Genomic DNA, 70,831 nt, shown 5'->3' with positions numbered 1-70,831 from the left:
AGATTTCCAGATAGGCTACATGGAGAAAGTTGAGTAAATGCTGTTATTAAAATTGTCTGCTACCCCACCCCCTTCCATGGCTCTCTCCCTGCAAACTCAGTGGCACTCTTTTCAGCCCATAGTAGTGAACCACCGAAAGCTTCCCAAGCACCTCATCTAACTAAAGGAGGGCCTGCTTCTTCACAAATGTCTAGGAAAGGCAGCCAGGGGCGGTGGCTCAGTCTGTAATCCTAGCCCTCTGGGAGGCCAAGTTGTGTGGATCACTTGAGGTCAGGAGTTCGAGACCACCCTGGCCAACATGGTGAAACCCTGCCTCTACTAAAAGTACAAAAATTAGGTGGGCGTGGTGGCGGGTGCCTGTAATCCCAGCTATTCAGGAAGCTGAGGCACGAGAATCCCTTGAACCCGGGAGGCAGAGGTTGCAGTGAGCCAAGATCACACCACTGCACTCCAGCCTGAGCGACAAAGCAAGACTCTGTCAAAAAAAAAAAAGGCTAGGAAAGGAGAGTCATCCTTGATGTCTTCCAGTCACCCCAGGTGAAGGAGCGCCTTACACCCAAGAATTGAGGGATGGGGCAGGGGGCACCAAGAAAAAGGTGACCCAGAAAAAGGTGAGCCGGTGGGAAGAGGGAGGAAAAGTATAAATGTGCAAGAAGGAAAGGAAAGGGGATGGGAATTGAGAGAAAGATGTATTGGAAGTACAGAGAAAGAAAGCCACCTGGGAGTGAACTCTAACACGAAGAACCGGTTGTGTCCGGCCGGTGACCGAGCTTGGCGTTTGCCATTTGCGCAATGTTGCTCGAGGACACTGGGTGGCGCTCGTGGTAAAGACTTGCACTTACCTTAGGGTTCCCCCCGCTACTTCCCCTTCCCTCCTTTTGCAGATTTCGGCTACTAAAAGATAAAATTACTTACATTCTTCCTGCGTGTCTCAGCGGGAAGCGCACCGCTGTAAGAGTTTGATGCCGTGGGGCTGTTTCACCACGGCTGGATTTGTCGGTGGGTTTTGAGAGGCAATAGCGTCCAGCCCGCTGGCCTTAGGACAAAGCTGGAGGCCCTAGTGTGAGAACTACCTCACACCACCAGCAAAAGTTTGCTACTCCGAGAGCCGGGATACCGGCCGGTGTTTGTCCTGAGCGTGGGTCCGAAGCCGCAGACAGGCCCGCAGAGGAGCCGGTAGTGCACAGAGCTACAATGTGTATATTGTGAAATTAAATAAAACTGTATTTGAACAGACCCTCCGCTGCTTTTAACTTAGTGCTTCCTCTCCCTCCAGGCTGCCTTTAAGGAAGGGGTGGAGTGGGGAGTGGGGTCAACCTAGAAAAGAGGAACAAAATCAAGAAAGTTGAGGCTCTGGACCTGTAGAGACACATCCAGATTTGGTCTCACCCAGAAGCAGAATGGCTCAAGTCTGCGTGAGAGCCAACGTTCTAACGCTTTAGGAACCGAAACAAAGAAGTTAAATTCTTCCCTCCCGCCCCACTCCTTTTTGTCTTTTATGAAATATGGGAAAGAATGTCCATTTTGACCGCGGAGTTTTGCGGGGGGGGAAATACAGCAAGGTCTAGAACTCATTTGATATTGTAATATTATTTTCAATCGGATCCCGAACTTCTACATTTTGCCCCAATTCTGCAGCTTCCAATCCCATCCTGGTTGGAACCTGCCATCTCAGCAAGGTTTAAGGGCATTGCTAGGAATACCCTGTTCAGTATAACCATGTGGTAACTCAAATCTCTATTTAACCAAAAGTGTCGAAAGATAGGGGACCAGAGGAAGGGAGGCCTGGCTCCCTGCCCACTTGTCTTTGCTGGGAGATGCTTTGAAGTGTCCTTGGCATTGATCTGGGGAAGCGATTCCTGTAATTAAATGACAGGGTGTGTGTCAGATGACTCGATGGGCACCGATAACTTCTGCAGAGCAGAGCCTAGGACCGCAGCCCCATGTTTCTCTACTGTTCTTTAGCTCCTCACAGCCTACATCCAGACGGTTAACAGCCTGTCGGTAATCGACAGCGCCGAGTCACGGCTGACTGGCAGTTGTGGTTCTGTGTACTCTAAAGTCCATCTCAGAGAAGCCCAGGGCAGCCCAGGCCCAAAGCTCGTGACTTGGGCCAGGGGGAGAAAGAGAATGCTGCTGGGCGCCAGTCTCCTGGCACTGAAGTTTCCCCCAAAAGAAACTGCGACAATAGCTGCGTTTTGTGTGTGTGTGCAGTTCAGACCGCAAAGGCAGGGAGCTGGTGCACGCGCGGCAGCTCTGCTTTGGAGTTCCTGAGCGGAGCTGTATCTTGCTCTGAGTTCCAGACACACTACCTCTACCTGTCGGCCTGTTTTGGGCCGAGTGGCTCCACACCCCAAGTAAGGCTAAACTAATACTAGACACAACTAACACAGACGCTTTCTTCTTCGGTAGGAGGGAAAACAGAGGGGAGGCCAGATAACCCTAGATATCCAGTGGAACTCCCAGGTTGCCGGTCTTGGACCCCCTAAAGGAAGATACAGGAAGGCCCCAAATCAGGATCCACTCCCCGGAGTTGCCTATTTGAGGGGAGTAACAACAGGGATTGGGAGAGACTTTTATGCTGAATTTCTAAACTCTCAGCTGGATCACGACTAGAACAAGGATAGCACCTTCCTGAAGAGCAAAGTTTAGACATCGTGTACCAACTGAATGATTCTTGAATCCTTTCCTCCCTTGCATAGGAGCTAAGTAGGATGTCTTTGCAGCAGGAAATAAAGGGGAGGAAATCCGGGTCTGGGGAATGGAGAGACTGGACCTCGAGTGCCACATCCATGGAGCCAGGAGGGGGAAATCAATGAGCATCATCTGACTTTGCAAAGGCTTTGATCCTTGTCTCCTTCCCCACTTCTGAGACTTTCCCATTCTTTCCTGGAGGCATGGCAGGTTATACATGGATCCGTTCACCTTTGCAGGAGTCTTTGGCCACTAAACATAGTTAAAGACTCTTTATTCCAATGGCTTGAAAATAGATGAAAATATTAAACAGAAGTGGAGCTGTTTGGCTCTTCTTGCAAACCAGCAACGAGGATTTGGGCTTCCTTAAGCTATATTTCTTTAAGACAGTAATTTTTAAAAATCATGTTATGGACTTTGGGCTGCAGGAACTCTCTCTGCCATTCACCGACTTAATGGACATTGTGCATTCTTGGGCATTCCTATCCAGCCCGCGTCCGGGATACACTCATCTCCTGCAAAGGAAGTTGCCTCTTTCCCCAAAGAGTAAATTTTCAAAACATGTAAGTTACAACTTGCTTGCGAACACTCCTCTAAAAAAAAAAAAAAAAAAAAAAAATGCTGTGTCCCTTCCTTCTTGCCTCCATTCTACATTCCCCCCCACCCCACACTCCCTGCACCTTGACTCCCTAATTCAGTATCAGTATTTTCTACACTCGCCTTTGGTGCAGCCCATGGGGGCGGGGTAGTGGGGAGCAAGGAAAGATGGTCGCCCACCTCATTCCCAAAACATGTGCACTTTTGAGGCTTCTGATTGGAACACATTGTCCCCAGACATCACAGAGCCTTGTGTTGAGCCTTCTGCGATGTCTTCGGAATTTACTAAAAACAGATTGACTGAGACCCCTCCACTTCACAACAAGCAAAAACACAAGGGCGCGGGCGCACACACACACAAACACACACACCCCCTCCGTACCCCCCACTCCCTTTTTAAGCAATGCTTTGTTGTGCTAAAACTAGTTGGACGAGTTAGGGTGTTACTGCTGCTCCCGAGGCCCTGGCCAATAGAACCAGATCCACCCCGCTGTGCGTAAGCGCGCAATTAAGGATTTAACCAAGGCAGTGCTGCGCCTCAGCCAGCAGTCAGCCGGCCGGAGACAGAGACTCCAAGACTCCCAGCCTCCTCCTCGCCGCGGCCGCCGCCTCCTCCTTCTCTCCTCCTCCTCTTCCTCCTCCTCCCTCGCTCCCACAGCCATGTCTGCTTAGACCAGAGCAACCCCACAGCCAACTCGGGCAGCCGCCGCCGCCACAACAGCAAAGACAGCCGCTGCCGCCGCCCGTGAGCGATGACAGGAGTGTTTGACAGAAGGGTCCCCAGCATCCGATCCGGCGACTTCCAAGCTCCGTTCCAGACGTCCGCAGCTATGCACCATCCTTCTCAGGAATCGCCAACTTTGCCCGAGTCGTCAGCTACCGATTCTGACTACTACAGTCCTACGGGGGGAGCCCCGCACGGCTACTGCTCTCCTACCTCGGCTTCCTATGGCAAAGCGCTCAACCCCTACCAGTATCAGTATCACGGCGTGAACGGCTCCGCCGGGAGCTACCCAGCCAAAGCTTATGCCGACTATAGCTACGCCAGCTCCTACCACCAGTACGGCGGCGCCTACAACCGCGTCCCAAGCGCCACCAACCAGCCAGGTACATGGACCGGGGGCAGGCTGGGCAGATACAGGGGGACTAGGACGCTGGGGCGCGAGATGGGGTGGTAGATTGGGGATCACAGAGGTTCACTGCAGTGGGGGCGCACCCGGCAGAAGGGAGTAGGACTCAGACCCTCCGACAAAGAGAGTTTCTCCGGCCAGCATTTGAGGGATTCTTAGCAGGAGAGCCCTGCGGAGGTTCGAACTAGCGTCTCTCCCCTGCGGCACCTTCCAAGACCCTTCAGTCGCTGAATTCCCAGCTTGCCCGGCCAGGAAGCTGGCTAGGCTGGAAAGGGGATAGGGGTGGAGAGAAGAAAGAATCAAGCAGCCCCTGGCGTTTGCGTAATAAAGAGGAGGTTAGTTGTTGGGAATTTTGGTAAGCGTGCTGGGTTGGTGCGAGTGGGAGTAGAAGGCTGCCTCAAAGACTCAGTCAGGATTAGTTTGAGAGCCGCCACAAGCTAGCACGGTGCGGGTGCCCTGAGCACGCTGGGTGGGGGTGGGGGGTTAAGGAGTTGTAGCCAGCCAGAGAAGAGCGCGCCGAGAGCTTTGCGGTTTATCCAGGCATTTCCAAAAACAAAAAGCCATTTAAAGGTGGAGGAGGGTTGCTGAGGGGTCACGTTGTAGGGCAGTTTTTTTTCTCTCTCTCCATAGACGCCCAAAATGTGTCTTTCCCTCCTCCTTTTTCGTCCACTTTGAAACTTAGAAAGTTTAAGAGGGTTAGTGAGCTTGGGCGGTGAGAGAGGCATGAGGCTCGGCGGAGAGGTTTTACTGGTAAGGTTTGATCTCTTCCCACCAGCACATTAATAATCCTGCTAATATTAGCATCCCCTACTCTGGCAGAATTGAGACCACAGCCCTCATTCTCCACAATTCTCCCTGGAACTTGACACACACACACACACACACACACACACACACACACGCACGCACGCACACACACACCCTGGAGAGGTTCTCCGCCAGTTCCAGAGGGGTGGTACTTTTGAGGAAGGGGAGTTGTAGCCCCAGGGCACGTTTGTACAACTCGAGTTTGGCAATCCCTCCCTCTCCCGCCCAAACCCATACTCATGACAGTGAGAATCTCGTCCTGACCTGCCGCCCCTTTCCTACGAAAACACACCACTGGTTCCTTCTCAATGTGTGACTCTTGCTGAACTTTAAAAGAGAGCCCCGGGTTGAGGCGTCTTCGTTTATTTCACTCTTTCTGTATTTCGTGCATAAGTGGAAGTTTTGTGTGTGTATGTGTGTGTGTGTGTGTGTGTGTGTGTGTGTTTACCAAGAACATATTAAGTCTATTTGTAAAAGAAACCAGACACATCTGTGCCCTCGCAGATCTGCAGTGAGATTATGGGGGCTGCATAATCGGCCCTCTGTCTGCTGCGGCCCCGACCGCTTGCTGCTGAAGTGAAGGAGCATAGTTTGCTTGTGGGTCTTTGAACTTTGGAGACCTCAGTTAGCGTCTTCCCTGCCCAAGCGTCTGGCTTCTGCGGGCGCCCGAACAGACGCCGACAGAAGCGGGGTCACGGCCCAGGGCTGCCCCCTTGAAGCCCCGGGAAGGTCTGGTGTTTTTGTCTCGGAAACGCGGGGGAGCATAGGGTGGGCGTAAAAACAAGTCCGGGAGAAGGAGGAACCACCGCAAGAGCTGAATCCCAGATGCCAAGGAGAAAGCTGTGTTGGAGGAAACGCTGTACACAAACTATCCGAATGAACAGAGTAGGAATTAATCAGAGGCTACCGCGCTTTTCCATATTTGGGGGAGGAGCATATTTATCGCGGTCTTGAAAAGCAGAGGTGATGGTGATACGGTCAAAGAGTGAAGACTGCGCGGTAAGAAACTCTAAGACTCTATTTGAGGCCCTTCCGCAAAAAGGGCATTGTCTGGTGACAAGCTTTAACTGAGTCTGTTTTGATTATTTAGAGAAAGAAGTGGCCGAGCCCGAGGTGAGAATGGTGAATGGCAAACCAAAGAAAGTTCGTAAACCCAGGACTATTTATTCCAGCTTTCAGCTGGCCGCGTTACAGAGAAGGTTTCAGAAGACTCAGTACCTCGCCTTGCCGGAACGCGCCGAGCTGGCCGCCTCGCTGGGATTGACACAAACACAGGTAAATACGCCGCTGCCATGCACTGGACCTGCCTGAGCTGCAGGTCTGTTTGGGTCGCGCGGTTCAGTCTCGATGGGACTGGAGCTGTTTCAACAGTACCCGTGAGAAACTAACAGACACAAAAACACCAGCCCCTATGCTCTTCCCTTCGCCAGCCAGGCCTTGAGACGGTGGGGATGGGATTCATCAGCGGTCTAGAGATACCTCCCACTAACCGCGGCCGCCCCCCCACCCCCACCCCGCATCGGGCCTCCGGAGCTCGGGGGTCAATTTCTGGGGTTGAAAGCAAACGGAGGGTTATTTCTAGAGAGGCTTTGCAACCTTGAGACGCTATCTGGTTTTCTTAACAATGTAGTGCCTTCTCGGGGTGAGCAGGGCTTGGTGTCCTCGCGGTGGTCTCAGGCTAAGAAAAGGCTGAGAACGTCGCCTGGAGCAGAGAAACTGAAGGGTCGTGCCCTGAGCCTATGGGAGCTTCAGGCCACGGCCGCCTGAGGGTCGCGAGGTGGGGGGCGCTATTGTACGGGGGGAAGTCTTCCTGGATTGTCCCATTCCCTTTACTCCTCCAACCCAGCTGGGGCCTACGGAAGCATAAAGAACGTTCGAGTCGCCACCAAGAGCTGCAGTCAGATTCTGGCCTCTCTGAGGTGCAGAGGGAGTGAAAGGAGTAGGACGGGAGGTTGGGAGCTCGCTCCTTGCGCTTAACCCGCCCCACGCCCCTTCCCCGCCGGGCTCCCGCGATTGTTTTGGAGACCTTCGCCGCGTTCCGAGCGTCTTGCGCAGGCTTACACGAGTCACGCCGCCGCCGCGGACACTCGGGCGCACACCCGCTGCGCTCGCGCCATCCACCGCCAGCCCAAACAAAAGACAAGCCTTGGGGTTGTGGTCTCACTGGGCAGGGGCGCACCGAGCCGGCCAAGGCGCCCTCTGTGGCCAGAGCTCCACGGTTTGCCTCAGGCATAGCTTCTTGGTCCTAGGCCGCAAGCGGCGGGGTGACGCCAGGCAGGGCTGGGCCGCCCAGGGGCCCGAAGATGCCTCCAGTTGTCGCCCCGGGGAAGGCGCGGGCGACCTCTGAGTGTCCTGGTAACGTGTGCCTTTGTTCCCCAACTCAGGTGAAAATCTGGTTTCAGAACAAAAGATCCAAGATCAAGAAGATCATGAAAAACGGGGAGATGCCCCCGGAGCACAGTCCCAGCTCCAGCGACCCAATGGCGTGTAACTCGCCGCAGTCTCCAGCGGTGTGGGAGCCCCAGGGCTCGTCCCGCTCGCTCAGCCACCACCCTCATGCCCACCCTCCGACCTCCAACCAGTCCCCAGCGTCCAGCTACCTGGAGAACTCTGCATCCTGGTACACAAGTGCAGCCAGCTCAATCAGTTCCCACCTGCCGCCACCTGGCTCCTTACAGCACCCGCTGGCGCTGGCCTCCGGGACACTCTATTAGATGGGCTGCTCTCTCTTACTCTCTTTTTTGGGACTACTGTGTTTTGCTGTTCTAGAAAATCATAAAGAAAGGAATTCATATGGGGAAGTTCGGAAAACTGAAACAAAAAGATTCATGTGTAAAGCTTTTTTTTTTTGCATGTAAGTTATTGCGTTTCAAAGGACCCGCCCCCCCCTTTTTTACAGAGGACTTTTTTTGCGCAACTGTGGACACTTTCAATGGTGCCTTGAAATCTATGACCTCAACTTTTCAAAAGACTTTTTTCAATGTCATTTTAGCCATGTAAATAAGTGTAGATAGAGGAATTAAACTGTATATTCTGGATAAATAAAATTATTTCGACCATGAAAAGCGGATTGTTTCTGAAAAATACTTAATTCTGCCCCTCTGATAACTGGCTAGTGAAGTTTTATTGAAGGCAACTAAAGAAGGACAAGCTCTGCAGAGATCCAACAAGGCAAAAAAAAAAAAAAAAAAAAGTCGGGGCTGCATGCATGCAGACTATATATGTGTATGTGTTTAATGCTATACTTTGTGTGTATGTGTGTGTGTTTTTGCTTAGCCACACACACACACACAAAACCTTTAGATAAAATTAACCCCAAATTGTTTCAGGTAGAAGGTTATGCTGAAATAAAAATACATCCCTCTCACCCTGTATGTGAGTTAGAAGGCAACAGAAATCCCTCAATAACCCCTCTGAATTCTAAGCTCAAAGCAATTATCTTGGAGAAGCGCCCCCACCCATCATCAGCCTCTGTGTAGTGCCAGAGCAATTAGACAAATTACCCTTCAAAGGGAGTTTCCAGAGATGAGAAAACGAAAAGAAAAATCCTCCCTCACACCTATTACATTTTTTAAAAATCAAAAATGTTTGGAGCATGGCAAATGATAAAACCTTGGACTCTTTGGAGTATGATTATAAATGTATCAGCTCTTTTTGAGAGATGAAAACATTGTAGATACTGTGAAGAGGGAACTTCAGGGTTGGGGAAAGGAAGGAATGGAAAGCATTGTGACACCGTGTTGATTTCATTTTGTGTGAGATAATATTCTTAATATTTCCCTTCCCTCCTTCCTTTTTTCAGGAAGGAGCTTCCTCTGCTTTGCTTTTACATAAAACAGTGGCAAAACAGGCTCTAAATGATGCAAAATGGAATCTGTTTACGAAGATTTCTCCTTTGGGAAGCCTTCTTTGGGACAGAGAGAAAGGAGTTGCTGCAGCTGTGCCCTGTGTCCCTTTCTTCTTCTTGCACTCCTGCATGTAGATATCAACAGTATGACCAAAACTACGCACTGCGCCTAAAGACCCAGGCCTGAATTGTAGATCTCTTTCTGTCTGACTGGCCTTCAGTGGGCCTGACTCTCCTTAGGATACGAAGGAAAATGTTGCGTTGGAAATTACAAGATGCATGTGAAATATTTTACAGCTAGGAAGTCAGCAGCAATAAACGTGACAAAAGAACCTTCTTAAAGTGGCGGTAGATTAGAGCATAAAAATTATATCCTGTCGCTGAGGATTTCTGAGAAGGCTCTTCCAGGGTTGGGAGACTAGACCTGAAAAGGCAGGCTATGTGCCCTGAGGGGAATTTACCTTACCTGCATGTTTCTCTCTCTCTCTCTCTGCCTGCCTCCTCCTCCTCTTCTCTCCCTACCTCCCTTCCATCTCCTTTATTTTTTTCTTTCTCTTCTCCTTTATTTTTTTTCTAGAAGAGTTACCAGGCCTGCCAGTGTGGAACAGCTTGCTTCTTGGAGGAATCAATATTTTGACCACTCTTCAGACATACCCCGCAGCCTGGCTCCGAGGTAGCACTACGCCCCGCAGTCTGGCCTGTGGACCCCTCCTCCTCCCGCACCCCCAACTCCAGAGCGACCGCGACTCAGTATTTCCGTCTCCCCAATCCGCTGCAGCCTTACTTTCTCGGAAGGAGCATTGGGTGCGGGGAAGAGGTGGCCATAGGAAGGTTTGCGGCGGGGGTGGGGGGGGGTGGGGAAAGCCAAAGGGTGCCCCTTTTGTTTTCTGCGCTCACAGAGACAGAGGGATTGGGGAAGAGATGAAGATATCCACTTCCTACTTTTCTTTCTTTACTTGCAAGGATTTCGGGAGTTTCCATTACACCGAGAGCTAGCGCTTTATATCTGGCGACTCGGACTGGGAGAAACCCGCGCTCGCGGTATGCCAGCGCCTGGCTTTCCCCTGCGCGGACGCCTCTCCCTGCCAAGGGGTGCGTGTTTGGGAAGGTTGGGGGTGGGGGCGCACCCACTGCACACCTCCAATATTTCTCACCTACTGGCTGCCTAAGAGTGGCAGGAATGTGCTTGGAACATACTGTTTTCCTTTATGCACACAAAGAGGGCAGATAGTTTTCCAGCTGTCCCTACAATCTCCCCAGCCCCATTACTGGTGGAAAAGAAGGGGGATCCCTTCCTCATCCCCATTCACCGGGCGCGGCCGAGCTGAGGGAAGGGAGGGTTCGGATTCTCTTCTAGAGAAAGAGGGAAGCTCTTTTTAAATGACCACTCCTTCACCCTAGCTTTGAGGCTGCTTGTAGTTAAGATCACTAAAGCCTCATTGCTAGGTGGCCCAGCCCAACGCCGCGCAGACACAGACTTGGTTTCAAGATTCTTTCCCTTGTGCTAACCTCACTTCTTCCACTCGCAAAGGCCTCTTCTCTCGTGCGGTTTTTATTTTTTAGCTTGGTCTGGGAGCTGTGGACAAAAATATTCTGGTAAACCAGTCTGCAGCGGGCTTTCCCTGGCACCATGGGGATTCTCTCAGGGGAATTTAACTCCCTGCAGTCCTGCGCCCAAGGATGTAAAAATAACAGATCTTCAGCAAAGTCTAAAAATATCTATGTGATGTTTCTCTCCCTTGCCTTCCCTTCCACCTTCTCTTCCTCTCCATTGTTTTTCCTACGTCAAATATAAACGTGCTCCACTCCCCAGCATATTCCCGGACCGGCCGGTCCCACTCTTGATATCCCACTGGGTGACCCCTCTGCCTGCCCCTTCCGGTTTCCACTTGCCTAGCTCTCAGTCTAGTGCTCCCAAAACGAATCAAGTCCTTTCCAAGATTAATGCTTTTTTCAGTGGGCGTCTTCACACTCCCCACCCCTTACTTCCAACACCTCACCCCCATCTTCAGAGCTCCTCACAAACCCCAGAAAGGCTGGGGCATGCGGTCAGGGCCAGCGCTATTCCTCGGTGCCCAGACCACCTCCTGAGCCCTCCTGTAAGAGAGCAGATAAGTTGGCCTTTGTTTGAGACTCGGGTTGGGCTAGGCGGATTTCTGCCCTTTTTCCCCCCTTTTTCCTGGCGGCCACCTCCTTGTGGGACAAGGGCGGCCTGGGGATCCGAGGGAAGCCGCATTCCTGTGGGTGCCAGGCGGCTCCAGTGCTGAGCCACAGGGCCTGAGACACACACACAGAGAAACCCGCAGACCTCGCTGCCCTTGATCTCGCTTGCTCTCTCTCCCTCCCGTCGGAGCACCCACCCGGGAGCCTGTCCACTCACACTCGGATCCACCCAGGGTTCGGCCTCAGGCCGGAGCGCGTAGATCCGCACGAAGACACAAACGCACACAACCCCCTCCGGTGACACAGGCCAGGCCAGGATCTCCCCGCCCATGTCAATCTCGTCTCTCCCGCCCCTTATCCCACAATCCCAGACGCGTCGGCTGGCCTCCTCCGGTTCCTTTGATCCTACCGGACGCCCCACCGCTCGCGGCGCCCTGGCCGCGCAGTCCAGGGAGTCACCCACAGCGCGCCAAAGCCAGGCTGCGCTCACCTCCTCCCAGCGCGCCCTATAGCTCACTCCAGCCTTGACACCGCTCAGTCTCCGGAGCTCTCCAGCCAGAAGAGCACGGGATACCTGCAGGAACACTGCCCCCACATCCTCCTTCTTAGCGCTTCCTTGTATTCTGGGAGAGGGACCTTTAGGCTACCCAACCACCCCTCCTTTCCGCCCCATCCCTGCAACCCCTTGGATCTCGCGCCTCCCACTGGTCACTGGGATCTTGCCAACCTAGAGCTCTCTAGCCCTCCCTGGAGGCACACCCAGAGGGCAGACGCCCTCGGGCACCTCTGGGAAGGTCGCCACGCCGGCGGATCCGCCTGCGGTCACCCAGTTCCTCCACCCTTAAGCACCCCCTCCCACAGTAGCCAGTGGAGGCTCCCGCCGCTCCGGAGCTTGGGGAGGGGGCGCTGCAGCTTGCTCTCGGCCTCGGCTTGCGTTCTCAGGTTGCCCGCGGTCTTTGCACACAGTGCTTGGTTTTTTTCAACCTCAGCTCAGTCGCAGCGAACTCTGGGCCTTAAAAATAGCCCAAATAGCGGTGGCACATGTGGGATTGGTTAAATATTTTCTACGCAGCCCTGTCTCTTTCCCCCCACCCTCGGCGTTTTCTGTTGCATCTGACAGGCTTTCGATTCCTCAGGGCAGAAAGTATACATTGTATCTATTGCGTGTGTGTGTGTGTGTGTGTGTATGTGTGTGTGTGTGTGTGTGCTGGTGGTGGGGAGTCTTTCCTTTCAATCATCCAAGGCTGCCGGCTGTAATGTAATAACCTGTTTTATAGGTCGGGCTCTAACCGTGAAGATAGGAACTAAGGGAATTTACATGAACCTCTCTTTAAAGCAGATGAGAGTCCTGTTTTGCATCAATTAAATGTTCCTGCTCTTTTGTTCACTTGGACTTCTTATTTACTTCTGATTTATGGGATCCGAAGGAGTCTCTTTGCCAAAAGCACATGTATTATTGAGTCTGTTCCACATCCTAAACCAAGATTTATATAAAACCGTGAAATACCACACATTACGACCTTTCACCACAGGAAGGAAAAAAAATAGCTTCATAACATCATTCTACACACATACCCTCCCTCTCTCCTAGTTTCGGTAAGGATTCTCTGTGGAATCTTCACCATGCAGTCTAGCGTTTTGTTTTTGTTTTTGTTTTTTTTTTAGAAGTGCGTGAGGGTAAAGGGCGGTAAACAGTTTCCAAGCTATGATATATTTTAAAAGCTTTCTCTCTCTCTCTCTCTCTCACTAACCGAGAAGACAGAAACCTGCCAATGGAAGCTTATTGTCATCCAGGACTATTTCTGCCACTTGCCATTTGCAAGGTCAGGGAAGAGGGGCGGAGGAAGAGCAGGATATGGACTCAACTTTCATCTATAAACAGGGGTCACTAAACAGGGGACATTTCATTATTGCCCTTAAATTCACAAGAGCTAGGAAGCCTGCTTGCCACCCTGCAGGGTGGCCCTGGTTGGGCAGCTCCTGGGTCTGTGAAGTGGTGGGAGGAGGGAGAGTCGATGCACATTGGCCTGGAAGCTAGAAAAGATGCCTAGGAAATTCTCTGTATTCATGGTGGGAAAATTGAGCTCCTGGGGATAAACGGGCTTTAGATATCTTTGACTAGGAGGTCCCCACCGGGAACCAGAACTAGACTCCAGAATCCTCCACCAGGGCAGGGTTCATCCTCCGGAAAGCAACAGCTTGAACCCCTAGAGCTCTTTGACTCTGGGACCAGCATAGTCCCCCAGCCTCTCTCCAGCCTCTCTTGCTCTAACTCTCCCTCTCTTGCTCTAACTCCCTCCTTCTTTGGTCCTCCTATATTTTAGTAAGATTGACCTTGCTCATTTTAGCACATCGGTGACAGGTAGCAAAGGAAGCAGCTGGACTGGTTTATATGGTGGTGGTGGGGGGTGTTAATTAATAAAAGTTAATGATAGGATTAAAACCAATAGCCAGCCAAGCCTACTGGAGAAGACAGCTTCCCAGCTGGCTATATTTAATTACCAGCATTTAATACATTTTCTGCTAATATCATCTAGGATTCTATGACTTAGTTCACGGTGAAAGAGAATGAAGACAGAGGACAGAAACAAAAGTGCCCAAGGGCATTTTACTTGGATAACAAGAGAGACAGCAAATTCATTTAAGAAAATGTTCATAAACAAGTGACAGGCACACTCTGAGGCGATTTTGTGGAAACAATGGTGAAACTGACAAATGTTCTTTGCTTTGGGGGAGGGACACCTTTTTAAAACAGGAAAATGTTTCTGGAGAGAGAAGGGGGAATAAAAGACAGGGGGTTGGAAAAAAAAAGAAAAAGAAAAATTATTTTAGACTCCAGACAGTAGCAGATGCAGCTGCCCTTGCAAACACATCAGCCCTGCCCTATTGAAGATTTGGACATGAAATGCTTCAGACCACTGATTTGCTATTTTCTTAATTCTTGCTCTTCTTTTTCCATATGAATCAAACAGTCTTTTGTCCTTCAGGGTTTGATTTGATCGCTACTGTTCACATTTCACTTTTGTATTTTCCTCTTCCTATACCATTACTCATTGAGAGCCCTGTGAAATTACAATCGTACATTTTCAACTCAGCAACCCATTTGCAGTGCAAAAATAGGGTCTAAATAATGGCTGAATTAGCCCTACTGGACAGTTTCAGATGTAACACTCTGTAATAATTATATTGCAGGCTGGATTAGGATGCTATTATCATAATCTGGACGTTTACAATTATCTGTAATTTGCAAAGATGCGCCAGGTCTTGATTACAGCAGTTTTTTTTTTTTTTTTTTTTTGTACCACGCTAACCATCACTAAACAGTGACAGTAATAACAGCTAATTTTGCTGGCAATATAAGAGGTGCTGGGGTGTGCAAACAATTTCACACCTGGATGTGCTCACTCAACCAAGAATATAGAGAAAGAGCTTCTGCCCTGAGACTCAGAAAAATATTCTCCTGTGCTTCGGTTCAGTATAGATTTCTAGACCCTGATCATTGCTTAAGAGATACTCACTAATGGTAAGTTTTTATTTCTTGTATACTTCAAGGAACAGTTCTTATTTCTCTTCTCACCGTTTCCAAGATACATGTTGCCATTGTAATTTATCATGGGCTACAACTTTGCTTTGTAGATTTCTCTATGCTGACCTTTTATCCCCTTTAACAGTAAAAAGGGTTGTTGTTCTGTTGAGTGAAAGGATTCGAATGAGAATGGGATCCTTAAGTATTCGATTTGTCTTTCTTGTTTTCTATGTTGTTGATGTATTTGGTGCAGCTTGTGACTGGAGCCTGCGAAAAATACCATGTTTCTATAAGGTGTGGAGAGACTCGGCTGGAGATTCCAAGCTAAAATCTATTTGAGAATTATTATTCACAGCTAATCCTAGGTGAATCCAGAGAGGGCTTTACATGTGGCCGTGATTTTAGATTTTGAGGCGACAAGATATCAAACGGAGCTAGCGATGGGGCTCCTTTAGAACCACAGGTATGCGGACATTTGCAAAGGCAGGTGTAGTCTGATGAATCTCTGGACGGTGTAGCCCCTTCGAAATCTTTCCTCCCGTTAGGGGAAGGTTTCCGAAATAACTGGCCTCTGAACCCCTTCGAGGCTGCTTTTCAGGGTCTTTGCCTCAAGCTCATGTGTCGGGGCGGTGGGGGTGGGAGGAGGCTATGCGGGTCTTGGAGTTACTGCCCGCCGAGCACAAACGCTGCGACCTTGGGGTTGGAGGGGCATGATTGGCTGAGACGCAGAACCGAGCTGGGGAGCTAGAAAACCCAAATTTAGAAACGCACCAAGGAAGACTCCAGCAAGAAGCCGTGCTGTTCTATGTATAGATGACGCTGTTTCCTGACCCTGTAGACGTTGTAAGCAACTAGAGATGTTAAGTGCCTGAGAAATCCTTGGCTTTCCATCCCAGTGCAAAAAGGCCTTTCTCGGGCGGCAGAAACCTTTTGACTAAGTTGTGTCAAAAGATAATAAGATGTTTATTGGTGCCAAAGAGAAATCGTTCCCTTCATTCCCTCCCTCCTCTACCCCATCCCCAGCTATTGTTCTCTCTCTCCCCCACTTTATCTCTTTTTAAATAGGAAATACGGTCAGAACTAGGCTCCACAACTCGAACTCTGCAACCTCTGGAGAAGTTCGAACGTGGGGAGGCGTAGTAAGCACCACGACTGGGCGATGCCTTTCGCCCACGCCCCTCCTACCAATCCCTCCCTCGGGAATCCGCTTACCATAGGGTCAATACATTCTAAAGAGTGAACATATTAACCCTTGAGGTTCAGAGGATCCAGAGAAAGCCCAGTTCCAAGGACAGTCTGGGGGAACTACTTGGCAGAATTTCTTAATTAAAGTCCTGTTAAGAGATAAACAGATCGATACAAATGCATCATGATAACACCTCGAATAGGTCAACATGCATTTGCCAAGTTTCAGAATGTTATGCACTCACAGTGGTTTGGCATGTATCTGGTGAATTTTTTTAAAGAAAAATTAGTGTTGGTTTCGATGTATGGTAGCTTTCTCCCTAACGTAATTTGAATAATTCAGCAAAGCCCCACTACCAGCTGTACTTCTGCAGCCTCTTCCATTCTTTTCAGCATTATAATTTTGGTTAATTTTCAATTTTAGGTCCTACGTCTCTGCAATTTGTGTATGAATAACAGAATAATTTCCCTCTTTTGTTTCGCCTTTCCTGTTCCTGAATCTAAATAAAGATGGCTTTTTAGTATTAAAAGTGGAAGAAAATTACAGGTAATTATCTTTGACGGTAAAAACGCTGTAATCAGCGGGCTACATGAAAAATTACTCTAATTATGGCTGCATTTAAGAGAATGGAAAAAAACCTTCTTGTGGATAAAAACCTTAAATTGTCCCCAATGTCTGCTTCAAATTGGATGGCACTGCAGCTGGAGGCTTTGTTCAGAATTGATCCTGGGGAGCTACGAACCCAAAGTTTCACAGTAGGAAGGGGGAAAAAAGAAAAGAAAACATTTTTCCTAATGTAACAATGCGAATGCTAGAAAATGACAAGACTGATCGGTTTTAAACCATTCTGAAGACTGACTGAGCGTGGAAGTTGCTCAACAAAAAAAGGAACGGGTATATTGGTAAGTAGTCTTTGCTTTGTGTCTAATTATAGTGACTGTCCTTTTGCACGACTGTATGTCGCTGTCATTATATGGAGCACTCTGAGTATCTCTATTGACTTCTGATAAATGGCTCAGTGGTTTCAAGGTTCATAATTTGAAGGATGCCCAGGTCTGTAGCCATTAATTCTCGCAGTATGGGGCTTCCTGCTTGTATGACGGAAGAACTTTTCATTTTCATTATTTCTATGCTTTCCCCAAGATCGGAAGGATGTATTTCATCCAGGATAGTGCATTTTCCTACCTAGCTAGCTGGCAATGGGTTTTAAGCATTAAGTAGGCATAATTGTGCACTCTATTCTCACTTTTTTCTTTCCTATGTTTTAAAAAATTGCATCCAAAGATAAATATGGCTGTATTATTTTGGCTGGGAAAAGAGAAAGGAGAATACTCAGTTTCAGCACTAGAAACTACTGTGATGTCTAGAAGTTAACTTGAGGATAGGTCATTCTAATGTTTAAAAGTAGATAAATGTGTAGAAATTACAATAAAAACATAATATGTAAAGAAAGCTGAGAGAACATCCATGGTTAATGTTAAAGTACCTAAGACAAAGGCTAGTAGTGCAAACTGACATCTTTGCAGGCACTTGATGTTCATATATATATATATATACACACACACACACACACACACACACACACACACACACATATATATATATATATAATTTCCCATATTAGGAAATAGGAATTTTTTTAAGGGTGATAGAAAATATAATGGGGGGAAGGGAAGTGAGGGAGGAGGGAGGAAAGAGAGGGAAAAAGACACACAGAGAAATATACAAGACACTCTTAGCATTTTGTGGCTTTTACTCCATATATGAAAGAAGACAAAAACATACAAAGTATATGTACAACTAAAATTCAACAATATATACAGAAATGTTTCTTGATATAAATGTCCCTATTAGCTTTGTGAATGCCACCAATTCACCTAGTAAAGGTGTCAAAGCAATAGAATGGCAATTTCGATTATTTCCTCCGTCTTTCCTGATTCCAGTTCAGGGTTCTGGGGGGTGGAGTGGGGAAAGAGTGGTTTTTGTTTTGTTTTTTTAATCAACCATCATTCCTGGTCATTGCATTTTGATAAAACATGCAGCATTCCCTCTGTAGCAATGTTCTAATCTTACAGCCACTTTTTCCTTTTTCTTTAGAGAAGGGCTGTTATGTGAGGATTTTTCTTTTTCTTGTCAGTCTGGGAATGGTAAATAAAAAATGCAGGAGTCCAAAATGCTTCTCTTTCATCATGTAATGTCTTAAACTCATTAAACAAGTAAAAACGCTGCCATGTTTGTGCAGATTCTTCTGGTTGGGGGAAAATCTGTTTTTTAAAAAAAGTCATTTTGATGGATACTCCCAAAGAGAAGAAGAGGCTCAGAGCCTGGATCCCAAGGGGTAAGAGAAAATATCCTTACAGTAAAGGGTTTCAGGAGTACTGGCATAGAAACCAGTTTCTCTCTCACATACACTCTTTCTCTCTCTCTGAGATGCAAGATTAATTACTGACATTGCTCAAGAGAGAAGGTAAATGAGAAAAAAAAGTGGAAAGAAAAAAGAAAAGAAAGCTAGAAAGGAAAAGGAAAGAAAGAAGGAATGGAGGAAAGGAAGAAGAAGTGAAAAGAAAGGAGAGGGAGAGAAAGAGAGAGGGAGAGAAGCCTAGTCGGCTTCTCGCCACATTTATGAGCTCTCCTAAGCCTGCTTCTTCGGCTCCTTTTCGCAGATACAAGCAGGTCCCGGATCCTCTTTTCCTTGTTCAGACGTTTCCCTAGGGTGTTCCCTTGGACAACTCACATCATCTGTGGTCTCTGCATCGTGTCCTGGTGTGGAGAGGAGTACCAGTGAGAATAGCCAGGCATGTAGCTGTTGGGGGGCATACTGACACCCTTGGCCGAGGCAGAAACGTCCCAGACTGGAGGCAGCGCTGGCGAGCGCGGCGACAGGGCCGCAGAGCCCTGGAGGGGGTCACTCTCATGAGGATTACTGCCCTGCTTCAGCAATTTCTTAAACTTAGAGCGTTTGTTCTGAAACCATATCTTCACCTGCAAGAAATGCAGCAATCATTAGGCCCATAAACATCAAACCAGTGCCTCTAGCATCACTCAAGGGTTTGGAAGCAATATTAGAAAAGTTTAAAACAAAAAACAACCACCGCCAATGCCTACAAGCCAAGTCCCCGCCTCCTTCCACCTCTTTCTAGCCTCTTACACTCCCACTTCCTCCAACCTACTAGGTATCTTGCCTGGATACCGAAAATTATTGTAATCCTAGAATTGCATGCTAGCCTAGGTGTTTAAAACAACAGTATAAATAAGACAAAACTGAATGAGATGACCAGGTCCAAAGCCTAAAGAAGGATTTTTAAAAGGAGCCCTTTCAAATCAAAGTCATTCAATTGAATGCACCTCCTCTGAAAGTCTTGTGTTTTTACATTTAGTCTACGTAAAATGACTATTTCACATAGTCATTTGCTTCCTGTACATGCGTAGAGATACCCAAAAGCTGGTATCTCTATACAGGCACAGGGAGCAAATGACTGAAGAGATTAAAGCCTACACATTTATAACTAAATGCCTTCAATATATCTATGCATATATTGCATATGCCATAGATTATACATGAAGCATCTTTCTCCAGACATAAATATATCCCCATAATCTTGCAGGGATTAAGGATTGCAGCTCCTTCATTCCCTATTTTGTATGTTGCCTAGTCAAACTGTGGTCAACGATCATCACATGATTGTTAGTATAGTAACTAAAAGTCAAAGGACTTCTGAAAAACGTGAATCGAGAAATCTGGGATGGGAGCATATCTAGGCCAATATTTCAGATCTACTTTATTTGAAGAAGGAAATTTTATGGTGCAGCTTCCTTTACCTTTAAAATCCCCTAGTCATAGGAATCTACTTTTTCAAGAGGCATACAAGCCACTGAATAGCCGGAATCCTTTCACATCAAACCCCAAATATATGAATAGCAATATGGAAAGAGGAAACAGGCTAAATTGAAAAAGAACAGCTTAAGGAATAACTGTCTTAAGTCAACACACAATCAGTCTCCAGCAATGGTCTCATAAAACCTGAGGTCCCCTTGCTGAAGATTACCTACATCAGATGAGGCCTACTTACTCCATCTAGGTAAATTAATCAACAAAAACTGCAGGTGATTGCAGCCTGGCTTTTTGACCAGGGTCCTAATATACTCACCTAAGCTCCTTCTTGTGAAATCTGAAATGCCTTACATGGCTTTTAAATTAGTAGGATGGCAGAACTTCAGTAACTGTACTTAACTGTGGCTTCACCTGTTACAATTTTGGTAACATTTCTTTTTGATCTCCAACTCTGCCACTACACCCAAGTCCTGTGCTCCAGGGAGACAGCTCAGACCACATCAGCCTGTCACCCAGATGACTCAACCACTGTGCTTAGGGAAATCTTCAGAAAAACCCACCTTGCCACTCCTAGGATAAACAGATTGCACTTTGGTGCCTTTACTAAACCCCACTGGAACCTATGCCTACTTTGTTTTTTTCTTAGTTCATTTCACAAGTTTTCTTTCGGTGTCAATGAGTTGAAAACCTTATTAGTTCCCAGGGCCTACATAAGGATCCTTTAAAAAGTTGAACCTTATTCTGCCTCCTGGCCTGTAAACCTTTTTCTCCTAAATGTTTGTTCTCTTTCATGTTGTTCTGCTCTGGAATAAGACTCAATTGAATTATGAGTTTGGACACAAAAGGATTCTAGGCTGGGGTGGGGTCGCCGAGGGTTGGAAGGATGTGCAAATCCAATCCAGTATTCAATACCAGGTCATTCATTCCAAACTGTGTTGTCCCAGGAAAGTGCATAGCTGGAGCAAGAGGCATTTGTCATTAAGCTCCTTCCATCCTTGGTTGACTAGGCCAACAATTCCTCCTGATGTGCTCCCTGCTCGATTTGCAAACGGGACCAGTATTTCAGGGATACTTGGGCTTCTCGGGAATTACCTGTGTTTGTGTCAGTCCTAAGGAAGCTGCCAGTTCGGCTCTCTCTGGAAGGGCCAGATACTGTGTCTGCTGAAAGCGATGGTTTAAAGCCTGGAGCTGCAGGCTGGAATAAATGGTCCGAGGCTTCCGAATCTTTTTCCCTTTTCCATTGAACCTGATTTCCCCGTTTTCAATCACTGTAGTTTTTTGTTGATCTGCAAGCAAATAACACAGAGGAGCGGTCACCCGGGAGGCCACTGCTGCCATCTCCCTGCTCCTGGCCTGGCCTGCAACGAGTCTCCCCAAAACCCAATAAGGGTTACCTCGAAAAATCCCTATGATGCCCCTACCTCTCTTGGTCCACTCTGCTCGTGTGCTCCCAGCGTCTGCGTAATCTCCTTGACCCAGTCCCTGGTCCTAACATTGTGCAGTGTCCGGGCCAAGGGAGTGCCAGAGGCTCTCAGACAAACAGCCCGCTTTGCCGCAGCGGAGACGGTGCCGGAGGCTCTCTGGGGTGCGCAGAGCAGCAAGGCAGCAGCTCTCCGGACGAAGCGGGGCCCCTGTGCCTGGCTTAACAGTACCTGAAGCTGTGCTTGAGCCACCCAGGTGTTTCTGCGGCCAGTTGACTTGATGTCACCAGCTTCAAGCTCAGTGCATCGAGCATCCTCTGCATGTTTGAAATGACTCTCATGAGGAGCACCAAATCCCCAAACAAAACACAACCAACAGCTCAGACCAGCCCACTAGCAGGCTGCGCCTCTCACGGCAACTTTGTCCCCCTCGGATGCTGCGAACCATCAGCCCGAGGTTCTTTGCTTCGCCTCCACGAACAAAGGAGCAGCCAACACTGTAGTGAAAACCTAGACAGGGGGCCCGGTTAGGGATGAAGGTGAGGGACACTTTAAAGCCCACTGGAAAGAGCCTGACTGTTAACTAGTTTAACCAGAGCGAAGGCCACGCCAGTTTCCCTCCGAGTCACTGAGGCGCACGGGGCTCTCCACGCAAAGTAGGCCACTGCCTGCCCAGCGTGGGCTGGGAAGCAAAACACGCTCCCCAGTTCCGGCCCAGAAATGTCCCCAGCCGGGTCAAACGTGGGTTACAGCCTGGAGGGAAGGAGCAAGGAAAAGGGCGCACAGACCCAGCAGGCTGGAGAGCGCAGTGTGGACCAACTCGTCTAGCGAAGCCTGCGCCGGGCCGGGGACTCAGCCCAAACTGCGCATCGGAGGCAGGAGAGCGAGGCGGGCCGCGCCGCGCCGCAAGGAAACTTAGGGTCCGCGGCAGCGGGAAGGGGCCAGGCTGGGAGAGGCCGGCAGGCAGGCGCCAGGCTAGCGGGCGCGCACGGGGCCCGGCCAAGGGCGCGCGGGGCCGCCTGGGGGAGGGGGGCGGCGGAGGCCCGGGCGTCGAGGAAGTGAACGGGGCGGGCGGGGTAGGGGGCAGTCGGGAGGCGGGAGAAGCGAGCTGCCCCAGCGGCCTCTCACCTGTGTCGTCCCCTCGCGTCTGGGCGGCTGCGCTGCTGTTGTGGTAGGACTGGAGGTAAGGGCTGTGCTGCGAGTGGCTCATGTAGGGGTAGGCGGCGAGCGAGCGGTGGTTGTAGGAGTTCCCTCCGCCCGACGCGTAGGGCGAGCCGTGGTGGTGGTGCTGGTGGTGGTGGTGGTGGTGCGAGCCGGCCGCCGCCGCCGCCGCCGCCGAGTGCAGGCAGTGCAGAGGGTAGTGCGCGCCTGCCATGGCCGGGGAGCTCTGCTGCGAGTGCGGCGGCGGCGGCGGCGGCGGCGGCGGCGGCGGCTGCTGTTGCTGTTGCTGCTGCTGCTGCTGCTGCTGTTGCTGCTGCTGCTGCTGCTGCTGCTGCTGCCCGAACTCCATGAAGGCGGATTTGGACGAGTCCTGGCCTTCCAAGCCGTCAGCCATCGTAGTCATGGTCATCATCAAAACTTTGGGGGCTGGAGAAAGCCTTCTCCCGGGTTTCCTCCACCCTCCCCCACTTGGCTCGCGCCGCTCTCCCCTCTGCAGCCACCTTAGCTCTTTGGATCCTTGCAAAAAAATTAAAAAAAAAAAAATTAAAGAGGGGGTGGAGGTGGTTCTCCCTCTCCCTCGCTCTTCTCTAATATATATATATATATTTAATATAAAGAGATATAGTGAGCGGGGCCTTGTTAACTCAAAGGGAGGAGGAAGGAGGAGGGATAGGAGAGGAGAGGGGGAGGGGGAATCTGCTCTCCCCCCCGCCTGCTTTCCCCCCTTGGATTTTTTGGGGGCTGGTGCAGTTTAAGGCAGAGATTTTAAGGTGGATTCTGCGAAAGTTGCGCGTCTGCTTTCAGACTTGATGCAGACGCCACGAGTCGAATGGTTTGTCTCCAAAGGGCAGTGCCTCCCCATTGGTCAGTCGCCCCCTGACGTCACAGGCGCACGGCTTCTACTGGCGTGTGCGCGGCTTGCCTAGTTCTTCGCCTACCTTCCTCAATTCCAATCCCAGCCCGAGCTGCAGCCGGGGGCCGCGCTGTGCTGCGCCCGTGGCCGCCGGGAAGGGAGGCGCCTCTGCCCGGCCGGCCGCCGATGCTTTCCGCCGCAGCTCGTGCCCCAAATCCCGGAGACCCAGTTGCCAATATCTCAGCCTTGAAACAGCCAACTGGGGGCTGCTCTCTTTCAATCCCCTTGCACCCTTGTAGGCTGCCTGTGCTTAGAAGCAGTGCCCCCCGCCCCGCATTTAAATCCAGGCCCCCCTTTCTTGACCTCTCTTCTACTCTGGTCCTACTACACTCCTGTGGGAGCTCCCTGTCACCGTGGATTTTTCTAGACGTATTTTACTGAAACCACAGAAGGAAGACGAACCCTCACACCTGGGCTCCACCCCACTGGGGGGTGGTAAAGAAAAAGAAAAATCAGACCCTGTTCTGGCTCGGTCCCTGCCATTTCGGGCCGTGTTTCTTATATATTGTACAAAAGGTGGGGGGGGGGGTCTTTTTTTTTTCCTTTTCAGAACGCAGCAGTCTGTTCTGAAAACGATTCGTTGGAGGACTGACAGTAATGCATTTTTTCCTATTGAAAACAGAAGCTACTGTAATGCTTTCAAATATATGCAAATGATACATGCGGTTAGTGGTTTGGCAAATCTTGATTACAATATAAACTACCCAAGTAAAAGTGCCTTCGTCCTAAATTTGTCTCTCGATTACAATTCCAATTGATTTTATTTTATTGTCAACATTGTTAATGATAAAAATAGAGTCGTTTTACAGTTATTTTTACTTTCTGGAAGGAGGCAATTAGAGTTCTAATCAGGAATACACAAAAATCTCCCATGATTAACTGCAGTACTTTGTTCAAATTGCTGCTATAAAATTCAGAACAATTTGCCTGTAATGATTATGGACTGGGTTTATTTTGGGAGGTGGAATAAAAGTGGATATAGCATAAATTATCCTCTAATTATACACCAGTATCGCCTCAATTATCCTCTTATCAAAATGGTTGTCTAACTGCCGCATTTAGTTTCAATTCTCCCCTTTTTTTCTATAAAAAGAACTTCATACCTTGTTATTATTAATCCATTTATTATTTGCAAGGGGATTTATATCCGCACATCCAGGTGGTAGAACCACTTCTCTTTCAAAGATGGACTGGGGAAAGACATTAAGTTCGGAGCAGCCCAAGGCTGCGGATCTAGCCTTTTTCCCTCGGGTCTCCAGACCCACGCAGGTCCAGGCAGCCAAGCAGAGACAGCGGAGTCCCGGTGCGCGGTTCAGGCCTGGTCAACAGGTAGGAGGGCCGGACTGGGGGCCAAGCACAGGGGAGGGCAGGCCCGTCCGCGCCGGCGTCCAGGGTCCCGGGTCCCGGGACTGGAGAAGGTCGCTGGGAGCCCGCGCTTCCAGAGGATTGAGATTGGGTGAAGGAGACCTGAAGACCCTCTCGGTCTGGACCCCGACTTTCGGTCTGCTTAGAGACCTAAGCCGCGAGCCCTTGGCCACACGGAGAAACGTACTAACAACCCTGTACTGCCGTGTCTCGAGGTTGCGGGAACGAGACTGTGTCTCCCTTTGGGAAAAGTACTGGGGACTTCTTTATATCCTACTTCTCCTGGACTCCATAAGTTACAGGACTGAAGAAAACTGAGAAATAGAGAAAAGGTGCCGCTTGCCCCTTAACTCAAGAAAAGGGTGGCTGCAGACGGAGCAGCTTGGGCTTTATTTTTACATTGTACGAAGCCCGCTGGCAGCGGCTTATGCTAATCGATTTTCCCAGTTCCCAGCCCTGGGTGTCTAGCTATCTCCAGGCCAGGTTGCATTTTTCTTTTTCTTTCTTTCTTTCTTTCTTTTCTTCAATGTATCAGAAGACCTGAAGCTCGCTGCCCGCTGCCCGCGCTGCCCGCGAGTTTCCTCCGAGTTTCCAGGTCAGCGGCATTTGCGCTCCTTTCCCCCTCCTTTTCCCAGCCCACTGCGCTTAAGTTCTTGAGTCTGGGGAGCCGGTTCAGTAACTCTGAATTCATTTTTAAGTGGCGTGCCTTGTTCCCCACCTTTTAACAAGAGGTGCACTTTAACATGCGAACCAGTAACCCGATCTACACGTTTACAAATTGGCAATGAATTAAAACAACAACAAAAAAGCTTCATGGAAAAAGAAAGGTGGGCTAAGTAAGGGGGAAATGTGGGGGGTTGGGGACAGAAGGGAAGGTCAGGAAAAGAGAAGATTTCCCACCCCTCCTTCCCACTCCCAATCCTAGTGCGCTCTCGATACACCCGGGCTGCGCGCAGAGACTGTAATGTCCTCAATACCAGCAGCTAGACGTGGCAGTTTTATTGCTTTACACCCTGCAGCTTGTTGTTAACACTGTGAAGGCGTTTCACCCCCTACACCCCCACCCTGTACTTGTCTATGTTTTTCGCTTTATGCTCGCAGGTGCACCGCTTTCCTCGCCAGCTTCCTGCAACACTGGCTGCACCCCAAGCAGAGTATGTCGTGGCAGGGCCTTGGAAGGTCCCTGCACTTGAGCACCGTATCCAGAGCGCAGCAGCCTCTATTTGCAACGGGATTTTTTTTTTTCTCGTTTCTTTGATAGCTAAGGAAGCCGGGCAGGCTGGGATTGTCCGGGTTGTAGCTTCAGGGCTCTCAACCTTCCCCTATTAGTTAGTGGCTGAAATCCCTGCACTCTGTTCCAGTGAAGCAGCTGCACTGAGGTGGTAGTTGTGGCGCATGGTAAAGGTCCTGCTGAAACCTGCTAGGCGACCCAGGCTGGGCTCAGAGACAGTCAGGGGCTGGGAAGTGGAACGAGCGAGCGAGGGGCCCCACTTGGTGTGATATCTCTGCGCTTGCGGGATGGCATCTAAACTTCAGGCCTGACTATCAGACTTTCCTGCCAGTATCAAGAATGGAAAATTGGAGAATGGAAAACAGATAGTGTGACCCACACACAACATGCCAAGGTGGCGTACCACAAGTGCTTGCCAGGTGTGGCCTCTGCCACCAGCCACGGCGCATAGAGTTCGCGGCTCAGAGGCTATTTACCGCAGGGCTTCTTCCGACAGTTATTTCTCTCCAATTGAACGCGGCAGATTGGCTTTCCAGTCCTTCATTCTGGTTTCATGGGTGACGGTAATGAGCTGAAGTAAGGCGGTTGGAGTCGCTCTCGTTTGCACTAGTCCAGCCCGCACCTCCAGCCCTTCAGGAAGGGGCAAAAACTCGGGATCTTTGGGGCCTTGCAGGAAGGCGCACACCTCAGGGGCTCCAGGCCCCGGCGCCGGGTTAGGCGCCAGCCGGGTCCTGGCTCCTGCTTCTTTGTCTCGCCCGCAGGGGAACGCGGGCCAACCCTTGCGGGTGGGAGGAGGAGGGCGGGCAAGGCCCTCGAAGTCTTTATCATTCAAAATAAAAGTAAACCCTGCTATCTGGGGTAGGAGGCCCAAGGCTCTTTCAGGGCATGTAGTAGGTGAGGGTTATATTCACTAGGCAGGATTTGAGGCCTAAGTTGCTTTTTGCTTTTTAAGGTGTTGAGATGTTGGAATTTGTATTGCGAGTGTCAATGTTATTTAGAGAGAAATACTTGTGTATTGCCAACACAAGACCTCCCGGGTCCGCCGGAGGCCACTGTAGGAGGATGGGCTCTTGGGTCAAAGAATCTCCTGCTGTTCCTGGTCTGCACCGGTGTTTGCTCACGCATGTAGACCTGGAAATGCTTGGGGGTGCCCGAAGTGGTTTTGCAGCCTCACGGACTGTAGAAGTACATTCACACCAGGCAGGACCTGCATGGGTTTGGTTGCTAAGTTGGGCTCAGTTATCACTTTAATTCTAAAGAAATTAGACCTGGATAAATGGCCTTTGAATTCAAAGAAATAACTCGGTATTGATTTACATAGCCCCTTCTCAAAGGGAGACATTGATGGAAAAAAAAAAACTTGCTAGTCTTTTCCTCATTCAATATACTGTAAAACTCTGTTTGTGTATGTATGTAAGGAAAGGGTGCCGGATATCCTGGAAACCCGCACAACTTTCTCCCCTCCCCCAACACACACACAGCAGTGAAAGCTCTGGGGCACATGGGAGCTGCCTCTTGCCAGTGATGGGATCTTCAGGAGTTGCCAAAAGTATCAGTCTACACAAGGAAACACTGAATTTGGTGTTCTTGTCTGTGGTGATAAGCTGTATTGTCCATATTAACACCCTTCTCTCTTAGACTCCCCCAAATCCAGTTAAAAAGTGGCCTCAATTTACCCCATGTTTAGAAAGAGTCTTACTTAAGTTTGGGGATAACATTTGCCTCATCTCTCTAGTCCTGGGTCCCAAGAAGAGGCAGCTAGGAAACTCTGACATGACACTGGCTCCCCCAGGGGGGTTCACAGAGTTTTTCAAGACTGTCCAATTTGGAGAATGTTAACTATGCGTGTCCCAACATACAGGCTCCTGCTGCAGTCATTTTCAAACCTGGAATCCAGTGGAGTTATGAAAACAAAGCTAACCAGCTCCTCAAACTAAATATCATTTGCCTTCTCCATGACTCCATTCCCAAGTGCGTGAGCACTCAAGGCTTTCTTAATAGAGGGAGCTGATGCACTGGGCCCAGAATTGATTCAGGAGAAAAATAGCACATGTTTCTACCTTCTCTAATTTTAGGATTGTATACAGAAGTCGGCCTGCTTGTCTGCTCTCTCCCCTCAAATCCTCTCTTTTTTTCTCTTTTAACAAGCATAGGACCCCACTCTTAATGCAAAAACGTTCCTCTTTCTCTAAGCCCAGGAAAAAAAGGGCTCAACAGTGTTTAAACACTTAGAATAAAACAAGGTAAATGCTGATGTCTGTCTTTTCAATCTGTAGGCTATGCTAAGGTTGAGCTCTCCATATTCGCCCTGATGGGAAATATATCAGGGCAAAGAGAGAAGGGAAGGGGTGTTAGAAGTCAGCTTTAAGCAAGCCAGTCTTTGGAAAGCAGGGACCCCTGACCATTGGAGGATAAATACAGCCCTATAGTGGTAGGGAACAAGTATCAGCAGGAAACAGTAGACTATTTTTAGGCATAATAAGGAGTTAATATAGCTGTCTTCCTAAATGCCTCCAAGCATCTTCTGTTTAATTCCTTCATCCCTTCATCAGCAGTAACAATAACAAGGTCACAGAAAATGCCTAATATTAAAGGAGAGCCCCGCTTGGGACAACTCTTCAGGAAAACCTGGGATGAAAACATCCCCTTGCTATCATGTCAGTTCTCTTGTTATAACAGAAAAATAAATGAAAACCATTTTTCATGAGAAAGACAGAGGGTGAGGTTGTTTTGTATCTGACTACTCTTGTGATATATATGAACTGTGACTTTTATACTCATACCTGTTCATAAATACTCCTTATCTCCTTTATATGGGACCATCCCAATAAATGGAAAGGTAATTTATTAGTCTTTTAGCAAAACTTTTTTAGAGGGCAACAGATTTGAATGACCTTAGAAGAAGCTAAGGTTGTTTGTTTTTGTTTTTTCACATCCCATTCTCCCAACTGTGCCTGTTCGTTCTCTCTCTCTTTCTCTCTCTTCTCTTTTTTTTTGGTTCAGAAAAGAGACCCCTTGAAAACACACACACACACACACACATAACTAGGAGAAAGAAAGTCCCCTTCCCACTACCCTGGGAATGGAATAATAATAATTTTTTTTTTTTTTCTGGTAGGTTTTACAAATTTTGTGCAGAGAACACAAACGCTCCTCATCCCCTTCACTCTGTTGAGTGGGGCCCTTCCCTCACAGAGCTCAAAGCCTTCAGTTCTTTACACATTGAGAGGTTGTGTCCATTTTGCTGGTTCATATTTGGATTCGCTCTTTACTCGCACATACTTTGTGAGGAGGGAAGGAGAGAATGGGACAAAAGCAGGGGACATAGAGAGTTAGAAAAAGAATATAAGAGAGTGGACAAAAGAGTATGAGTATGAGTCGGCTTCCTTTTGTGTTTAAGTTTTCTTCCTGGTCCTGTTTGCTAGGTACCATTGCCCCACAATGCTAATTGCACAACAAATGAACAAAAGGAGAGCTGATAAAAGCAGTCCTGTTATCTGCAGATCTACACCATGTATATTTCCTCTAGGGTCAGGAGGTGGATATGGGGGTGGAGGTAGGACTGGAGGTGGGGGACCTAGACCCCCCAAACCGAGCTCTTCATCCACTAGTCTTCTTCACCTTTCTCCTTTTCTCTTCCCCATTTCCTAACCTACTTTCCCCTTAAACAGCCTGGGCATCACGCTGCCCACTCTAACAGCTGCTAAGTCGAAGCAGGAGAACCCTTAAAAAAAAAATTACACAAGAGGTCACCCTCCCCAGACAAAATGAGCCACTTTAAGAACGATGCTCAGGGGCTCAAAAGTCTGGGGCCCAAGAGTTTAAAAAGCAAGGGTAGCCTTTCAGGATATCAGTTCAGCAGTCTCAAAGAGACAGGCAGGAGTCCTGGGCTCTCCATGGAGCTGAGATGAAGGAAGGGACGAGGGACAGGAGCCGGGAGGCCCGGCAGACGCAGAGGGCGACTGAACGCTGGCACCGCAGCTGGCTCCCACGCGCTGCCGTCTGCGGGGAACCAGGGGCCCGATAATGGAATTCAGAAGGCAGAGATTCTCCGAGAGCCAGCCACTGTCTTGTACAGATTTGTAGAGAAACCCTCACTGTAATTAAAACCGTACAGTCAGATTAATTCAATGTGTTACTCGGCAGCGTTTTTAATAGTAAAAATCCGCTTTAAAATTGAATTAGGGTTGAAGAAAATTTCTGCGAGACTCGCCGGATTTGCCAGCTTTCATTGAAGGCAGCCTGGGCTGGACTTAGGTGGTGGATACATGGTAGTGTCACTCCCCTCCCCCAGACCTCACCATCCCTGACTGGGGAGGTGGATATGGGGATGCGGGGGCTGAGCAGCAAGGGGTGCCAGTTTGGTCGCTAGGCTGGGTCTGGGGCCTGGGGTTAACTCTTCTGAGCTCAGGCTACGCACAGATTTTTGACACCCAGGATTACCCTCCTTTACTACCCTCTCTTGAAGTTCACTGCTCGGGAAAGGCGGGGGGGGAGAGAAAGAATAGAGCCCTACTGTATCTTGAAGCAATTTCCCACTGTGTGTTGCCGCGGGAGCTGGAGGTTGGAGCCCTCTCTGGCCGCTTGAGTGACAGACAGGAGAAAGTTGTGGTTCTCCCATATGTCCCCCACCCCCTTGCAAACCTTCCAAAAATTAAGAGCATTATTTCAAGCGCACTGTCAAAATGTCTCCCAAGCTTTGATTTGGCTGGCCGCCCCTTTTTTCCCCTCCCCTCCCCACTCCACATCCTCTGCGTTTCGCGTGGTCCTGAAATAAAAGTTAGTATTACTAAGGTTTTCTTTTAATAATGAAACTTGGAGCTGAAAACTTGCTCCAAAATTCCTGCGAGACATGGCAACTGAGTGCTGAGAGGCTCTCACTTGAGAGGGGCTTAGTGGTTAGGATAGAGAGCTGACTGGGGTCTTTCTCGAGGCCAAAGGGCTTTTTAGGGTTCTAGGCTCCATCTTCCCCCACGGATCCGGCCATTTCTGTGGGCTCCTGGATTGCTGAATGCACAGGGGCACGCGCACACACACACAACCTGGGACGCAAATTCTCTAACGAGTTAGTCACATCATCAAGCCTAGGAAAACAAAAACCGCTGTGGGTTCCTGTTCCTCCGGCAACAGCGCGCAGACGCTTTAATTGCCGCAAATTGTCACTCTGTCCCCTTTTCATTTTCTCGCTCCTTCGTTTATTTTTAGTACACTTCAAATGCCTACACATTTCCCTAGTAAGGAGAGCGCGGAGCAATTATTGCCTTTGCCTTCAGGGCCTGCTTTGCCAATCACTGAATGGGGATGGAGTAAACAGGGCGAAAAGCGAGGTGCGTTATTGGTTTTGCCTATTTCAGTCGAGGACGGCAAATAACTCTCCCTACCGCTCCACCCCTCCTTCTTTGCTGGATCCCAATTATCTGGAAGAAAGGAGATGCGCCCCCCTCCCTCCTACTCCCCATCACACCCCATCCCATGTGCGCCAAGTTTTACTCGAATCCAGCAAATCCCGTCAGAATTGGCTGGTTCCTCAGAGATTAGTTAGGAAGAGAATTCCACAGGGACCCAACTCTTAATTCTGTATTGAATAGAAAGACCCATCCTGGCAGGCACTTTTCCTACCCCTACGCAGGAGCATAGGGTCTTTTTTCTTTGAGGGCTACTTGGGAAATAGAGGCCCCCAGGCAGGTGATAGAGAGGCCCCAGAGGCCCCTTCTCCATCAAGGCAAGCTTTTAGATTGGTTTGGAGCAGTTCGGACTGTTAGAACGGCTATCAGTTGACATTGCTGTTGTTCTCAATATTAGGCAGGAATTCTTAAAGGAGAACTTTACGTTTCACAGTGAAGTGTCTTGAATACTACTGAGGTCCGTTTTGCACCCTACGGTTTCTTTTCTTTGCTTTCATGGGACAAGCAGAGCAGTCTGGGATGGGGAGGGAGGCAGGTGTCTGCTGCAGCAGCCAAGGGGGAGGCATCAAGCGTCCTGCAGATGGATCCGAAACAAATCAGTGCGGGATTAATTTGTGTGTCCACTCAATTGTCCCCAACTGTAAAAGCAGCGTGGACCGCGCTTGCCGGGGCAGGTTTGAGTTACTTGCTTGACCTGGACGCGAGGTGTTGGCCCTGCCCCTGCCAGGGCTGGCTGAGACCTGGGACCTGGGACCTGTCAGGCTCCAGGCCCGGCTAGTAGGACGTTTTAAAGGAAGGCAGTGAATATAAGCTACCTCACTCCCCCCTTTCTCTCTCTCTCTCTCTCTCTCTCTGTCTCACACACACACACACACACACACACACACCTCCTATTTCTTTTTTGTGAAAACATTTACAAAAAAACCTAATTTCAGATCGTGGAAGTAAATTTCATGCTAGAATATATTTTACAAAACATGTAATCTTTCGAGGCCGGAAGATGTTTAATTAAAACCATACTTGACAAGTTGAGTTTCAAAGCGAAGTCACACCAGTGCGGAAGGCTAATTCGTATTCAAGATGTAGCCTGTAATTCAAGTTGTTTGAAAACGCCAGCCAGGGCAACGTGCAGCTAGCTCTGCTTGCTACCTGCCCAAGCGCCGGTGGACTCCAGAATCCTGCGCTTGGAACAACCGCCACCTCCCCACCCCCAACCCCGCCCTGCCACGCTCAGCTGTCAGCTGCCCTCCGGTGCACAGGCTTGAGTTAGCTCCCAGGTCGAGAGAGAGGCAGAGAGTGGGAGAGGAAGAAGAGAGAAAAAGAGAGAGAGAGAAAGAAAGAAAAGCTTCCTGGAGCACCTTTAGTGTCCTTAAAATAACTCCCGCGGGGCGGGGCTGTGGGGGCTAGGCACGCGGGACTCACTGGGGGAGCAGGGGAGCAGGGGTGCAGGTAGGGGCAGATGGAAAAGATACCTCCTGGAGGCTCAGTGGGACTGATGAAGGTCCTCAGCCTCCTAGTCTCCTTCTTGCCTCCTGGCTGACCCATGCTAGAGGAAAGGGAATTCCCCCGAAGCTACCTTCAATCCTAATGACCCCAAACATGGGGGGTGGGGTGGGGGATTGTTCTGCCCATCTGATTTGTGGGCACAGCTCTGAATCCTCAGGAAAAGGCAGCCTCTGCACAGTAGACTGCGTGTCTGCAGTCATTGTCCTCAATAATTTCCCTCTTTAACCTCCTTTTCTGTTTCCTATTAATTTGACCAATCTTAAATCAGAGGGGCTTGCTACGTGGGAAGGAAATGCTCCCAGGTCAGTGTGTGAATATATATATATATAGTTTTTTAATCAACTAGCCTTGCTGGCATAGGGTGCTAATGGCCAGCCATGACAGTGGAGAATGAGAAGGAGCCAATGGGAGGTCAGCACAAATGTGAGACAAAGAGACTTTGCAGGGCAGTCTAGGTGGGAGCTGAAGGTGCCTTCGAACAGCAGCTCCAGAGCCTGAAGTTGTGGCCAATGATGGGTTCCTGGTCACTGTCCAGAGCCCACACTGCAGTGTCCCTCTCTAGAACCCCCAGCCTGCTAATCTTTTCTTCTTCAGAGATGACAGTGAGTTGTCATCAAAGTTAGCCTTATGGATGATCTGAAAGCCTCCTTAGAAAGAGACCAGGACATGAATTTGAGACTTATGTTCATTCAATTTTGCCTAAAATGCTTAAGAAGCAAAATTTCTTCATTTATTCCAGCCACTTTTAGAACAAGGAAAGATAATTTTGCTTTAATTGAGGACTGTGACAATTATTGATTGGCTATTGGACCTTTATTATGGTCTATATTTCCTTTCGAACATACCATTATTATCCTATTCCTTAAAGCACAAAGAGAAGTCTAAGAAAAAGTGTTCTAAAATCCAAAGTGTTCAAGAACTATTTTAGATAACATGGCTATCTCATTTTGCAGCCTTATAAGATTGAAGCCAACACTCTTTTGATTATATTGGGCCAGTTTAGAGAAAGTTTACCTTTTTCAAAGACAATCCCAAAACACTATTGTGAGGAAGTTTGTCATTCTATACAGAAACTACCAGCTGGCTTTTCTGAAGGTTCAGTAGGTATCTCCTTCTTTGAAAATAGACATGGCTATTGGAAGCTATATGCTTACATGATATGTGATGTTAATACTCATTGGTCAAATAATATTGATTTTAGATGAACAGGTAATGCCTTGAGGTCACTTTTTAGTGTCTTGCATTTTAGAGGACTGGGGTGGGGCTCTGGTTCACATTCTCAAAAAAGAAACAAAAAGCCATGTTATAATCATAGGCCTGGAGGGTGACAAAGACCTAGAGACAAACAGAGGCATTGCTGAGGTGCTTTTAAGCATGACATTGTTTAAGCTGAGTACCAAAATGTATGTACTTGACCAAATGTATTCAAAGCCTAATCCTACATCAGAGACTTGTGAATTACACAAAAGGGGATAGGAACTGCAAATGACAATCCCCACATGTTTTATTTCAGTAAGAACAAATGGTTTTCTTGTCACAGAGTATGAGCACTCTTAGGGATGCTGGAGGCCCATGTGTAGTCAGCAATTCTGGCGGGAATATATAGTGAGAAGAATATAAGGTGGTTGGTTGGTAATGGTCAGAATGGTGCTGCAGCAAGGACAGGGAGCAGTCTTGGTGTGCAGAAGGGGCAGAATGGGTAATAGTTCCCAGCTGGCCCACCCTTTCTGTAGCACCAGAGAATCAATCTCATCTTTCCAGCCTCAGAGCATGGGTGGAGACAAGAGGCTTAGCCATGGTGGTGATTCATGCCACTTCTCTACCTTTCTCTTTTCTATCTTTCTAAAATTAGCAGCATTTCACAGAGGAGGGAGCTAACACATGGCTCTCACCCCAAAGACACTTTGGTGTCTGGGAAAGGGAGAGGGATGGAACACAGGTGTTCTAGTTTCCATCTCCCTGGCCAGCACGTGTGACTGGGGATGAGGTGGAGAAAGAGCAGGTTTGGGTTGCTTTCTCAGTATGGGTTGTTTTCTCAAGCCAGGCCTGCACAGGTAATGTTTCTGCTTTTGAGGCACATTTGGTTAATGAAGTAGGTGTGATTTTCATGTGACAGGTAAGGCTCAGAGAGCTTCAGCTTTGGCCCAAGCCTCAGGGCTCCGAAGGCAGCAGTCCCAGGATTCCTTGACTTCCTGCCAGGGCTCTTTAAACAGCCCCCTCTCTCCTGCCTTCTAACTTTTTCTTAAATTCCGAATACTTTAACCCTTGCTTGTAGTAACGTATTTGTAGTTCTAAACCGTGTCAATTTCCTACAGAAATCTTCAGTGTCTAGGCAAGAATCAATACTAAAACACTCTTTTTTATTTTTAAAGCGGGTTTTAAAGGCCTATTGTGGGGAAACCGAGATGTCAATGTGACCTGGAGGCGCAGTAGGAGCGAAATTCCATTGGCGGCAGCGGCAGAGTCTGGGCTGCGCCGGAGTTAGCTTACGTGCGCGCCTTATCAAGCAAATCCGACGGCCCCGGGCATGCGCACTGCATCCCTCAGGTACCCGCCTTCGTCTGGTGGTAGGGACTAAGACTTCCAGATGCGCAATAATTAGGTTTCCTCATTAAACAAAGGTTTCCCCATCATTCCCTCCTCCCACCGTTCCCAGCGCGGGAGCTCCTCACCAAAGCAAGCTGCTTACCCGTCTCCCCCAGCCCCACCTCCCAGTCCCTGACCCTACTTCATCTTAGGGTCCATTTAGGGCCCTCTGCCTTCCTCGCCATCATTTTTTTTCTTTTGACCTCCTATAAAGGATATTAAATTCGAATTTTCCCCTCGTTTTAGGTCCCCTTCCTCATCTCTCCCTCCCAAAGTTAAAAAATTCCCTACCGATTGATCGATCCTGGGTGGGAAGAGGGCTTCAGCACCGCCGCTCCCTGGACCTCGGCCCGCCCCGCCCCTCCCTGGCCGTTTCGGTTTCATGCCGAAGTGCTGAACTTAGGTGTCCCAGGAACTCGACGGGCACTAGAGCTAGTCGTCGGCCAAACCCAATCCCCCCCATCTCCAGGCATCAGCCTAGGCCGCTAAGAAGCCCAATGCGGGCATCTGTAGCCCCTCGACCACCCCCAATCCCAGTGTAGGGGGCGCTGCTCTTCGATTCTCAGCCCCCACCTCGGGAAGGAGCGTACTACGCAGGGAAGGGCTCCAGGAGTGTCCTCTCCTCCAGAACCCCCTGTGCGGGCATGGGGACCTCAAGGATCCATCTCCTCAGAGCGGGAGAATGTCCTTTTCTGGAAAGAGATTTCAGTAGGCGAGAAATAGGCACCGTTACTTTCGAAGTCCCCCGTGGGAAAGCTCGGTGGCAAGGTTTGCAGTTGAGCCTGACCCGCGCTCGGCATCGCGGCGAGGACCGCGCCCACACGCGCTCCTGCAATCGCAGTTAGCTCTTTCTTCCTGGTAGAAACAGGCATCGCTGCTCCGGCTTTCAATTACTCTCAGCTTACCTGCAGGGCGAACCGATTTGTATTTTTCCACCAGAAACCTCCTGTCCCGGATACCCCCAAACTCCCCCTTCCCCCTCATCCAACCTTAACCAGGAGAAGGGAGAGATAGGGGTTTGATTCTCTGATATGACACGAATAATTGTCGCATCATGTAACTTCCTACATCTTGGTTTTAATTTTCAGTGAACCAAACAAAGATATTTGCAATTTTAAAATAAGCACTCGATTTAATAAATGGGAACATTGTGCAGGGAAGACTGTGCTCCCCCCGCCCCCCAGCCCCTTCAGAAGACGTTATTAGCTCTGACAGCATGCCGCTCAGGTTTGCGGAGAGGATTTTGTAAAGGGATGACAGACAGGAAGGCCAGCAATCATGGGCTCCTTGGGCTGAAGCTTTTTTTTCTTTCTTTCTTTCTTTTTCTTTCTTTTTTTTTTTTTTTTTTATCAGAATGTTCTGTTCGATGCCATTTATCCTTGATGATAGAAAATTGCGCTGTTGCCAGGACGCTGCTGCTGCCGCTGAAATAGAGGGCAGGAGCCACATTTCCATTTTCCGGCTTGAAAGCTATTCAAATGAATTTGCGGGGGGCGGGGGGGAGGAATCTAGCGATAAACAAATGAGAATAAATCGAGTTCCCCTTTCCATTCTTTTTCTTGAAATGGGTAGCTCTTCATTTCCGATATAAAGATTTTTGTTCATCAGTGTTTGTGAATATCTGGGAGATAGTGTAAGCCAACGCACAATTTATTTTGATGCTCTTAAAGTGACTAACCACATAAACATTTAAAAAGAAGTGCATGTCTAAATATATATAAAGTATAAGAATTATATATACATAGATCATGTACATAACATACCTTCACACAATTCCAAACTACAATGAAAGATAAACTCTTTCAGTAGCGTTTCAATTCAATATAATTTGCAAGCATTGCTGGCTATTGATAGTTATGGACTTCTTACTAGTTGTGTATATACAAGTATTGCTAGACAGGATAATTTTTAAGGCCCTCCTCCCATGTTATGTATTTCAGGATACTATATAATTTAATTACCCTGTACATCTTAACTAATTAAAAAATCATCTCTACTAAGAGATACAGATATACAGATAGATATAGATAAAAATTATCCTCTATTATGTGTCTCTTTTAAGTTAATTTTCCAAATTTACCTTATACGTTTTGTTTCTAAGTTAGGAAATACAAAAGAGTTGGTATGCTGTAACTCTAAAAATATGAAATAGAGGCTGAAGCCTGTGCTTCCCTTCCTTAAAACTTAGATTCTTTGCAAGTTGAAAAAGATCATGTATTGAACTCAAGGGATCACATCCAAAACAGGACATTTAAAAATGAGATCTGAAAAAATACAACCTATAACACACACACATACTCTCTCTCTCTCTCTCTCTATATATATATATGTATATTCTGTCTGTCTCTCTGTCTTTCTTTTCTCTCCCTGTCTCACTCTCTCCCTCCTTCTCTTTCTTTTTAAAATAAGCTCAGGTATATATAATTTAATCCATTTCAAAGACCTGAATTCTTAACTTTAGAAATCTCAGATTTGATCTCCATACAGTATCCTGTACAGAACTGGTAAGTTGATTTCTGCACTTGGAAACCTCATAGATATTACATATTAATAAAGATCCAACCCTAAAATCTGGGTTTGCTTCTCCCTTCACACACACACACACACACACACACATCTATATATATACACACACACACACTCATATATACACACACATTAGCAATGTCTTGACAGAAGCTATAAAACTTATGGGGCCCTCACTATGTTTTAATAATTAAATAACTGTTATTAAATTATAACACTAACGTTTTGTTTCAAAGTTATACAGGCGGTTAGGAAATTTTCAATGATATAAAGCCCTTTAAGACGCAAGGACTAATTGTATTCGCGATTTCAGATAGTAGTTTAAGCTTTAAAAAAATCCGACATTTTAAAACTTTACATTTTTTAAATAAAGCATGGATCCCTCACTACTATGATTTTAACTACGTGACTGTTTCCCCGTGATAGGACACCGCTGGACACACCAGGGCTGCACAGACAATAATAGTATAAAATTAGAAAGAAAAGGCAGAGGGTGAGTTGTTATTGATGTTCCGAACTTTTCCAATAGAATGTTCAGGCGACTTCTTCCAGGAAGCCACAATTCCTAGTTACAGATTCCGAACAATCCTCATTATGGATTCCGAACAATCGTAGTTCAGCTGAAAATTTCCTTGTTAAGAAATTCAGCATAATAATGAGAAAACAGTTGCCACCGTCAGATGAAGCTATATAATGCAAGGAAATCGTCCAAGAAAGTCCAATTTGCTTGTTTGTTATGGTGAAAACAGTTAGGAGGCGAGCACAGAGTATGTAGGTACTGAGATTCTGTCTCCTTTATTCTTGGCCCTGGGAATTGTGTTCTGGACCAGAAGCTTCACCATCCAACTCCTTCTCCAGTTGAGGCAATTCACAAGGTTCTTCCGGTGAATTTCCCCTTCAGGTAGGAACTTGGGGTGGGCAGTGGGAGTCCGGGGCCGCCAGGACCGCAGAGGCGAAGGTGTAGGTGCTGGGTTGCTGCTGCAGGCGCTCCAGCACGTGGGACCCCCTTCCCAACGCCCTAGAAAGAGCCTGACTCCAAGCTCCCCGCATCCTCCGGCTCCACGCGGGACTGGTATAAGGGATGTTAGGAAAAAGTAGGTGGAACCTCCTTGGGTGCCAAGGCAGGGGTTACGCAGCAAGGACCCCCAGTACCCCGGCGTGAGGTAGTGTAGAGACCTCTCTCCCTGGTCTACCCTGCACTACCTTCATCTCAGGTCACCTCTTGGGCTTTGGCCAGGAGTACCGAGGACAGGTTTAGAGTGTGGCCTCCCAGGCAGGGCAGGAGAGGAAGGGGGAGGAAATGGTGAGAGAAAAGACAGGGCGAGTGCTAACCTAAAAGAACTTGGAAGAGGGAACACGAGGAAGTTGTCCGAGAAATTCCGTACCCTGTGAAAAAGCAGGGCTCAGCTGGTTGAATGGGCTGCAGGTGTTGGGACTTCTTGTTGTATGGGTGTCTTTGTGTGGCTAGGCTTGCAGAGTTGTGGAAAAGTTGAGTTTTGGGTGGAACTTTATAAGCCGAGAGTGGAAACCGTAGGGTCACATTCCGGGCTGAGAAAACCTTCACCCCCCGCCCCGCGATCCTGTTCTCCTATAGAATACTGAGTCCAAATGAAACTGCAAATTGGGCTACACTGTGGCGCGCCCTCTTCCAGGTAATGCAGGTAAAATCACAGTCACGTTTTTGGAGGAGGGGAGCTTCTCCCTTCCCAAGTAGTGTGTATACTAAGCATTAAAAATAAAAACGATTTTCTTTTCACCTTCTGAGATCCCAGGAATATGGGACTTGCCTTTTCTTCAACAAAAAAGCAAACAATTCTGAAAGGCTGCAGGAACACTCACCCTTTAGGGGTTCCAGTATCCAGGAATGTAACATGCAGTGGAAGCACAAAAGCTCAACATTTTGATATTTTAAAAGATTTCTCCCTCTTTTAAATCCTGCTTATAAATGCCTGGTTGTAGCAACGTGAAAATGCTTTCTAGTGAAAACATGCAGCAGGGTTCCCTTCCCTTTGCATGCATACTAGCAGCTGCAAAACATTCCAAATGAGCTAAAAGGTCATTATGGAGACTATTAATAAGATGGCATTCAGTGCTGGCCTCATCAACCAACCGAAAGTCTGCCCCAGAAAATGAGAAAAGAGAAAGCAACAGTACTTACAAAGTACTCTAAATTCTGTATTGCCTTCCAAATCCCAAATAACTTTTCATTGTTAGCTGTCCCTCGTGCTATTAACCCACCCCACTCAAGTTCAGTTTCCCCTGTGTTCAAGGGCTGCATTTGTACTTATTTCTTAAGTCTCCAGAACTTTGAGATGTGCAATGCAAACAGTAAAGAATCGCATTAATCCTGCTTTGATCTCAGAAAGGAGATCATAGCAGAAATCGGGTCACCACAGAGATAGGCGCTGCTGTGAAAATGAGCTTTCGTTTTTTCTTTTTATTTATTTTTTTCCTTCAAGATATCTCCCTTGGCTTCAGGACATTCATTGCTTGCAAACTGGAGAATTGTCAATATGAACTAAGAATAACTCGTAATTTAAAAGTGGGACAATTAAGCTTCTTAGAGCTGTTTTTTGTCTTATAAATCTAGATACTGGAGTTAATGTACTCACCATGTCTATTTGGTTATTTACATAAACACATTGGACCATATTCCAAATACATGCCCCAAACACAACCTCCACAGGGACTTACTTGCCTAAAAAAAAAAGTTGTATTTTCTCTGCTGCCTATTACCCTGGAGTCCTGTAAGCATAGAATAATGGTAGTTAATCTGCTTAGATAATTTAAGACTTAAAGATTAGAAGGCCTATATTGACAATTTCAAAAATTCAAGTCTGAGTGCTTTGGCTAAGCAAAGCTTAGGAGATGACAGGTGTGATAAAAGAACTGCCAAAAACTAGACTTTATTAAAACTAAAAAGTGTGATGTTTTTGTGGCTCTGAAAGAAATGATTGTTATAATGCTCACTCAATCCAAATGTGTCCATAAACAAACAACTACAGGGGTATTTTATTTTATGCTACCTGATATTTATACACAGAATACAGCATTTCTCTCTGCTTGCATATACACATGCAGATAAATTTTATAGTGCTTTTCAGCCCACATCCCATATATATAAATATAGTTAATCAGTTAGTATAGTTAGTATAGCCGAGCTACATTCTCAACACAAGTGATGTGTGCATAATCATAAGCATTTGTGCTAAACACACATCCTTCCCCTCATTTCCCAATTTGCTGTGGTAGCATCAACATATCACAGGAGGCTACTTATGAAGCTGTAGCTGCCACCCAGCTTTCTTCAAAATTTGTAGATTGGGAGGAGCACATGAAGATATCTGAATTTGTTAAAAATGCTATTCTCTTTCAAATTATTCCAATTGAAGTTGATTTTCATTTAACCTCAATGGGCCAGTCTTGATGACAGCCGAAATCACACTGACACCAACGCTACCCAAATGCTTTTACTTGCAGGACAAAATACATTAAACTGCTTTGCTTCAAATGTCCTTTTGAAGTGATTTTAGACCTGGTTTGGTGGGAGAACTCAAGTGGGAAAAAAAAGTTTAGGGAGAAAGAGGGCAAGGAGAGGAAGCAGGTGAAAGAGAACCACATGAATAGAAAGTAGGGGAAAGAGAAATCTTTTGTGGCCATAGATTATGTACTGTGAGTTGTGGAGGATATTTTCACATTCAATGTCTGCTCTCACTTTAGTGGCCTTCATTTTTTTTCAATCTGTTCTTCTAAATCTGCTACCATTAAAGTCAGGTTCTAGAGAATATGTAGTGGAAGCAACCAAAATATCCCTTTAGGAGATGTTGAGAATATGTTATTGGATACAGATGCACAAAGCATTGCATTAAGTGTCCCAGAATGCTTATTTTGGTGATATTTAGCTGAAAAATGTATTTGCTCATATGAGCTGATTTTTGTTTTGTCTTACTTGTGACTTAATCTCTTTCTACAGATTACTTTATAAGCTGACTTTACCCATATTTTGAAGTGATAGATATTTTCTTTCCAGAGGAGCAACAAATGTTGGTTACTTTTTGGTCCTTAAAGATGGCAGTAAACATTCCATCTTAATTATATTTAGAGTTTTGTTAAAAATTTTAATCTTTTCAGTCCACTGTCTTCCTTTTATCAGTATCCCAAAAGCCTGGCATTTCATATGTGTGTAAGGAGAGAGAATAGACCTCCTTGTCTTCTTAATTAAAGTTTATACAGCTTGGAGAAAGTAGTAATTTTCTAGAAAATTAGATCATTTTAGATCACTATAGTTCCACTCTTCTTTCTTAAATATGGTTCTAAGCAAATCTTGCCCTTTAAAGACCATCAAGTAAAAAGCAAAGATTGCTAGAGAAGTATTCTGAATTTAAAGTACTTAGATTTAGAAATCTGACCCTGCCTCTATGAGAGTAGGTATAAATGATAAATCCTACCCTGTATGTATGGTGTGACAGCCCATGTTGGTTTCTGTATCGCACATCAGAGTGACACATGACACTTCCCATCCCTGCCTATTGGAAACAGCATCATTTTAACTTCTCTCCTCATTATGGGGGTTGTGATTCACATACACAATAGGTCCTTCTTAAGTCATGATTCCTTTTCTAAACAAGATAGAAACCAAATTTAACAAGGACATAATCAAGATATTGAACCAAAGGATTTTTTAAATGACCGAAAAAAGGAGTCATTTTCACATTTAAAAAATGTTATGCTTGCTTTTAGGAGATTCACCCAAAAGTTTTTTGTGGCTTTTCATTGCCTACAGAGGACAGACAAGCACCACTGGGAAGACAAGCACCACTGGGGAGGCAGTTAGAGTCTAGTGGCGGCGGGGGACTTTAGGGTCAGACTGCTGAAAAATCTTCAGTAAGTTATTTTACTTCTCCAAACCTCAGTTTCTTTCAGTACAATTGGAATAATAATAGAACTGGTTTAAATGGTAATGGTAGAATTAAATGAGACAAATGCCTGTAAAATGCTTACCAAGATGCTTTGTGAAAAGTAAATGTTCAAAGAATACTAGTTAATGCTTAACATTAGCTTTAATGTAATGTTTAACAAGGCCTTTTAGTTTCTACTTATGCATATACTATCCCCTTATTCTGGAAAGCCCTCCCTGATTCATTGCCCACCTGACTGACTTCTCACCTCTTCAGCTCAACTCAAGTGACATCAGCCCTGGGGAAATCTCCAATGCTTGGAATTAGGTACCTGTTTTTATGCCTCCATAGTATCCACTGCTTATTTCTTTTACAGCATTTTGCAAGTTTTTTTTTTAGTATTATACTTTAAGTTCTAGGGCACATGTGCACAACATACAGGTTTGTTACAAATGTATACATGTACCATGTTGGTGTGCTGCACCCATTAACTCGTCATTTACATTAGGTGTGTCTCCTAATGCTATCCCTCCCCCTCTCCCCACCCCACGACAGGCCTGGGTGTGTGATGTTTCCCTTCCTGTGTCCAAGTGTTCTCATTGTTCAATTCCCACCTATGAGTGAGAACATGCGGTGTTTGGTTTTTTGTCCTTGCAATAGTTTGCTGAGAATGATGGTTTCCAGCTGCATCCATGTCCCTACAAAGGACATGAAGTCATCCTTTTTTATGACTGCATAGTATTCCATGGTGTATATGTGCCACATTTTCTTAATGCAGTCTATCATTAATGGACATTTGGGTTGGTTCCAAGTCTTTGCTATTGTGAATAGTGCCACAATAAACATATGTGTTCATGTGTCTTTATAGCAGCATGATTTATAATCCTTTGGGTATATACCCAGGGTATATGGGTATTGCTGGGTCAAATGGTATTTCTAGTTCTAGATCCTTATTGTAATTGTTGCTTTATTAATCTGTCTCCTTTTTTAAACTATAAGTTGTAGCAAGCACAACATAATATTTATATTTCTCAGAGCTCACAACTGAGCCTGATGGATAGTAAATAATATATGTACACTGAAAGAATATATATTCAATTTTTCTTTATGTTTTGTTTACATTTATAAATAAATTGCAACTGGATGGATTCTTCTGTCTTTAGCTTTTTCTAGCTAGTATTTCTCAAGATGAGTGCTCAACTTTGGGAGGTTAAGGCAGGAGGGTTGCTTGAAGCCAGGAGTTTGAGTCCAGCCTGGACAACAAAGTAAAACTCCTGTCTCTACAAGAAAATATATAAATAAATAAAATAAAATAAGAATTAGCAAGCATAGAGGTGTGCATTTGTAGTCCTAGCTACTTGAGAGGCTCTCTTGAGCTGAGAAGTTTGAGACTGCAGTGCACTCCGGCCTGGGTGACAGAGCAAGATCCCCACTTTAAAAAAAAAAAAAAAAGAAGAAGAAAAAAAGGAGTGCTGAAAGGATCCTGTTATTCTCCCTGAGTAACTTTATGAAGAGGTTTGATTGTGGGCTCCATAATGAATTCTTGACATTTTCAGGACAAACTATTTTTGGTGAGTTTCTATCTTAATTGAAGAACTTATAAACATGTTGGGTTACCTGTCCAATCCTTAGACATTCTATTGTACTATTCAATATATGGTTTATGCATCTTTGTTGGATGGTGATTTGGATTATCTACTTGAGTGCTAATAGGTTTCAACTACCACAATGTCCTAGCCAAGTGGGCTTCCAATGAATCCAATTATGTCATCACATATTATAGTTAACAAGGATTGCAGGGATCGTAAACATTTCAAAAAGCTATTTAGATGTATTTCACTGGCATCTTGGAAGCCTACAACTGTTGAACAGAAATACATGGAAGCCCTCACTGTCTTAGGCTTATTTGAGGGAAGACCAGTATAAATTATTATATGTCAGAATTATAAAATATTGTAATCTATTATATATAACATATTTACATAAGCCAGGGATTAATATTCTGTGGCCAACACTCGTAACTGGATCTGCTTTAATTAGTAGGCCAGAATTCTTTGTATTTATTTCATTAATCATTAGGAACAGTTGTTACTGAAGTGTTTGAAAGCAGTCTATTTCCTTAAGGAGATTAATCACCCCCTGCAAAGCCAATTTAATTAGATCTGTAAACTCTCTTCCACCAAAGGGAAAGTTAAGCCAATTCCCCAACTTGGAGTTATCAAATGTTTCAAAGGCACAAGGTGTAAATTAACTAGGTTTTCCTGGAATAACTTAATAAATATATGTGTTAAGTGATAATAATGATGATTCCTGCTGTTCTGCTCATGTAAACCATAATTAATGTTTATAACCTTTTCCCTAGCCCCCTTGAAAATTAAGTTAAGCACTACAAAATTACAAAAGAAAAAATAAATTTTACACCATTGTGAGAACATTAGAATTTCTATTAATGGTGAAGGGATATTCAGGTTTTCAAACTAAAGAACAGAGTAAATATTTTGATTTGGTTGCAGATTCAGAGAATGAACCTCACAGAAAGTTATAAAAAGAACGTGGGGAGGGTCATGCAAGTCTGTTTTCTTGCACCCAACCAAGGCACTCTGAAGCCATTATAGAACCTATACTGCCCGACATCCAAGACAGTGCTAACCCCATATATTCCCATGAAGGATTTGAAGTGGCTTTAATAACTGACATACAAGACAAAACAAATATTTTCCTCAGCCCACTCTCACTTTAGATTCAAGCTATGGAGTTGCTCACAGCAGGCTAACCAAGAAATTTTGCGAATGGAACTGATCATTAACTGGTTTTATTATTAACACAGAGAGCATGCATAAAAAACTCTTGATTTCTTTTTCCTATGTAGGTAATGTTGGTCCAGGAAAAGACAACTTCTTTCCTCTTTCCAAATATCAAAATTAGTTTTTGTCACATAAACATGGCCTAACTAGTCCATCTATCAACCATAGTTAAAAGATATTCAAACAATAGTCTACAACTTCTTTTGGAAGCCTAGTCCTTGTGGTTGCTGAAAGGATAGTGTGAAAACTTTATTGTTTCAGATTGGACCTCCCAAGCTTGACTGTGAATTTTTATGCCTGAGTATGTAAAAAACTCCAAGAAAAACACAGCCCAAACCACCACATTTTGCTTGCTTTCAGGTTCAAACCCTATAAAACCACCACATTTTGTATGGTTTCCACCCCAAACCATAAGTTGGCATGAGATCTCACTAGACGTTCTGCTCAGGTCTAACTGAAATGTTTACCAACCTTGACAACGTTTTTTGTGAACTTGTCACTTATTTGGAATGCAGGTGAAACAAGCTGAGTTCTCAGCAATAGTTGCCTCATTTTGATTTCTTTACCCTATCCCCACCACCCAACTATGGACATGGGGCCATTTTGTTGTCCTTGGTTAATCATTGTTACTCCTTCTGTGACATTCTGCGGATGCTTGCCTTGAACCTTTCTAACACTTTTCTTCCCCTCAAAACTTACGTCTTCTGTGTATCATTATCCCAGGTTATGGACTTTTTTTCTTTTTTTTTTTGTGAGATGGAGTCTCACTCTGTCGCCCAGGCTGGAGTGCAGTGGCACGATCTCGGCTCACTGCAACCTCCCCCTCCTGGGTTCAAGCAATTCTGCTGCCTCAGCCTTCTGAGTAGCTGGGACTGCAGGTGCATGCCACCACGCCTGGCTAGTTTTTGTATTTCTAGTAGAGATGGGGTTTTACCACGTTAGCCAGGCTGGTCTCCATCTCCTGACCTCGTGATCCACCCTCCTCTGCCTCCCAAAGTGCTGGGATTATAGGCATGAGCCACCGAGCCCAGCCTCAGGTTATGGACTTTGAAGCTAATCAGATAAATCAGTTTTGCTAAGGTGTTAATGAGATTTCAAAATTCTTAGGGAATGCGCAGGGCATTAGATTGTGAGTTCCTTTGTGGCAGGCATGGTCTCTTGCTGACAATTTAGAATTGCCAGATAAAACATGAAATTTTTGTTTGTGAATTCTGACAACCCCATGACCATTTTATCTTCGTCTTCTAGTAACTCCCACACAGTAACTGCTCAATAAATACTGATTGAAAATGAATATATAAAAGTAATGGAATATATATATATATATTTATATACAAATAGAATATATATATTCAAATTATACACACACACACACACACACCACACACACACACACATATGTATGTCCTTTGATTCTCCCTAAATCATATTACTTAGGGAGCTGAGTCACCTCGTAGGCCTACTTATATGATTGCAGGCTCCTGAGTCTTGTTTTTGATGGAGATTCGGGTAGGTGTGATCTTTGACTTTTCTTGCTTCTGTTGTTTTCTTGTGATCATTGTTCTAGAGGAGCATCCATCTTCCTTGGAGGAGTCTGTAGACTAGAAAGGGATGAGAAGGGGAACACCTGCTATTGTCTCATAGTACACGAAAGGAAGAGCAATCGTGAAAATTCGTTTGGGGGACTTTGAGAGAATGGAGAAGCTAAGTAATCACATCCTACTGTCATTCTCTCTCCACTGGAAGTGGGAGTTCCCTTGATAACTACAAATAGGGGACTCTTCAGAGTCCACAGGGGCTGGGAGGGGAAGTCATAATCACAGATTGGGCTGACTTGAATCTCTTATAAATAGTTCTAATGCCCCCAAAGTCATAATCATGAGGATTCTTAAGGCCTCTGTGGAAGGGGAAAAACTGTGTGGCATGTTTATTTTATAATTATGTTAAATTATCAATTACATTTATCATTGCGACTGCTGTAAAATCATAAGGGTATTCTTACGTTAACAGCTAGGGGCCATTAGACATAAAGACAGTATTGACTTTGTCTTCATTTGTTGCATCTATTGTTTTTTTCAATAAGTTCCCGGAACGTTTCCAATATTTTCTTATACCTCTCCTTTGGGGCAGTCAGTATCTTTTGGAAAAATGAGACTTGGAAAACAGAGACCTTAGTGGAGAAAGTGCTTATGCTGTAGGGACCTCTTGAACATATAATGTGTTTGTATGTTATCTGTTTATTTATAGCTGTGACTAAAGTTCATGGTTGATATATTTTCATGTATTGGTTGCCCCTGAAAGGCAAGGGAAATACTTTAACCTTGAGACAAACCAGTTCTGAGCTAGACTGAGCCCAGAATGTACACTTCCACATACTAACGCACTCAAATTGTTTTGTAAATGGATTATCTCTGCCACTTGTTTTTTTTTTTTTTTTTTTTTTTTTTTGAGATGGAGTTTTGCTGTTGTTGTTCAGGAGAGTGCAATGGTGAAATCTTGGCTCACTGCAACCTCTGCCTCCTGGGTTCAAGTGATTCTCCTGCCTCAGCCTCCCGAGTAGCTGGGTTTACAGGCATGTGCCACCACACCCGGCTAATTTTTTGTATTTCGTAGAGATGGGGTTTCACCATGTTGGTCAGGCTGGTCTCGAACTCAAGACCTCAGGTGATCCACCCGCCTCAGCCTCCCAAAGTACTGGCGTGAGCCACTGCACCTGGCTGTCTCTGCCACTTGTTTATCTGATTTCTAGAATCTACTTCTGGCCTCAGGCACATTGACAAAGAGAGGAAAACTATTTGCCATCTTGCTACTGAATTCTGTTCCTGTAACAAAACAAGGTCAAAGTGCTTTGAAGGCCCATCCAGGAGGAGTACTTTCAAAAGTATAGAAGGTTGGTTTTCTACATATGATGATTGAAAATGTGGGTTTTGTAGTCAATTTTATTTTATCTGGAATGGAATTCTGGATCTGTCCTTTATTTGGTTGGAATCGACTTTCTTTTGTTCTTCTAGGCTCCGGTTTTCTAGTATGTAAAGGGGAGGTAATTACTGTATCTACTGTATAGGGTTGTTGTTAGAATTAAATGACCTATTTCGTGGTGAGTCTAGGCCATATATAGTAAGCGGTCAACAAAAGGTAGTCATGATTGTTTAATATCTGGAATAGAAGACTTTTTAAGTAGAATCTCAAAATGTTTCTGTCCAACAAGTACACCTGTGTGGCCTGGATCTCACTTGTGGGCCATGATGCGAAGTGTGGCAGTAATGTCCCTGTACCTGGCTGGCCACATTCCTGGCCCCTCCCTTGAATGTCCAGTTTCTGGTTTAACTGGAAGTTGGAAGACAGAGTTAGAAGACTCTTGCACCCTCTGAGATAGCCAGGGTTGGAGCCTGGTGGAAGGTGGGTGAGGCCTTGTTGGTGCCAACCCAAATTGCCTTTGACCTTCCCCACTGCTCCTCCTACCCAACTTTCTGAGGGTTGTTTGGGGGCAAATGTAGTCCCAGCCCTGCAGAGGTGATGGTTGGGCCCACTGCCTGGGGCTCTGCTGGGCTCCTGGCCCTGCCTTCAAACTTCTAGTGCTCTTCTGGCTCAACCAGAAGTTCAGGTGTGAGGTGGCCTAGTGTTTTGTGTTGGCCTAGGAGAGGGGTGGAGAACAACACTTGAGCAATTTATCTAGAGGCACCCTGGGGATTTTTTTTTTTTTTTTGGTGAGTGGAATTTTACTTCATGCCATTTGTCCCTTTTACCTACTCTGAACTCTTCTTTTCTTTTCTTTTCTTTTCTTTTCTTTTCTTTTCTTTTCTTTCAGACAGAGGCTTGCTCTATTGCCCAGGCTACAAGTGGCGTGATCTCAGCTCACTACAACCTCTGCCTCCTGGGTTCAAGTGATTCTCCTGCCTCAACCTCCCAAGTAGCTGGGATTACAGGCATGCACCACCATGCCTGGCTAATTTTTGTATTTTTAGTGGAGATGAGGTTTCGCCATGTTGGCCAGGGTGGTCTGGAACTCCTGACCTCAAGTGATCCACCCGCCTTGGCCTCCCAAAGTGCTGGGATTACAAGCATGAGCCACTGCACGCAGCCTTACACTGAACTTTTAATGGATTCAATTCCACTAGGAGCATAAAGGCCACTGCATATGAGTTGTGGAAAGAAGAGACTGGAGGAAGAAGGAAGAACTTGAGATGGGTTCCTCCTTTCAACCTTCTATCTCCTCCTACCTAGCATCTTCTCCCTTTTAGGCTTTCTAGAATGTCCATCTATTTTTGGCCATTACAGAAAGAAGCTGAGCTTTAAAGGTGTAGGAGCTTCAAATTTCTTGTCTCTTCATGTTTGCTCACCTTCTAACCCTGTCTTATGTTCCTTCTGCTATTCTTTTTCTTAGAGCATAGGAAAGGGGAGCTTTTAAATTAATACTCAAAGCATGCAAAAAAATAACTTCAGAAGAAAATGAAAGAAGGGAGATGAGGCTAGTAAAGTAAGGGAAATGGAGAAGAGAAAGAGGAGGAAGGGTTAGCTTCTAAATTCCAAGTCACATTGATATGGAACAGGCAAGGCCTCTCGTCTTAAACTTCAGAAAAGGATCTGCTGAAACTTGATAGAAATGGAAAGGGAAATCCTTCGGGTGGGGAACCTCCAAACATTAGTAGTGATATTGAACAACTCAAAGTATTGAGCAACTCTGCAGGCTACATGCCTGAAGATCACCCATGCAGATAGATCAAAATGATTAGAATTATCTGTTGATATTAATATTTATTGACATCTAGCTAGTATTGGTAATTTTAAGTTTTAGATTAATTTCTTTGGTGATAGCTATGATATATTTTATAGAAAAGAATGATATCTATAGGCTTGCTATCATAGGCTCTATTTTAATTAGCATTAATTTAATCTACTTATTTTATTTTTAGCACATTTGAAACATTCACTTATTCTAGGAAACTCATTGCCAAAAAGATGATTCCTGTATGTATGGCAGCTATACATTAAGGAGGAGTCTCCCAGAATATGAAAAAGTCAACTGACCTAAATAGTAACTATTACAGGAGCAAGTATCTTCCTATATAGGATTATATCATTTATATGAATTTATATAATAAATTTTCTAAATGCTGTTGTGATGGCAAAAGACTCGGCTTTGAAAGAATTTCAGGTGTTTCATGTCTCCAGCAGAGGGGCAGCCACCTATAGCTGGGGGGTGGCCACAGTCATCTCCATGCCTCCAGTGCTAGCCCAGTGCTGGGCACATAGAGGCACCAGTGTTTCTCAAGCCAAACTAAACTGTGGTGGAAAATAGTGAGGGGGAAATTGTGAGGACGGGTTATTTATTTGTTTGTTTTAGCATCCTTATTACCTTGGTGGTAGTCTGGTTTAGAAACCTACTCTGATTTTTTTTCTTGAGACTAAGCGCCTAGAATATTTTAATTAAAATGTGTTTTGCCACCATTTGTTGAGCAGTTATTACGTATCAGGCCCTTAAATATACTGGGTGCTTCGGACTCTTCACAGGTGAGATTATTTAATGCGCACACAGCCCAGTGATGTGGTAATCTTGACTCTGTTGTACGCAGTGCCTCACTCCACTGCCAGGGCTCAATACATCATAAACAATAGCAGCAACAGCTGCGAGAGGAATCCAAGGACAAATTGGTTGGAATAAAGCAAAACAGGGCTTTACCATATGGGAGATATATCTAAGATGGATTTATTAGATGTAGGATGATTTTTCTTGTAGCCTAAGGGCTTTCTGGAGGGAACCTGAAATCTTTTCACTATGCCCACATCATTGCCAGATGTGGATACAGTGAAACTGACCGTATCCTGTATGTGTATCTCTGTGTGTATGCATGCATAGGTGTGTGTGTGAAAGTGGCAAATTCTGGTTCATATATTGAGTTTCAATTAATCTTACACTCACTTCCTTATGCAAAAATTTCTTCATGAACCTTATAAATATGCAGTAGAACTCTGCCCCCCCACCTTACATATGTGAATAAATTCATGTTCACCAACATGTAAAACCAATGGCAGTAAAATAATGATAAAACATGGTTATTTCATAAGGGACCTGGTTGGTCTTGTATTCTGATAGTAGGATGTAATGGAGTCCTCTACAAAACTTTAAACGTTTATAATGATTATTGACACCATTAATCAGAATTTGCCATGTGAACAACTCAGGGATCTGTTGTATTAAGCTGTCATGTGGTTGCAATGATACCTTTTAACTGCCATCAGAGGTAACTGTCAGCAACACCATATCTGCCCTCCAGTCTATTACAGCTTCAGTTCCCCAGGGCTCCATCCTGAGTCCAGGGCGATTTGTATGGTACAGTAATGACCTGCTGATTCTCTGCACAAAAGCGAAATCATACGCTGTTCAGGCAACACAGTGATTCCACACAAAAGCAAAGGACTGTCTGGTGTCAAAATAATACCAACTCTTACTTTGATAAAGGTTTTTAAAACTGACTACAAGGTACTATTTGGTGGTAAAGTGTGTAGCAGAAATAATGTTTATTTAAATAACTAACAAATTGGCAGCAGGTTAATTTCAGGAGTGTGTGTGTATGTGTGAAAAGGATGCTATTTAGATTGCTATTTCTGTTCTGATGTTTGGTTTTAATTTTGAAAGATATAAAAACTATTCAGATATTTCAGTTGGGTATTTATTTGTGTTGGTGATTATTAACATACATTTTAAATGATATGTCAAATTAAGGTTTTCTTAATAAGTTTTGAAAACATGTGATGAGCACGATACTGATCTATCTACCTGTTTTTCCATTGATTTATCTCTATGGTGTGTCTTAATAAGCAGGTTTGAGGCTGTAGGGGTCAGGTGAAGCCATGTCACTACTCTATGTGTGTGTGCCTGCCCCATAATGTCTCCCTTCTGAACCTAAAGTCACAAGAGGAACCTGAGCTGCCACTGGAAAACCATCCAAAATCCTACCCTGACCCTCTTTTGTCTTGCTCCCATACTCCTCTGGCTCTGCGGTGTGTGTATGTCTGTGTGTGTGTCTCTCTGTGTGTGTATCCATGCGTTTGTGTGTGTCTCTGTGTGTGTGTCTCTCTCTGTGTGCGTATCTGTGTGTTTGTGTGTGTCTGTGTGTGTGTGTATGTGTGTCTGTGTGTGTGTCTGTGTGTGTGTGCGCATCTGTGTGTTTGTGTGTCTCTGTATGTGTTTATATTGAATGGGTTGATTTTCCCTAGAGTATTTGTTGCTGAGTCATTTATCTGTTTAATGATAGAGAATAATTCCTGCTGAGACTCTGACCCAGATCTCAAAGCTTTATTCCAAGACTTGGCTTGTTTGCTTGTTCATTTGTCTATTCTTTCATTCATTCAGTTGATTATTTAAACCTGTTTTTATATACCAGCCACTATGCTGGGCACTGGGATGATAATGATGAAGAAGATTCAGTCTCAAATCTCAAGCCCCTTGTAGTCTTGTTGGAGCTAGTGATCAGTCAACTGGCAGTTACCCAATGCTTAACAGACTGTCAAGGATCCCTTGTCAACTCAATTCTAAAAAGGTTTAAAGAAAATGTGAATTGTAGTACCCCACTAGACTGCAAGCTTGTTTAGGGCAAGAACTGAGTCACATCCCTGAGCACAGGAAGTGCATAGAGTATATGTTCTGTTAAATGTTGATTTTTTTTTTTTTTTTTTTTTGGAGACAGTCTTTCTGTGTCACCCAGGCTGGAGTGCAGTGGCATGATCCCGGCTCACTGCAACCTCTGCCTCCGGGGTTAAAGTGATTCTCATGCCTCAGCCTTCCGAGTAGCTGGGATTACAGGTGTGCATCACCATGCCCGGCTAATTTTTGTATTTTTAGTAGATACAAGGTTTTGCTATGTTGGCAAGGCTGGTCTCGAACTCCTGGCTTCAAGTTATCTGCCCACCCTGGCCTCCCAAAGTGCTGGGATTACAGGTGTGAGCCAGGGGAGGCCCAACCTAAATGTTGTTAAATTTTTCAAGATGCCTAAGAAAAGAATCTTCAGCAATAAACAGTAAATTGCAGATGTTAAAAATAGAGGCTTTGGTGTTCATTGTGGCCTTGGCCTCTACCCATAGTTTAACTTAGTAACCAGTGACAGCCCCACCCCATCCAATTTATTAATCCATTTCAAAAGATATGTGTTTAACACCTATGATATGTCAGGGCACTACTAGGTGGGTGTAAATGTGAACAAGATAGAAACAGGATCTTTCCTCGTGTAGCTCCCAGTTAGAGGGTGTGGGGACCTCAGAACTGGCAGAGAGGATTTCAATAAAGTGTGTTAAATTTTATGAGAGAAGAGAAGCTGTTGCATTGACTGCCTGAGGGGAGAGTTTAGGAGGTCAGGAAGAAGAGTGCTTCAGGCAAAAGAGACAAAGTGTGCAAAGACCTGGAGGTGAGAATGTGCAGGGTGCATTCCGGGGACTTTAATATATTAAGAGTCATTGCATTGTCACCTGAAATGAGAGGAGCTTGCAATAAGTCTGGGAATGTGAGTAGGGACAGATCCTGAAGGGCCTTGTAGGGAATGCTAAGTGGTTTGGACTCCCTCTTAAGATCAAAAGGAATTTATTGACTGGATTTGAGCAGGGCAGCACCATGATAAAATTTGCATTTTAGAAAGATTACTTGAGTTACATAGTGAAAGGAGAATTGTAAAGGGTGAAATATCAGTTAGGAAGGCTTTTGCTGTAATCCGATTGGAAGATGGTCCATAGTCTAACAGTGTGGTATAGTGGAAAAATGTATAAGTGAGAATCCAACAAACCTTGGCTCTAAAACTTACTATCTAAGTGACTTTTAGCAAATAACCAATTTCACATAGCCTCTACATTTTTTTTTTTCTGCAAAACGGGGTAACTTTGCCTATCTAATGTGAGGCTTAAATGGAATCCTGTATGTAAGATACCAAACATAACGTGACATACTTCTAAATGACAGCCCTTTCCCAATGTTGTCAATGGATGTTACCTCCTCCTACCTCCTTATATTTTTTCCCTTTTAATGTACACCTTGATGCTTTTCAATAGGGTATTTTGTTACTATTATTGTTGGTCCTCTATCTCTGCACCGTGTGTGTGGTAGAGGCTTTTCCTTTTTGCTTCTGTCTTCTTGACTACTGCAGCTCTCCCAGAATGCTCTGAGCCGTCACAAGGTTACTTCTGGAAAAGTCCATTTTGTCGAATGCTTTATTCCGATTTGGATGATGTTACAAGCAATGAAAACCAAGCCTGGTGAGGGCTAAAATCCTTGCTCCCTTCCCTTCAGGGTCTTGCTGGTAACTGCTTTCTCCTCCTCATGCCCTCGGAATGCAGCTTTGGTGTTATCTTTGGCACTCCTCAGGGCTGCTTCTTAAGCACTTGTGGAGAGAGAACTTTGTATATTTTACAGATTAGACCTTATTTTCACTCTGAGAATATTCCAGAATCCTGTCATATTTTCCTTTCTGACATCTCTAAGACTCATCTTTTCCTGTGAGTTTCCAATCACTAAAATCCTTTCCTATATTTTGGTCTTCTTTTTCTTCTACTCCTCATAAATGCCTCCATTGTGGTCTCTATTCTTGAGTTCAGTCTCTGTTAAAGCAATCTTCTTGGTGCCTTCATTACAACATCTTTTTAAAATGCCTTCACTGGTTTCTTTCATCTGCATTAAATATGGACATTACGGACCTTCACTGTTCTTCACTGGTTGATTTTTTTTTTTCTTTGCTGGCTTTCCATATTTCTTCTTAATTTCTTAATACCTGAACTCTTTTATGTTTTCTTTATTTCCCTCATTCACTTTTGTTTTCCTAGGCAGTTTTAGAGCTGTCTCTTCGCCAGCCAAGAACATTTTCTTTCCCTTTCATATGCCAAACCCAGCCTCTAACAAGTTGTATCCTGTAACCCTTCTGTATTTCTCTCATAGTGCTCTTCCTCACATTTGCTAATGTTTCCCTCTTCCTTATGATAGTCTTTTTAAAAAAAAAAATGAAAGGACTACCAGTATATCTATCTGATAGAGTATATGCGTGCCCCCTTTTGATACAGTCATATCTATCATCTATCAGGGAAGATCTTTGCTATTAGTTGTTGACTTGAGTACATGCTCTTGCCTCCATTGGTACTACCTTAGTTTGGGGCTGACAATTAGTTACCTCCCAGCTGGTCTCACTGCCTTGGCTATCTTTCCTGGTTATTCTACCTTCACATCGTCGTCAGAGATGTCTGTGATCTGGTCCCTTTCCCTTCTTAAAACAGAACAGCAAAATTCTGGCTTTCCCTGGCCTAGAAAATAAAGTTCCACTTCCTTAGGTGTGCATCAAGAGTCTTCAGACCCTGGCTCCTCCTTACTGTTCCTGACTCACCCTGTCACTTTTCACCCCAAATTCTAAATCCCAGTCACATAGAACTGCTTGAGGAGGCAATTTACTATGTGTTGAAGTCAAGTGTTCTGCTACAGACCAATATAGTCTGCAGAATTCTTTACTATCTTTTAAAAAGCGAAAAAGATTTTCTGTGAAGATCTGTTTTTCTGGCTTTATCTCAGAAAATACGGCAACACTGTACCGCACACCCACCCAGCGGTGGAGGTTTAGAGTGGAATGGGGAAGTCCTGTTGGGTGAAGTGGTTCTCTCTCCAATTTGCCATAGTTTCTGCACTCCTGTTTGCATCCTCAACATTGAGGCAAAGCATCATTTGCCATTTATCACTGATCTCATGCTTTGTTTTATTCCCTAGTATTAGGAGAAAATTGTACCACATGTCTATAGATGAATCAAAGATGAGTCGATACTGCTTTGTATTTCAAGGTGTGCTATGTGGGGCCCACTTGACACTATCATTGTCCTGCTCCTGCAGACATCTGAGTTGGATCTCTGACCGAGCAGCTTAGCACTAAGGGTCTGTGTTTAAGTTCTGGCTCCATCACTTACTAGCTGTGTGGTTTGGGGCAATTTACTTAAACATTCTCTGCCTTAGTTTTCACATCTATAAATCGAGAACGATTTATGGAAAGTGCTCAATACATCTCAGCTACATTATTGCCACCATTGTTATTATTCTACTTTCTGCAAATCTAATGATAAGAATGACAGATCTTTGAGGGACATGGTTTGGGGCAAGGTTTGGGGCAGGGGTCTTTTGGTGCCTATTAAGCCATATATCCCTAGCTATCAGTTTTGCCACTTAATAGCTGTGGACTGGTCAAGTTATTTAATTTCACTATGGCTTCGTGTTGTCATATTTAAAATGTTAGTGATAACAGTATAATCATAACAATATCCACATCTTTGGCAGTGATGTCTCGTCTGAGATAACCACGTACTGAGCCAGCCATGTACTGTGTGTAATAGATGTCTATCTGCCACATAATAAGTACAAGTGAATGGTAGTTATTATTGTCATTGACTGCCCTGCCTCTTGCCCAGGGGTCATCACCCAGTAGTTGTGAGGGCCCAGGGAGCCAGGTCAGCCACCTGTATGTTTTATGTGTTACTTACGCATGGGCTTTTCAAAAATTGAGGCATAATTCATATACCGTAAAATTCACCCTCTTATAGTGTACAATCCAGTGATTTTCAGTACAGTCAGAAAGTTGTGCAGTCATTACCACTAATACCAGAATGTCTTCATCACCTCCAAAAGGAAACTCCACACCCATTAGCAGTCATTCCCCATTCCACCTTCCCCTAGTCCTCCACAACCATTAATCTATTTTCTATCTCTATGGATTTGCCTGTTCTAGACATTCCATATAAATGGTTTAAATGGAATCATATGATACATGGCTGGACATGGGCTTTTTTTTTTTTTTTTTCTGTGTGTTTTCCTGAGGAGTAAAGCTGTACCCTTTCCCAGAAAACAGATTTCTGTTGGGAACATGCAGGAGGCCCTAAGTAGGAAGTTTCAAGTAGAAAGACAGCATAGGCCATGACTGAGCTGAGAGGAACAGAACCAAACAGACTTAGATTCTAGGGGCCAATGTGAGTAGGTTAAAAATTTAGAGGAGCAGCAAACCATTAATATAAAGAAGCAACCAAGCTAGATTCCCTTAAATTCTTTGCAGCCTGACCCTTAATATATTCTGAGAATCTCAAATATCCACCTGTGGACTGCCTGCCTTAGATTTATCTCACAGCTGGCAAAAAAGACACATTCTGGACTCTTCCTCAGGCTTACTGAATCAGAATCCCAGGGTGGGGGCTGAGGAACCAGGAAAGATGCTTCTGCCAGGAAGTGGATTTAGAAATTGTTGAGTTACATTAGGCAAGCTTATATGACATTGTTGTGTTGTGTTTCATCCTCAACAACACTGCTCTGTAATGTGGGTGTTCTTTTTAAGTGTATGTGTCTGATCTTTTTGGTAAGAGTTTTTACAACTAGGGCTTACTTTTCTTTGTCCATCCTAGCCCCCCTGCACAGTCTTATACAAAGTAGGGGCTCAGCACATATCAGGAGATTGGTTATATAGGAGGCTTGAAGGCATCACTTGGATATTGCCAGACCCAAAGCCACTAAGGTCAACAGGTCTAAGAGGAGACCTTTCTGGCCCATTCTAAGCATTCTTTGTTTGAGATTTCAAGGCTGGTGTTTGTTTTCAGAGCTCTGACTTGTGACCCAGTGGTCAGGAGCCCTTTGATGTTTGGGTTCCAGAGGATGTCCCCAGAGTCGTCCCTCTCAGCCCTCTGTGCGGTGCTGGTAGGTAGGGGGGTGGTTTCTATATCTGGAAGATCCCATGGAGCTTGTTAACATGTAGATACCTGTGCCTCACCCCAGACCCACTGAATCAAATTGTTGTCTAGGGAGAGGAAATTGCTACCCAGATACTACCCAAATACTACTCTAGAGTTTGAGGGGTATGATCTTCTGCCTGTGTCTGGAGCACAGTGTGTTATGCTCATGGGGATTTACCTGGATAGGGCTATGGACTGGGTCTTGGGAGACCTGGGCTCAGTCCTGGCCCTACCCTTTGGTTAGTCTCTATGGGACACTGTGCAAGCCACTCACCTTTCACTTTGCTTCTTTGTAGAGTGAAGGATTTGGACTAGGGGAGACACCAGCAATGCAGACATGATCACTGATATCTGTAGGAGGATTCTCTATGAATCTGGGTGTTGGTTCTAAAGGACCCAGCTCTTCTGTGTGCTTTGAGGACAGAATTGTCTTCTAAGACTGGGGTTAGCAGCTGTTCAGTATCATCGGAGGCCAAGTTGCCTAAGCACACTGTTCGGAGGTTTGATGGTTGGTGTGGGATGGTGGTGACATTAAACAAGAAGCATGGAAAGGCCCTGCTCTTTCCTTTTTCACTTGTCCCTTCCTTCTCTCTCTATCTTTTTCACATTCCGGTAATTAAGAGTTTTATGTACACAAGCTCCATTTATAAACTGCAGATACCTCATAGGAGTGTGAAAGTCACCAATTGTTATTTTTTTCTTTCTTTTTTGTTTTTCACTGTCTTATGGTGCTGATAAAGTCAAATTAACCAGTTGTTCATACCCTAGTATCAAATACTCAATTCTAGCCATTGGAAGACTTTCTATTTAACTGCTCTCTGTTGCATTAAAGAAATTAGAGTGGGTGGATAAAGGCATATGAATGCTGGGCTCCTGGTTCCTGAGGAAGGGGACAGAGGGACCCACCTATGTGGGGATGGCAGCCAAAGACAGCCATTGATTTGGTGGTTTTGCTAGTACTCTGATAATGGCGCTATCGCCATCACTTTTGATGTTTTTGGTAGAAATTCCCTAAAGCAGTGATGCTTCATTTAGACCATCTTTGGATGAGATTATTATCATCCTATCTTATTTTGTTAAAGACTCTGGGTATCAATCATATTGATTGCCCAGGAACTGGCTAAGGCTTTGGTTACTACTAATTTTTCATGGAAGCTTAAATCTCAGTTTGTCCCCAGATATTGTTATTTATTGAACTCTCACTTAGGTTGCATAATTGCTGTTCCATTCAGGTCAATGCTGTGCAGGAAACCTATCCCTTCCTGTTTCCTGACCCAAGTCACTTCATATGTCCTTCCCCAGAGACCCTGCTAACCTTAAGCCCTTTGCCTGGTACCACAGAACTTTGTACAACTTGCTGGGGGGAAACAGCCCATGCTTACAGGCCATTTATAGAATGCAGGCTTATAGAACATGATCAATAGGCATGATTAAGGAAATAGGAATTATCCTAATAATTGGAACACTGGCTCAATGATATCTTTATGGCCAGTGAAGGGGCCATAAAGAGGGGAAGAAGCAACTTCTTTGCGTTGATTCTCTGTGCTCTCTTTCCTTTTCCCCAGTATATCCCTTCCTAGTCCATGTATTCTACATGCTTTATGCATGCAGATTTACTCACATTTACTTGTGTTTAGTTGCAATTATAGTTTTTCCTTTTTCTTTGGTACAACAAAATTAATGAAGGAACAGAGAATCCTTAGGCATAATTTGTGTGTTCCTGTAGTCTCTGCCCCATTGTCTGGAAAACCACAGACTTCATTTAGGTGCCAATGAATCCGTCATCAGGCTTGGGTAAAGCATGCATTTACCAAGATCCTTACTTGAGCAGTGGTTTAGCTTTTTAATCTTTTGTTTATAATTTTACAGTTGCTGAGACAAAGGAAAACCCACTCTCTTGGAGGAGCATGACCTTTTCCTGTATTGCTTCCCACTGCTGTTGTTGAGCTCCTTGGACCCTGACTCCTGGACACCATCACCAAGAAGACTTTATGGATGGGCTATCCACCCACTGAGAGAAGAGGAGCATCAGCTACAGTTTCTCTCTAGATTGCCTTCTTCATTTTGAGTAATGACTGTCAGTAGGGTCAGATTAAAGACAAAACAACTGGACAATTGCTTGGAGGACTAAACTATAAGGGCACTAACATATCAATAGTATGCTAACACATCCATGGAAAATATATTTACCAGCCCTTCTCTCAGGGAGGATTCTGTGTGGGGTTGGAAGGAATAGTCTGTTAAATTCCTTAGGGGTAGAAAGTAGGGCATAATCAGAATGTTGAGGAGCATGCTGTTTGACTTCAGGGTTTCTGTTTTTCTTACTAGGATATATAAAACAAGGACTCTAGCTAGATTGTTTATGACCACAGAGTGCCATATGTTTATGACCACAGAGTGCTCCCGTGATCTTCCTGCTTGATTCTTGCCCCTACAGACCTCAGCCTTTCCTCTAATAAAGGTTGAACAAGTAGTGGTCTGAGGGAGACACCAATTCATTACCCTACGTGTCTCTTCTTTGCACTCTAGGGCTTTGATAATAAAGACACTGGCAGACTATCTATCTTCCATTTCTATAATGTAAGCCCTTAGGGAGTCTTCATTCACTTGCTGGTGACAGTCATTGCTCATAGAGTAGTTCAAGTCAAATGGAACTTGAACTCTTTGCCTGTGGGCTTGGTGGTCAGACTCTGTGTTGAGTTCATTAGATTATTGGAAACACAAGGTAGAGCTGGGCCCTTCAAAAATATTTGGCTAAAGGATGACATTGCTGGTTATTTGTAGATAAAGCCATCATGGAACATGCTTGGAATTATGAAATATGGAACTGGTGGTCATGTTTAATAATACAACTAATAGTTAAGTAACTACTGGATACTGTAGAGACTTAGAAGCAAGGCAGACATGGTTCCTGCCCCCATGGAGCTTACACTGTAGCTTTCCCTTAGGTATGAAGAACAGTGGCTACAACTAACAAATGGCCGTAAAGATATCATTGAGCCAGTGTTCCAATTATTAGGATAATTCCAATTTCCTTAATCATGCCTATTGATCATGTTCTATAAGCCTGCATTCTATAAATGGCCTGTAAGCATGGGCTGTTTCCCCCCAGCAAGTTGTACAAAGTTCTGTGGTACCAGGCAAAGGGCTTCAGGTTAGCAGGGTCTCTGGGGAAGGTCATATGAAGTGACTTGGGTCAGGAAACAGGAAGGGATAGGTTTCAAGAACAGCTTTCGCTTCTGTTCTATATAGGAAACTGCAGCATGAAAAATGCTGGGCTGGGAGTTTTGAGACCTGGGTTTTAGTTTGGTTCTAATACTAACAAGCTATGTGACTGTAGGTAAGTCATTTCACATTCCACTTGGATGCCTCTTGAGTGACTCCAAGCCTCTCCATCTCTAAAACATTAAGATCAGGCCCTATGCTACAGCTGGCCTTATGTAATTCTCCTGTTTCTACACTGTTAGGTCAAACAGATCTTCAATAGTTACTTGATTGTTATTACTTTTTTCTGAAGCGGGTGTTTTACTAATGTTTTAGGATACAGTGAGTCTGCTTCTTCCCTTTGGAGTTAGGAAGGTTGTAGCAATATACACTGTAGAGCATATGGAAGCTTTATTCCTTCCTTTTTTCCCCCTTACCTTTCTCCCTCCCCTTCCTCAAACATTTCTATTGAGCATATACCATTGCCATGTACCAGGTGTGTGCTAGGTTTGGAGATACAAGGTAAACTTGAGAGTTACCCAGACTCCAGGAGACAAAACCCTTATTTCTTTCATCTGCTGGCTTTCTCTTTGGAAAGCATCAACGATGTCCCAGGGGAGTGTGCCCATGTCCCAGGGTAACCAACTACAGACAGATGCCCCATTCTACTCAAGCAACTTTTAGAGTGCCTTGAGATATACATCAGTTAATTATTCGGGGCTGGGCATGATGCTGTACACCTGTAGTCACAGCACTTTGGGTGGCTGAGGCGGCAGATTGCTTGAGCTCAGGAATTCAAGACTAGACTAGAGAACATGGCAAAACCCCTGCTCTACAAAAACATACAAAAATGAGCTGCGTGTGGTGGCCCGTGACTGTAGTACAAGCTATTCAGGAGACTGAGGTGGGAGAATTGCTTGAGCCTGTGAGGTCGAGGCTGCAGTGAGCTGAGATCATGCCATTGCACTCTAGCCTGGGTGACATGGGGAGACCCTGTCTTAAAAAAAAAAAAAAAAAAAAAAAAAAAAAAGATAATCATTCAGTCCTAGTGTCATTGTGAAAAGATCTGTCTTCAGATATAAGGAAGAAACAATCTTTTATTTCTTAGGATAAATCTGTAGAAGGACCTCCAGACAGTGAAGGCCACTGACTACTTTATACTCTGTAACCCATCCCTTCCCTGGTAGGAAGGACTACTTTCTAAACTTACAAAGTACCTCTCAGCAAATAGACATTTTTATATATACTGTGATTCTTACATCCCTATGGGTGGTGACTTCTTTAAAAAGGAAAGGAAAAAGCCTAATCAGACAAAAAGATGTTGCTATTAATTCTTACCCTATTGTGAATCCTATATAAGCAAATTTGTATCTTTGTTTTTTTCTAACAGTAGCAGATCTATTTGATGTATATCTCTGAGTGTAGAAAATATTTTGTGGAAAAATCAATCTATGGAATTTCAAATTCGGAATTGCTGATACACACTATTTGGTTTCAGAATTTTATCCTAGGACATAGTATTAGGGATTTCAATTTCTGGCTTAAATGGTAGAATTAATTACTCTTAACTCTTAATTTTACTTCTGAGTTGAGGTCAAGGAACAGGCAGACACCTCCAGTTAACGTCTATACCTCTCCATGGCCAAAAACTTTAATTTTCTCATTTTCAGTTTTGTAGATGTACATCATTACTAGATGGATTGATTAGTATTTTATCTCCTCTCCTTGTCCTTACTTTCCCTCTGGTAAATATGTTATAAACAGTGTAAGGCTCATAAGATAGAATAGCTGGTAGGACTTGGAAGAGAAACATAATTCACATAAATGGAAATAACTCAAATAACTGGAACTTAGAAGAGAAACTGGACTAAGAAGAGAAACATAACTCACATGAATGGAAAATTGGCCCTGGAATAATTGACAACATATTCAAGTATTTTAGTTCAGTGTCACTCTCATTAAGAAGAAGAGAATCAGTAAATCTATGTGACTCTAAATATTTTAATGAAAAGAGGACTATTCTGTCAATCATCTCACATTTTAAAATATCTGGATATTGGCCATTATAAAGACAAAACATACAGATGATGGACTTGTCCTTCTACCTCTCATTTGCATGGTTTGGAGCATTGTACCTCCAGCCATTGACTCTAAGGCAATTGATATTTGCTTCCTCTTCCCTCTTGAGAGAAAACAAAAATCTTATTTTTCCAAGCAATTAAAACTCTTCTGCTTCAGCTAGGATGAAAGAATTAGGAGTTCCGTCTCTTTGTATCTAATTGCATGTTTCATCTTTCTTGTTTTAATGATTGACAGAAAACTAATAAACTGAGATATCTTTGAATCAAGGTTGAATGTACTCTCTTGGTGGCCCCACTGCTAATTTGTTTGACTATTTTGCAGGATTTCTTACTCTGTAATGGAAAGGTTTATTAAATATGAGGGGTGCAAAGCTTTCTGAATACTAATGAACTTATTTGCCAAAATTTAAATGTTCTTCTTGTCAGTGAATGTCTGTCTCTCTTAACAGGATCCAAATTGAATAATGAAGAAAATTAGACTCTATTGTACCCTCAGGAGAAATCGTGGTGAATCGTAATAGAATACAGAGGGGGAAAGGGGTCACATTTTAGAAAAAAAGAGTAGATAATTTGGATTATTAAAAAAGGGATTAACTCAGGAAAACTATTCTTTTCAAAGAAATGTACTAATCATCATTCAGTGAGCAGGATTTCCCACTGCACAAGCATCTATACCTTTGGCCAGTGTAGAATGAGAGTAAGGTCGTAATCATATGGAGATGCATGCTAGGTTTCAGTGGTTACAATTTACTAACCTCATTCCCATATGAGACTTTTATATGCCATGATGGAATGGGAAAATCAATAAGCTTGGAAAAGGAACACTCTTCTTCAGGGAAGTTCAATGGGAGATAGGTTGAGTTGGGGAAATTGTCCCAGTTCTTCCTTTAAGCATGAAATGAGGCTGTCCCTTTGTATGTTTGCTTCCATTGCCTTGGTGTTATCACTGATAAAGTCAGTGATCATGATGCCTTTGCCTTGGCAGCACCTGGGGGCACTGGAGGAGCCAGGTAGCTGTACTCATGGCCAGGAAGGCAGGCTGCCAGAACTTCAGCAGCTACGCAAATGGCCAAACATGGTCAGGAACGAAAGTAGTGTGTGTATGGAGTGAAATGAAGTGATGAGGGGAAAGTGAAGGATGATATAAAGGTGGGGTTGTCCAAAGATGGGAGTTCATCCCTGTCCTGCATTTGAAATAGGAAGGCATGGGCTGGAAAAGGATTAGGTGAGGAAGGATCCCGAAGTAGAGAAAATAAAGGGAAGACTGCATGCCTTCAGTGTTTGCTAAAATTAATTTACCTGAGATTTCAGGAGGAGGAAAGAAATATCAAGAGAAAGGGAAAACAGCCTCAAAGCCTGTGAAGGTTGAAAAACACAATATAAACAAAAAAGTTTTAAAGCTAAAATTATGCTCTTCTAAGAAAAGAGGCTGGACACTAACAGAAAGCTTGATGACAGCAGGATTTGTATTTAGCTGTTTATTTAGATCCCTAAGAGAAAAGGCTTATGTGACATAGATTCATAAGATAAAAATGTGTCTTTGGCTGACTATGATACCAGGCTTCACTCCCAAAGGAGAAAAGGAGTGGTCAGCGCATCTCAGATTAACACCAACCAACTGTGCAATATTTCATTTGAGAATGCATTTCCTTGTATTATCCATGATTAAATAAAAAGAGACCTATTGTATTTGATTGCTTCTGTGGCAAGGCTTGAGAATTACAGACCTAGGTTTCCCTCTGGGAATGATCATTGGATTTTTAAAATTAAGTAAATGGACGGAGATTAAGATATAGCTCCATCATTTCAAATCATGATCTGCACCTTTGGAAACAAAGAGGAAGCTGGAGAGTGGGAAGGTGAGGTAGGTGTGCAAGAAGGGGGAAAAGGATGCTGCAAGCCAAATAAGACTGTACAATTTCTGAGAAAATTAAATGAACAATAGAGTTTGAAAGATAAGTGGATAACGAGGAATATGAGATAATAAGATACTTAAAAATAGCCAATTACTTGGGAAAATGAGGATGAATGATGGTAGATGGTTAAGGGATTTGGGACAGCAAGGAAGGGAAGAGATGACTGGGGTGGGAAAGAAACATGATTAATGGCTGTAAAAGGGCAAGTTTGGACTCGCGATGGCATATCTTCCCAAACTTTGGAGAATGCGCACAACTTAGTAATAAAGAAGGAAAAGATTAAAAGAGGTCATGGTTAACATGAAATTGTGAGGACAACAGAGGAAGCAGCACAACTTAGTAATAAAGAAGGAAAAGATTAAAAGAGGTCATGGTTAACATGAAATTGTGAGGACAACAGAGGAAGCAATAAGTGTCATTAGTCCTCAGAAATGAAAGCATTTCTAGAGAAATGTACTAGTCTATGTTCTTTATTTATGAGCAGAATAGTTTTCATCTACTTTTTAATAAAAGGTTAATGTATAAAATGAATGCTGTTAAAGGAAAGAAAAGCTAACATTATCAGGAAAGTTGAAGAAAAAATTGCACCTAGAGCAACTGAAGTAAACCAGCAAACCTGTTTTTCAGCCTTTTCTATAAAAGTTTGAAATTCATCATCTTAATGAAAGAACTGGGAATAGATTTTCCAAATAGAAATGTGGGTAATGATAAGGGAGGAAGTTTTAACAGGAATATTTTAGAATGCATTCTTTTACATTTTTCCCCATAAAAATGAGAAGAAACTAAAAAACTTACAGGTATTGCTTTAAACACTTTGGATAAGAGGATTTATAGCAATGTAAGGTTATTGTTAGTAGTAGAAATAACAATAATTTTTAAAAAATATTAGTATTTGGAGCAGGACTAAATACCAGTGATCATCCTTTTTGGTTTCTTGTGTTTGTGTAGAGATTCCATTCAGCTAGACAGTACCAGACCTCCTTCAGAGGGAAGCTGATAAAGTAATTTAGGTGGAAAGGTTTAATGAGATAATGATGCTAAGGCCAGTTAACATCTAATAAGAACATAACCACGAGGGATGATATTGTTGCTTATTAATTATAATGATTCAGAGGAAAGAGACAAGGTGGCACTCATTTAGCAGAGAGTACTCATGAGTAAGGCTGTTTTCCCAAAGGAGAAGTGTTGCAGTCAGAGTTAGAAGTAGGCCAAGATTTAGCAGAGTTTGAAATTTATGGCCATTGGGTTATACTAGCAACCACAGAACTGAAGGCCAAGCAGGAGGTAACAGATGCCTTTCTGATGGTGGCCAGGGATGGAGTGGAGACTGCTGTGGTTGCTGGGCCATGAACGGAGGCAGACTCCAGGCTGAGTTTTGGGAGCTGTCTGCTTGCCTTAGATTCCACAGTGGTCATTCGTGGGCAGACAGGCAGGTGTCCAGAACTGGACTAGATGTGCTTCCAGTTCTATGACCTTCCCCTCCACTCCACAGGGTCGGGTGAGTCAGACCCAAGGATAGCTATTCAGTCAGTATTGGCGCCCAGCTTTGTTGAGGGAGCCCAGAAGATCCTTTGGTCTTGTTTTTAGAGGCACAGACCTAGCTGTTATCTGTTGAATTGCATTTATGATTCCTTGGTGTTAGTCACTAACCATATTCCGCTTCCTGAATTCACTGTGGGTCTGGTCACCTCCATGTTTGCCCAGGATGGCAGAACTGTAGTACAAATTTACTGCAGACATACTAATGTCCATATTAGTCAGGTGGGCAGGAATAGAGAATTCGAGGAAGAAACAACCATGTGAAAAAAAACATGGAGCTTTTGGAAATCTTGTGACTCCTCAAGGTAGGCATAGAAGCTTGAAACAGGACTAGCCTGGGGAAGTTAATTTGGGGCTATAAAAACTCTACTCCTTATTCAGCACCTTTTCCCGATATGGGTCTCTCTCTGAGTCCTGGATCCTAGGCTATTGCTGACTCCTTTCTTGGGTCTTTGGATGCCACCTCTGCAATGATAGGGAGGGGTTTTCTATACCTTCTTGTGTAGTTAATTTTATTGGCTGAATGAGGATCACCTCACAGGATTTTTCTTGTCCTATATAATAATGTCACTGACCCCTGAAATGGAAAGGAAATAATATTCTCATCATTAGCTTTTTAAAGCAAGTATATTTTATTTTATTAAATGCGTGGTTTTAGAGAGGCAAGAAGTGACAAGTGCTAGACTAGAAGATGGAAGATACAGGTCTAGTCCTGACTCATGCCTATCAGCTCTGTCACGTTGGACAAGTCTCATGCCTTTCAGAGCCTCGGTTTCTGCATTCATAAAATGAGGGGTTATTGAGGGTAAACTTTATGATTAAAAAACCATGTCCAGCTTTAAAATTATGTATTTATGCATATATGTTTGTACAGATCCTACATCCATTAAACTTTTATGAGAGAATTAATTGATAAATCCATATGAGAACAGATATTTCCTTAAATCTGTAGTTCAAAGTGGAAAGTTAAGGTCAGAGTTACCAAGGAACCAATGCCATAACTATTGAGTACTAACTATGTGGCAGGTTCTTCACAGATAAGGAAATGAAGATTTTTCCAAAGGTTAAATAAATAGTTCAAGATCATGTAGTCAATAAGGAGTAAAGCCAGTGCTCAAACCCAGCCATCCCTGAAACTGAAGCTCATGACCTTCATCACCACTGTGTGCATCTCCCCCTTTTTTAGAACCCAAATGCTTATGTCCTATCACTTACGGCACCAGCCACCGGAAGTTTTCTTCAGTCATAATGGTTCTCAACTGGGATGTGGGGAGGGAGCAAGACAAGGAGTAGTTTGAAAACTCTTCCCAGTTGATTCTGATACACACATGTTTCTGCCTCTAAATTCAGCTACTCTCTTTGAGACATAACTTGGCCAGAGTCATTCTAACATTATTACCTGAGAGGATCTTACTTGAGAATTTTCTGCTATGTGCAGTTTCATATTTCTGTTTCTTCTTGCATGTCTTCAGAGCAGGTAGAGACATTGAACACAATGATTCCTCTTCCAAAAGGGTAAGTGAAGCAAAGAGAATGGAATGGTTCAACATTACTCACCTACCCAGTGGTCACAGAACTGACATCTTCCATACCTAAGACTAACCGCCACAAGATATTGTCTTTCTAGCCAATTCAGTTAATAATGTGTTTATATAGAAGGAAAGTTTCACTGTTGTTATTTTGTTCTGGATTTTTCCTGGTAAATGGATCATTTTAGTGACATTAGTTTTTTTTTTTTTTTCTTTGAGATAGAGTCTCAGTTTATTGCCCAGGCTGGAGTGCAGTGGTGTGATCTCCATTCACTGCAACCTTCGCCTCCTGGATTCAAGTAATTCTGTTGCCTCAGCTTCCCAAATAGCTGGGATTACAGGTTCTTGCCACCATTCCTGGCTAATTTTCATATTTTTAGTAGAGATGGAGTTTCACCATGTTGGCCGGACTCAAACTCCTGACCTCAAGTGATCCACCTACCTCAGCCTCCCAAAGTACTGGGATTCCAGGTGTGAGCCATGGTGCCTGGCCTGATTTGGTCTTAATTCACAATTCTTTACAGTCTCGAATGATTTCTTTTGGTGTTTTTAAAAATTTTTTTCTTTCTTCTTGTTGAATAAATTATTCATTATTGCTCAGTATAGTTGCATTGAGCTCATTGTGAAAAATTAGAAACATTCTGATACAGGACTTAATTCAATAAAGATACAATAGAGTACAGTATCATATTGCCATTTAAAAGAATGAGGCAGCTTTATCTATGGAATGGTATCCAAGATATATAGTTAAAATTTAAAAAGCAAAGCACAGAACATTGTGTATGGTGTGCTACCATTTGTATAAATACATACATATATGTTTCTATGCATTGCCTAATTGTGGAAGGACATTTAAGGAACTGGTAATAGTGGTTGTCTCTGGGGAGAAATTGACTGACTCAGAGATTGGAAGACTGTCTCTGTTGTCCCTTTTATATAGTATATCATGTTCATGTATTGCCTATTCATTTTTTTAATAAAGAAGAAAGTAGAGCTATCTTTAGTGAGATGGAAAAATACAAAAGACATATTGTTAGATATAAAAAGCAAGGTGCGGAGTAGTGTAAATAGTATATGATACTATTTTTGTAATGTAATTATACATACATGTATATACACACACACACACACATCTATAAAGAGATGCACCAAATTGTTAACAGTGGTTCCCCCTAGGGAAAAAGAAAGTGTGTGTGTGTGTGTGGTGTGTGTGTGTATGTGCGTGTGTGTGCACATACTTTCCTTTTTTTATCCTATGTACTTCTATATTGTCTGATTTTGTTTTACACAAGGCACATAGTAATTTATAATAAATAATTCATTTATCTCAAACCGAAATAATTGCACTTGATTTCTGCACAACTATCAACAAAATTCTCCAGCATTTCTGGCTAGCTTTATTTTGCTGTTTGCTATATCTCATGGATTCAGTTCAGATCTCTTCTTTGACCTTTTCTCTGAAGCTTTGTGAAGTTTCTATTCCTTTATCTTTACTCTAATGCATTCACCTTTATCAGTAGGGCCCAGCTAAGGTCATGACCATGAAAATCATGGTAATACTACTGGTAGTTCCTTTCTCAACCACTTTCCTTTTTAATTAATCAAGAATAAAGCAACTAAAATCCTCCTGATTCCTACTTTACACACTTCAACTTGGTTAAATAAAACTCTCTACCTATTTCGGGAAAATTTATTTGCTTTCTGGATGATTCCTATCTACAAATATGTTGAATTTCCAGTCTCAAAGAACAAAATCCAAGAGAACTTCCTCAACTCCACATCCCCTTCACGTACCACACCATTTCTCTGTTTTCCTTTACAGCTATTTCCCTTGACAATGTTGTCGTTACTTTTATAAAGATACTTTCTCCCCTCCCATTTATCCTTAAACCTACTCCTCTCAGGCTTTCAGCCCTAACCGCTGTCCCCGAACTCTCTTGTTGAGGTCATTTATGGTACTTACTTGCTAAATCCAGTGGCCAGTTTTCAGTCCCCATCTTTACCTCCCAACTCATTGGCCAATCACTTTCTCCTTGCAATACTTTTTTTTGGTCTTCTGGACACCTCTCTTTCTTGGATCTTCTTTTGCCTCACAGACTACTCCTGAGTTTCTTCTTTATCCTCTTCACCTTGAAAACTGGGGACTACTCATGGCTCAGTTCTTGAGCCACCTGCCTTCTTTATCCAAACCCATTCTCTTGGTGAGCTCATCTAGCCTTTGGCTTTGAATACCCTCTCCAT

At 44.5% G+C, this 70,831-nt stretch overlaps 3 protein-coding genes and 1 long non-coding RNA gene across 4 annotated transcripts; 3 read left to right on the top strand and 1 right to left on the bottom strand.

Annotated features, from left to right (window-relative positions):
* Nucleotides 1-3,716: 3,716 nt before the first annotated feature.
* Nucleotides 3,717-8,293, top strand: DLX5 (distal-less homeobox 5). The gene is made up of 3 exons (XM_033193573.1): nucleotides 3,717-4,398; nucleotides 6,319-6,503; nucleotides 7,613-8,293. The coding sequence occupies exons 1-3, from the start codon at nucleotides 4,044-4,046 to the stop codon at nucleotides 7,940-7,942; spliced, it is 870 nt and encodes a 289-aa protein (XP_033049464.1). The 5' UTR covers nucleotides 3,717-4,043; the 3' UTR covers nucleotides 7,943-8,293.
* A 9,390-nt stretch (nucleotides 8,294-17,683) lies between these two features.
* Nucleotides 17,684-23,195, bottom strand: DLX6 (distal-less homeobox 6). The gene is made up of 3 exons (XM_033193439.1): nucleotides 22,332-23,195; nucleotides 20,875-21,068; nucleotides 17,684-18,932 (listed from the first exon to the last, which is right to left on the bottom strand). The coding sequence occupies exons 1-3, from the start codon at nucleotides 22,774-22,776 to the stop codon at nucleotides 18,681-18,683; spliced, it is 891 nt and encodes a 296-aa protein (XP_033049330.1). The 5' UTR covers nucleotides 22,777-23,195; the 3' UTR covers nucleotides 17,684-18,680.
* LOC117072950 lies at nucleotides 22,356-62,528 on the top strand. Its single transcript, XR_004433030.1, has 3 exons — nucleotides 22,356-22,386; nucleotides 38,730-38,797; nucleotides 60,191-62,528. It is a non-coding gene; the product is annotated as an uncharacterized LOC117072950 (long non-coding RNA).
* LOC117072949 lies at nucleotides 24,454-25,071 on the top strand. The gene has a single exon (XM_033193440.1). The coding sequence runs from the start codon at nucleotides 24,463-24,465 to the stop codon at nucleotides 24,958-24,960; it is 498 nt and encodes a 165-aa protein (XP_033049331.1). The 5' UTR covers nucleotides 24,454-24,462; the 3' UTR covers nucleotides 24,961-25,071.
* Nucleotides 62,529-70,831: the final 8,303 nt, after the last annotated feature.

The sequence above is a fragment of the Trachypithecus francoisi genome, unplaced genomic scaffold, assembly GCF_009764315.1.
Source record: "Trachypithecus francoisi isolate TF-2019V2 unplaced genomic scaffold, Tfra_2.0 Lachesis_group4, whole genome shotgun sequence".
Classification (NCBI taxonomy): domain Eukaryota; kingdom Metazoa; phylum Chordata; class Mammalia; order Primates; family Cercopithecidae; genus Trachypithecus; species Trachypithecus francoisi.
This window is presented reverse-complemented; position numbering and strand designations above follow the sequence as displayed.

Coding starts and splice junctions, on each gene's coding strand:
- DLX5 (XM_033193573.1), top strand. CDS start 4,044: ATGACAGGAGTGTTTGACAGAAGGGTCCCCAGCATCCGATCCGGCGAC. Junction 4,399..6,318: donor AAGCGCCACCAACCAGCCAG/GTACATGGACCG, acceptor TTGATTATTTAG/AGAAAGAAGTGGCCGAGCCC. Junction 6,504..7,612: donor TGGGATTGACACAAACACAG/GTAAATACGCCG, acceptor TCCCCAACTCAG/GTGAAAATCTGGTTTCAGAA.
- DLX6 (XM_033193439.1), bottom strand. CDS start 22,776: ATGATGACCATGACTACGATGGCTGACGGCTTGGAAGGCCAGGACTCG. Junction 21,069..22,331: donor GACGCGAGGGGACGACACAG/GTGAGAGGCCGC, acceptor ATTTGCTTGCAG/ATCAACAAAAAACTACAGTG. Junction 18,933..20,874: donor TAGGACTGACACAAACACAG/GTAATTCCCGAG, acceptor CATTTCTTGCAG/GTGAAGATATGGTTTCAGAA.
- LOC117072949 (XM_033193440.1), top strand. CDS start 24,463: ATGGACTGGGGAAAGACATTAAGTTCGGAGCAGCCCAAGGCTGCGGAT.